This window comes from Bacillus rossius, chromosome 2 (assembly GCF_032445375.1).
Source record: "Bacillus rossius redtenbacheri isolate Brsri chromosome 2, Brsri_v3, whole genome shotgun sequence".
NCBI classification, from domain to species: domain Eukaryota; kingdom Metazoa; phylum Arthropoda; class Insecta; order Phasmatodea; family Bacillidae; genus Bacillus; species Bacillus rossius.
In genome coordinates this window covers 115,115,445-115,187,533 of record NC_086331.1, presented here as the reverse complement: position 1 = coordinate 115,187,533, position 72,089 = coordinate 115,115,445, and the positions used below count along the sequence as shown (strand labels likewise).

Here is a 72,089-nt window from a genome sequence, read left to right as displayed (position 1 = left end):
CATTATATATGCAAAAATAACCATAGCCATATGTTGTACAGTGATACAATGTCTTTAATACAGTTTTTTTTACATACGGCATTGCAGTTTTGCACTGTTTGTCATGGAAAAAATTCCGAAAATCAAAAATAAATAAAAATATGAAGATGAAAAATTCACAGAAAACAAGACTGAATCAGCTGATGTCGGACAAACGGAACCAAAGATGAAACTAAACAAGTATTGTGGACAGCACACGACGACAGCACGGACAAAAATTGTTCGGCAAATAAATATCATACAGCACAAGAATTCCGTTGAAGGAACTTAGTCATGGGAAAAAATAATACAACACAGACGAACACAGTCGGCTAACAACGACGAGACAGATCAAATACAGGCAGACAACAAATCTGGACAACGCAGCAATGAAGATACACAAGTACTATGGACAACGCAACGACGAAAGTACTGACGAACACGGAATAATTCCAATGAGAACAGTTCTTGAAGTGTTACGAACTATTTCTTGACACCAAGTCTCCGAAGGAACCTTTGGTAAAAGTACAGAAACATGTTCTTTGAACGCCATTGGCCGCTGCGGCGCGTGCCCGGGCCAATAGCGTCACAAGGTCGAGTCAGCGCCACGCGTCAAACTCGCGTTTCCACCGGAGAAGAAAGCTTGGGGGCGACCTTCAGTTGGTGTTATTCAAACGGCCAAGCCGCCAGGCGCCGTTTCAAGGTCCGACGAGTACGCGCCGCGGCAACAGTTACTTGGTAAACGTTCCTAAAACGTGTTATTGCATCTCCTATCCTTCGCACACGCATGGGAAATTCGCGAGATTTCGTGGCTACCAAATCTCGCAGCACGTTTTACGTCCGATCTCATTGCGGCTAGTGTTTGATGTTCCAGTACGAGCGCACACAAGTGTTGGTTTTATAACATTACTGGATGTCAGTAACATGTATTTTAATACGCGCGAATCAATTTCGTTACTTGCTAGTAATTGGTTTGTTTACTTAGTTTTTTTTTGTAAGTTGTTTATCGTGTTCTTGTTTATTGTCTTTTATTTAGGTTAGTTTAGTTATATATGTTTTTTTTTGTTGTAACTTCACATTTAATTGTATAACACGTCCGTGGTTAAGTGGTAGACAAGGCGGCTCGCCTGAACGTCGCCACATAAAATAAGTCAATAAAATAAATTAAAAAGTATGGTAAATAAAGCTGTATCCCCCAATTATTTCAGTGATTTTATTTTATGACAGCAAAAATATTGCGTGCTGACTGTAGAACGTCGTTTAATTACACATTACCCAGACGCTCAGCATTTTCAGTAAAAAAAGACTTGTCAGCTCCAACTTTAAAAGCATTTATAAATATTGGTAAACTCATAAGAACATAAATAAAAAATATTTTCTCGGATTATTTTTGAAGTTATGATTCTTTACACGCGTTGAGGGTGAAATTTAAGTAAACAACGGAAATGCAATGAAATGCTCGCTGACAATGGACGGAAGTCTAACATGATAAAGTCTATAGCGCACGCGCTGAAGTCGTTTAGATAGCCTACCGCGTGTGGTGGCAAAAACCTTTATGTATTCGCTTACGTGAACATCGGGGTGCCTACCAAGTGTATTAGTGAGATAAATAAATTTTTTTTATAGCAAAACTTTTTGGAATACTTTTATAAACTTTAGTTATCACAAAAAAAAATTCGCAAGATTTAAAATACTTTAAATTCAGGTATTACATACACCCTTGAGAACTCAATAATTTCCTTTTAATATTACCGTGTGTATTTACTCAGCGGTTAAGAGAGTGGTTACGGACTTTAAGAATCCAGAATCAGTTCATGCCAAGATATTTTTTAATTTTGTTATTTATCTTATTATTACACTTAAACACCACGGTTAAAGAAATATTATTTGTTGAAATAATTGTTCTAACTACTTTTAATACTTATCCTTTGTCTGTTGGTAAGGTTATTTTACACAAGGTAGCATTTAACATACCTATAAATTTACGTAAAATAAAAAAAATCCTGTACTTAAATACAATCCAAGTAATTGATTGGGAATATGAGAATGTATATAACTAACGTACATACACAGAATATTTTATGTTAGTTTGCATACTTGTTATTTTTTAATCTAAAGTTTTATTTCGAGCTTAATAAAATGTTGCACACTTGATATTCTAAACAAGATGAGTATCACTATCTACATAATATTTATAACAAAAAAAAACACCTACATTCTGCTATAAAGTGGACTTTTTGTACTTCTTAGTGATATTTTGCGGAACTGACGTTCAAAATAAGATGAATATTGCCATCTACATCTAATTCAGAAATAAAGGAAGATCCCCATAAAGCATAATATTGGTACTTCTGTATGAACTTTTTCCCAACTTACGAATAAAATAAAATAACTTATTATTGTCTATATCTGTTTCGAAAAAGATGAATAGGCCTATCACTCTCTACCAACGTTTTCGTAAAACCACCCCATCCTATATTTCCATACCTTAAAATAAGATTTCTGGTACTGCTTGAAAAATGTTGCACAATTGACCTTCAAAATAATGCAATAATTATTGTCTAAATATGATTTCGATAAAATTACTGTCATCCTCCAGCCGCCAATAGTTTAGTTTTCTGGAAGATTTTTTTTTTGCGAATTAATGTCTCTAAAAAAACTGCATAAAACCCAGAAAATACTGGTGCACTAAAACTTGTATCCGTCGCGCAGTAAAATATTTTTCTGTTAAAAAAAGGTTATTATCCCAATTTTAATAATTTTTGTAACTATTCATTTTAAAAGAGTGTAGTGAATAAAATGAAATAAAAAGTTTAACTTCGTGGCGAACTTGCCGCCGCAGTTAGTCGGTACAGTAGACTTGCGCATAATAGTTCGCAACCGGAAGCGCTCCTTTTAGTTCGCAGATTCTTGGCGAACTAGGTCGCTCTTTCAGTTCGTCCGCTCCCAACTCGAATTCAAAGAAGACAGGTCACAGATAGTTTGTTCGCTTTGCTACCGCCACTGCAGACGATCTTCTTTGTATGTTATAGTAGTTATTTTTTATAATGATCAGTGTTGTGAACGCCTAGATTATTATCCTTTTTTGGGTTATTATACATCAAATGAGTAAATAAAACAATAATTTACATAATTGGGTAAAATGGCGTATATAACAGTTCTGTTTTTATTCTTCACTTAAATTACACTATAATCGAAAAATTTTAATTTTTAAAAGGATTTAATTTATAGCTAGTTTAAGAAATATTATTTATGAAATGTGTTTATTTTAGTGAATAAAATACCGTTTTATAAATATACAAATTTTAATTTTTTTTAAGTTTTAGAAATAATTAACAAAAATGCGTTATTATGTACAGGCAACAAAATTACGTACATTATTAAGAAAAAAGACCCATTACTCTTCTAATTCGTTACCTAACAATTAGACATAGATAACTAATAAAAACTCTTAAGTAAAATTGTTCGCTAATATTGCTAAAGAATGTGTTTGTACATTACCTGTGTATAATTCACTAAATATTGGCAAGTTCATTATCACAACAATTCACATATTATTATGTAAAAATATTAATTTGGAAACTTTGTTGGTAGATAATAGTGTTCTTCGTTCATTTGGGATATGTCCTGTCGTCGAAAAAACACGTTCACAGGGTACTGACTTCGCTACTACGCAAAATCTTTTTAACATACATGCGTAAACATGATGATAAAATTGACGACGTTCGTGCCATCATTGAAGGGGATATTTTTTTCGATCCAATTACTCTTCGTTGAGGTATTTATCGAGTTCGCGAATACCAGCAGCAAGTTGGTTATCTGGTGCAATTATTTTTCTAATTTCTTGGTCATACTCGTCCCATATGCTTTCCTTTTTATTTTCATTTCTACTGCTACTGGAACTAGACGCCGATGTGTCGCTAAGAGTAGGAGCAGCTACTGAAACTACTCGATTCTCCCTTTGAAGTAGTTGCACTCTGCCGATTTTATTTCTGAGGCCTTGTATTGCAACTTCACATGCTCTTTGGTTTCTGAATCCTCTCTGTCTAAATCGGGGGTCCAGAATGGTACACTCAGCGTACAAAATTGTATTCTCTATATCTTTAAAACGGTCTTCCATGCCTTTCTTCAGCACTGACTGCACAGCGACTATTTTTTCATTGTTAGAAGTATGTTTTTGCAGAAAACCTTTAAGCAAGTTACAAAACACTATAACTTTTGACAAAGTCACATTTTCTTCGGCACTTATTTCTACTGTGATTTCATACAATGGTCTGAGTAAGGGCAAAACTCCTTCAATTATCTCCCAGTCCCTTTCTTTTATTGTGAGGTCAGAGTGTAGAAGTGCAACCGTAGCAATCACTGCATCCTTTATATGGACAATCCGCTGAAGCATATCAAAAGTAGAATTCCAGCGGGTCTGGATGTCCTGTTTGAGCTTGAGGACAGGCAAATTCATTTGCTGTTGTGTAGAAATCAATTTTTTTTTGTCCTTGTGTACTACGATTGAAAAACTCAACAATATTTTTAACTTGCGCTAAAACATCTGATATTTCTTTCGTAGCTTCTTGTACAACTAGATTTAGAGAGTGAGCGAAACATGAGATTGACCGCCAACCACCAAGTCTGACAGCAGATAAAATATTTGCAGCATTGTCGCTCACGATAGCAGCAACTTTGTGGGAAATATGTCACTCAGCCATAACATCTTTAATAAAATTGCATAAGTTTTGGCTGGTATGTCTTTCATTATAATTTATACCACCAAGTAATGCCGATTGAAGTTTAGTCTCTTCATTTATCAAGTGGGCTACAATGGCTATACAGCTATCATTATTCTTGGACGCCCAACCATCAGTACTGAGAGACAATGCAGATACAACTTGCACTTTCTTTTGTACTTCATTAATTATGTCATTGTGAACACTTGATATTAAATTTTCTGATAATGTTTTTCTTGACGGAAGTTTGTAGCCTGGGCAGTGAGAAACTAATTCAATAAGTTTTTTAAATTCTTTTTCTTCTACGATTCGTAGAGCGTGATACCCTTTAGCAACCATCTTGACAAATTGTCTATCTATTTTTTCAACCTTCCGGATTGGCGGTGGTCTACGTATGTATTGATTCATTGACTGTTGGGAGCCTGCTTCATTTGACGATTCCGAAATAATATTCTCAGACTCGGATGTGGTTTTATTTGATAGAAGTGAGTTTAAATGAGATATTATCAGTGGTTGTCTTTCAAATGTTAATGGAATCAAAGCGTGTTTTGATTTCATATGCCGAGTTAAATTTCCATTTGAACCTCCTGCAATATTGATTAATGTCGAACAGTGGTTATATTTTGCTTTGTTCTTATCTGTGCCTTTTTCTTCAGTAAAATGTGTTCATAGGGAACTGTGTTTCCATTTTGATGGCATCGCAATGAATAAGCTAAAACAAAACATTAACCCTATAATCAAACTGATATACATTACACTACTTCATACATTGCATTGTAAAAGTCACAGAATATTTTGATAGTCATTTTATATTACAATTTACAAATATAAGGTGGTTACCTGTTAGCACATTCTCAGTGTATTATTATACACTAACATTCGCTTGCCGCGCCTAATTAAGACAGTCTTGCCACAAACAATATATAATACACTCCACTAAAAGAAACTAAACTGTACTGAACGATGAGATGCGCATGTACGTGAGAATCGTTACTCGTAACACGAGTCGGAAGAACGAAAATGCAGAGAGAAAGACATAAGAGAACCAGTTTGTCGCCAGTCTGATTCGTTCATGAAATGACTCATGTCTTCGGGAGTCGGAGGAATCGGTAATTTAAACGTGCGCATTCACAAGAGCTAAAGACATCTGATCAAAGAATATAGCATATAGGGTAACATGAAAAGTATCTACAGTCGACAATGTCAAATATTAAGTACACAGTAGTTAAGCATTTTTTTCACATACACACACGAATTTTGGAAATAATAATAAAAAAATGCAAACAAAAAATATGAGTGAAGTTAACAAAAAATGTGCTCCACACTTATTATTTTTGAGATAATTACTTAACACTGCATGTACTGGCATTATAAGACAGTCATAAAAAACTTGTTTAGTTTATTGTTTTATTAAATGACAAATAAATAATGCATGAAATGTAAAAATAAGTTTATTTAACAACGGTTTTATATTAGTCAAAATTTTAATATTAAAGTTGTCATCAGCTGTCAAAATTATTTTATGAATATTGAAATCATTTTGTAAACACTGATATAAGTACCTAATGTAATTATGTCTGACTTGTTCTCAGTATACAGCACGGTTTCCCCACCGCGAAGTTACCCTGGGGTAACCGTGCGCTATCATCATCAACAAAACGATCATATTTGAAAATGTATCATTGCAGAAAACATTTTCAGCGATCAAGAGATAATATTTTTGTGAAGTCAGTATCCGTTAGACGTCTGAAATTTCAGCTATCCGACCCGAGCAGATAACGATAGCCAGCCAAAAAACAAGCCAGCGACAAAGCCGTAACTAATACCGAAAGGGAGAACGAGTGACGACTTTTGATAAGAGCCAGAACTAAAAGAAGGAGATCGGAAAAAGAACTAGAGGTGTAAAAGTAACGAAAAAAAGCGTACCCGTATGTATTCGTTACTATTACAATTAGTACTCGTTACTATCGTATCGTTACGTTACTCGTTACTTCTGATACCGCACAACATGCTATGTTATGTTGCAGCAACGAATCGAATCTTATTGCGTACGCGTACAGTATGACGTCGCGTAAATAATAATAAATAGAATATAAACAATTAACAATATTTGATAATCAACAGTTTTTGTTAACCAATAAACAATTAAATCTCATTAGAGCGGCGTTATTATATTATCTCTTTTAAGATAATAACAAAAAAACGTGAAAATACGCGATAATAAAAAACAAAAACATACATGTTTCTAATTTGTAAAAAATACTTTCTTACGTTGTTTCTGTTCCAATCTCAATCTTTGTCTACACACACAATACCTTTAATAAACAGTAAATAAACTTGGAGGACGAATTTCCAAATTATACTTTACTTAATAAACAAACATCGTTCTTTGTAACGTAAATTCATCGCATATGCGCGCGCATGCGTAAAACATACGAAAAATGCGAGTAACGAAATGCAGCCGTGTGTAACGTTTCGTTACTCGTTACCGGATGGCGCACCCATTACTCAGTACCGAATACATACGGTTTGCTGCAACTCTAAAAAGAACGAACTAATGAACTGAGGAGCGAGGGATCTGGGAACTAGTATGTGTAGTTCGTCTGTGGGAGCGCTCTGCCGAACTGCACAAGTCTACGGTGCAGCCCCGACTCGCCCTGTGCCCCCGACACCGTAGACAGGATGTCCTCGGAGCGACCCTGGACGCGGGCGCGCGGAGAAAGCGAGGCAGCGACCCCAAGGCGTCACGACGCGTCCCGCGAACTTGGCCGCCGACCCACCGACTCACCGACTCACCGACTCACCGACTCACCGACTCACCGACTCACCGACTCACCGACTCACCGCGGCGTCGGTGAGGCGGGTGAGTCGCGCCGCTTCGGGAAGTACGCTGCGGGGGAAGTGGGTACATTCACTCCTCTGGTCGCACTTACTTCTTCCGGCGCACCACACAGCGGCGGTAGTTGGTACATTCACTCCTCAGGTCACACGCACTTCTTCCGGCGCACCACACAGCGGCGGTAGTTGGTACATTCACTCCTCAGGTCACACGCACTTCTTCCGGCGCACCACACAGCGGCGGTAGTTGGTACATTCACTCCTCAGGTCACACGCACTTCTTCCGGCGCACCACACAGCGGCGGTAGTTGGTACATTCACTCCTCAGGTCACACGCACTTCTTCCGGCGCACCACACAGCGGCGGTAGTTGGTACATTTACTCCTCAGGTCACACGCACTTCTTCCGGCGCACCACACAGCGGTGGTAGTTGGTACATTTACTCCTCAGGTCACACGCACTTCTTCCGGCGCACCACACAGCGGTGGTAGTTGGTACATTTACTCCTCAGGTCACACGCACTTCTTCCGGCGCACCACACAGCGGTGGTAGTTGGTACATTTACTCCTCAGGTCACACGCACTTCTTCCGGCGCACCACACAGCGGTGGTAGTTGGTACATTCACTCCTCAGGTCACACGCACTTCTTCCGGCGCACCACACAGCGGCGGTAGTTGGTACATTTACTCCTCAGGTCACACGCACTTCTTCCGGCGCACCACACAGCGGTGGTAGTTGGTACATTTACTCCTCAGGTCACACGCACTTCTTCCGGCGCACCACACAGCGGTGGTAGTTGGTACATTTACTCCTCAGGTCACACGCACTTCTTCCGGCGCACCACACAGCGGTGGTAGTTGGTACATTCACTCCTCAGGTCACACGCACTTCTTCCGGCGCACCACACAGCGGCGGTAGTTGGTACATTTACTCCTCAGGTCACACGCACTTCTTCCGGCGCACCACACAGCGGCGGTAGTTGGTACATTCACTCCTCAGGTCACACGCACTTCTTCCGGCGCACCACACAGCGGTGGTAGTTGGTACATTTACTCCTCAGGTCACACGCACTTCTTCCGGCGCACCACACAGCGGCGGTAGTTGGTACATTCACTCCTCAGGTCACACGCACTTCTTCCGGCGCACCACACAGCGGTGGTAGTTGGTACATTTACTCCTCAGGTCACACGCACTTCTTCCGGCGCACCACACAGCGGCGGTAGTTGGTACATTCACTCCTCAGGTCACACGCACTTCTTCCGGCGCACCACACAGCGGCGGTAGTTGGTACATTCACTCCTCAGGTCACACGCACTTCTTCCGGCGCACCACACAGCGCCGGTAGTTGGTACATTCACTCCTCAGGTCACACGCACTTCTTCCGGCGCATCAGACAGCGGCGGTAGTTGGTGCAGTCACTCCTCAGGTCACACTTACTTCTTCCGGCGCACCACACAGCGGCGGTAGTTGTTACAGTCACTCCTCAGGTCACACGCACTTCTTCCGGCGCATCACACAGCGGCGGTAGTGGGTACATTCACTAATAAAGTCACATGCAATTTTTCAGGCGCGTCGAAGGTGACATTTTGGTGCAACGAAAAGCAATAGTAGTGGTTACATTCACTCATCAAGTCACGCACTTCTTCAGGCGTGTCGAGAGTGGCATTTTGGCTCATCACGCAGCGGAAATTTAACAGGGTGAAGTCCCAACTCGCAAACACTTTTCATGCTGGTGTGTTCAAAAGCAAGATCTAATACGTAATGCATGGTTTATTTTGAAAATAATTAAAAAAGAGTTCATTTTACAAACTAATAAAAAAAAACATATGCTCATTTAATATTGTACTAATAGCTTATACTACAAGTAGCGAATATTTTTAATGCTCATACTAACCCACAAAGTGTCTGCATTTTTTTTTTTTTTTTTTTTTTTTTTAGTTTTCTTATAATTTGTAAGCCGAGAAAATAGCTTTAGAACATACATGGCGTTGATAAAATTTACGACATTTTTGGTTCTTTTTAAATTTACGAACTGTGTGCTATCTCTTTATTTGATGTTTACCATATGGTTTGTTTAATCATGTCTAAGAAGTATATCTTCTACGGCACGTAGATAATTACACGCACCATTTTATTTGGTACTATAAGGTTAAAGGTCGAAGTGTTTTGACCGTGACACTAGCCAAATAACGGCTCGGCCGGGTGGAGTATCATGACAAACTTGCCTAAAGTTTTCTATTAACTGAGCAAAATTAAACACTATGGACCTTAAGCATATTCGAGATGTTAAAAGATGACTATCCCTTAATCTGGCATGGTTAGCTCAAAATAATTCGCGAATTTGCAGCTTTTCTTGATTAATATAAAATACATAGAATCAATGTATTAAACAAAATAATCTTTAATTAAATGAATACGGATTTTTTGTGCGAAATAATCTTTCGTCAGCATACCTACAACGGCACCTCCTGAAGTGAGCGAATGAAAAGACTATAGTGATTTTTTTCACTTGAGATGATACTATGAAACACTCTTAATGTGGGATCTCACAAGCCAAGTTGATTTTTTTTTTTCATTTTATCGTCGTTACTTTTAGTTAAGGGCTGTCTATGTAAATTGAACACACTACCGCGCTCATTTGTTATTCTGTCGCAAATATTGTCGACACAAATTTACTAGAAGTGTGTAAAAATTGAATGGAAGTACTTCAGTCACTGAATATTGACTCATCGCTGTAGTGGCTAGGTTGACCACAGTTACTTGAAGTCTAACGAATTTCTTATGTGCACGTTAGGAGTGCAATACGTTCTCACCAAAAGCGTTCAGCCTAACAGCATTGTGCTTAATTACTTTGTGCGTGATTTCGTTGTGCTTATCTGCATTCATATGCCTATGTCTTTCCCGGATTGGGGATCGGAAGCTTCATAAGCACATGAACTCCTGAATAACTGTTAACTGTTTCCAAAAGCCACAATGATTACTAATTTACAAATTTTCCAGTGAGTTAATTTTATTTTACGTCACAAATAAGCAAACAATAACAATGTGCATTTTATGTTTTCTCTCTAACTCGTCAATTGTAACCAGGAAAGAAGGATCGCAAATCGAGGATGAGCAAAAATTTATTGGTCAAACGGTTTGAAAGTATAACTTCAGTCGAACCCAGGATCGAGCTTTTAATAGGATCGATCTATCTTTGTCGAGAGAGATGTCCTCAACATGTAGCTGGGAATGCTCGGGGGATGGCATGATGTGACGTCGTTTAAGTCACTTTTTAACTCACCGTCTCCATATTATTAGGGACTGGGAAAATTCGCGGTTTGAATGACCTCTAGGATGGACTCCACGATCCTTTATGTACGCGGGAATATTACACCAGCTCATTGGCTACTGACTCGTGACACCTGCTAACTGGGATGCTAATGATTCGATACTTCTTACGTTGAGGGTCATTCATTGGCTCACAGTCCTTCAGGCAAACTGTGTTCCAATCACTGAAGCGGTAATAAGTTACACGCACTTGGATTCTAGCCTATCGCGAAATGAACCCGCGAATTTTTCCTGTCTCTACATATTATTACACTCAAAACATTGCGGAATTGTAACTTGACCTAGCCTGCTGATGGTTACCAAGAGAGTTTTGAACTTCCATCGGTAAGGGGAATTATGCCCCGCCTATTTTTGACGTGACAACGTCTAGTAAATCGATGAACGCCGGCTGCACGCACGAAAAAGTGTCCCGTAACGCACATTGTTTCGTTACGCTGTGTCCCGTTACTCTCATTGTACGCTTGCGCCGCATCTATCTCTCTTCCACTCGACTGTTTATAAAGTGAAGTGAAAAGTTAATGTGGTTTTCATTGCTTATTACATCAACAATTTCAGCAATAAAGGTTAATTATTCTTGCATTTTCAAAATCTGATTACTAGTATCATTTCAAGTATTTATTCTTTTATTATTAAAATAAAAAATAATTCAATTTTATTCATAAAAGTATGCAATCATTTCATCAATGTTTTGTTATGACGTGGTCACGTTAAACTATCGTCCGTAAACCGACTTTACAGAAAACCAATTTTTTTATGTATATTTTTGATACAATTCTAATTTTTTAAATTTTGATCCCAATTTTTCGCATGTCAAGGCACAGATCTTATCTCCCAGACCTTCTACGCATTTATGCAACCGCATATTTACGAACAGGCTTTAGCCTGTAACCCCTGGGAGCAAATAACGGATTATTTCACGCGGGCGACTACAACTGTTTTGACGATCGCACCATTTTCACCAGTGCTGGGTTCAACAAGTAGCCAAAGCTAAGTTAAATGCCGTGTCAAGCAAAAAAAAAAAAAAAAAAAAAAAAAAACTTTAATACGGAAGCTTTACTGCAAGCGGCATCGAAATATGTGAAATATCAACATGGTAAGGCCTAATCCCTAGAGACCTGTAAAATTTGCGATTTCAAATCCCTAAAGGAAAGACTCCATGATCCTCTATGCACTCGTGCAAATTACATCTGCTGATTGGTTACCGACTCGTAACACCTGTTGACTGGAATGATCGTGATTCGCTAATTCTTCTGTTAAAGATTTTTCATTGACCCAGAGTCCTTCAGATAAACTGTGGCCCAATCACTGAAGCAAAATAATGTCAAAAGTATTTGGACTCTATCCTATCGCGAAATGAATCCGCGAATTTTACAGGTCTCTACTAATCCCCTTTAATGTTTCCACAATCCAAAAATCACAATTCAGCCAATGTTTCGGTCGTGCCGCGGTCATGGCGCGGGACATCAGCTGCGAGGAAAGCAACTCCAGGCACGGGAATCCTTCTTTTCACAGACGAGAGAGCCGAACGCCCGATCGTGCATCTTCGGGATTTTGTTTTGTTCATTGTAAATAAATATGGCGGTGTTGATAAAAGGATACTAATGGTCAATTAGGTTAGGTTAGCTACATTATAAATACTTTAAAACATTGTGGACGGTTGATTTGGTTAGGATAGCTATATTAAAGATACAGAAAAAAAACCATGAACTTCGGGGAACTTCGGGTTTTGGCTCTCTCGTCTGTGAAAGAGGGCTTCCCCTCCAGGCACCACCCGCGTGCCGGGACGCGAGCCTGGTTGAGGCGAACAGCCAGAACACTTCACTTCGGCAGAGGGAAATAATCGATACTCTGTGGTTCGCCGAGCGCTTCGCGTCGACCCTCTGGCCAGGGAAAGCGAGTGAACAACCCTCGAAGAATGCGGACACAATTGTGTATTTATAGTCCAAGAACAATCTCAAAATCGACGCCGCAGAATGTCCTGGTGACGAGCAGAAGATACCATAGATGTATTAGTATTCAACCAACAATATTTCCTACTTGATTCTACGTAAAGAAAATTGCTGTAATTATAAAACATTTGGCGCAAATTGATTCCGGTGGCAGAAAGGCCATGACTTTTAAAGTATATCCGAGAAGAAGTGACATTTCAAATATGAATAAACTTTGGAATTTTGCTTACGGAGGTTTAGATTGTTGATTAAAAAATAGGAGCAGGTGTTGATGCACGAAGTGGAATGTATGCATCTATGGTCAATTTCTACAGGGGTGGATTTACAACATACGTAACAATTTCCTGAGCACGGAGACACGCTGGAGCTGGACGTGCAAAGGCGATCAGTAGAGACATGCAAAATTCGCGGATTCATTTCGCGATAGGCTAGCATCAAAACAACTATACCTTCGTACCGCTTCTGCGATTGGCCCACATTTTATCCGGGGAACTGTGAGCCAATGGGAAACACTAAACCAAGAAAGTGTCGAATTACGGACAGCCTAGTTGAGACGTCTCACGCGTCAGTAGCCAATGAACAGGTGTCATTTCCGCGAGTATTTAAAGGAATGTGGAGTCTATCCTGGAGGTCAATGAATCCGCAAATTTTGCAGGTCTCTAGCGATCAGTGAACAGTGGCCAGGTACTGGACCGGTGTTCCAGAGGACACGGGGGTAGGGACCTCGACTCCAGGGTTCCGCTATCACGCCAGGCTCCTCGCCGTAAGCCACGATCGACTCCTAGTGTGTGACCGTCCCTGCCATGTAAATATTTCCATTTTTTTTTTGACGTGACAACCTCTTATAAATCGATTAACGCCGGCTGCACGCACGAAAAAGCATGACTCATTGTCACGTTCCGCCTGAGCCAAGCGCGGCTCCAGAAAGGGAGCGGTGGGGGCGACAGCCCCTCCCGAGACCAATTTTATTGATTAGTGTATATTTATGTTTACTTAAATATTTAATTTCATATGTTAAACTTTTATCTCATCAAAAGTTGCATGGAGCTACTAAGGTTCTGTATTTGAAACCTATAATTTGTAAATAATATTCCAAGGCCATTATATGACCACTTTCATTTTTTTGCAACTACGACCTTTCTTTGTGCGATAGCCCCTCCCGAAAAGTCATCCTGAAGCCGCCATTGGCCTGAGCCGAGCGTGCAAGAACCGGCCAACCACCGTGCGAGAAAATCTTCTATAATATCTAACAGGTTAAGGCGGGCTTTTTAACTAATTGTTCGTGATTATATTTAAACAAATTATTTAAATTAAATTGGCAAAAACTGTAAATTATATTTGAAAATTCAAAAGTAAGCAATTTTTTATCAATGTTTTCTTATGACGTTATCACGTAAAATTATCGTTCGTAAACAGACTTTACAGAAACCCCCCCCCCTTTTTTTTTGTAAATGTAACAGAAATATTCATGGGGAAAAAAGCTGTATCACTACAAAATAATATTCGCAGTAATGCTGGGTTCGGATTTTTACGCGGGCATTTATGCTTAGTGTTGTCCCGTTACCTCCAATAGTTGAAGTTATTTGTAAACTGTTCACCGAATAGCTTTCCAGCAATAACTGCGCACATTAATGAGCAAAATAAAACAAAAAGTCCAACTATTGAATATTCGATCATCTTTTACCCGGTTCAAAAATGTATGCTCGAATGAAACAGCAATCAAAATATAAAATTATGCAACATTTTTCGTAAGAAATACTCGGCAATATCTCGTAAAAAGTATTTTAACGTATGCAATAATAACCACAGCCATGTGCTGTAAAAAGTTACAATATATTTTTCTTGTAGTATTACGAACTACTTCTTGGCAACTGGTTTCCAAAGGCATCGTTTGTAAAAGTACAGAAATTTTGTTTCTGTGTCACAGCCTCGCTGCCGACGAGACAATGAGCACGCATAAAACACAAGAAAAATCATCAACCCATGGAAAAAAAATTGGTTGTCTGTAAAGTCCGTTTACGGACGATAGTTTAACGTGACAACGTCATAACAATAATAAAAGAATAAATAATTGAAATTATACTAGAAATCAGATTTTTAAAATGCAAGAATAATTAACCTTAATTGCCGTAATTGTTGTTGTAATAAGCAATGAAAACCACATTAACTTTTCACTTCACTTTATAAACAGTCGACGAAACAGTTCACGTGTAGATGTAAGTTGTGTGCTGCCGCTGTCTTTCTTCTCCTCGGACGCATAGGCCAATCGAGTGGAAGAGAGATAGATGCGGCGCAAGCGTACAATGAGCGTAACGGGACACAGCGTAACGAAACAATGTGAGTAACGGGACACTTTTGCGTGCGTGTAGCCGGCGTTCATCGATTTATTAGACGTTGTCACGTCAAAAAATGAACAGAATGTTTGCGTGTTGTTTTCTCGTACCGCGAGGCCGGAGTAGGCGTGTCCAGTTACGGGCCCCGCCCACTGCAGGGCTTCAGCAGGAACCACGTGATCTGAATGTCGTCTTATTCTTTTTCTCGTCTTTACTACTTGTTAATGGCCATTTCTATAAATTTTACACTTCACCTAGTTTGCATTTTTAATGTCTCAATTGTTTTTTCCTCGCAGATATTTCACAAGTGTTACGCAATGTGAGTAAAGAGGCGCGCAAGTAACAGCAAATACAAAAACCCTCGTGAGCCTTCATTTTTAACACATTTAAAGTTTTAAACATTGTTTTGGATGTTGACAATTAATAATTTTGGTTTTTAGCATGACTTCCAGTAATCAGCTACATTTTCCTTGCAGGGGCACCCGTGGTGAGTAAGTGTGATTTCGGTTTGGAGAGAGAAGTTTTTATTTCTCTGGTAGCTTTTGTTGTTCCAGCAATTGTTCCCCAACATCGCCCTGAACAGGTGAAAGATGCTGCGGTACACATTCAGAATTTCCCTGGGCTCGGTGTGCCAGTTACTTTGTTCTGGATTTATCTCGGAGCAGTGCGCGTAATCCAGTCCAGTCGCCAAGGGTAATGGAATGAAAAATCGTAAATTAAAGTTTAACCTAAGGCACCGGTGAACACAGTTGAAAATTTTAAAGGTATGAGGGACCGAATATTGTAAAAAAAAATTTGTTGTCTAAGTCGGTTTATGGACGATAGTTTAACGTGACGTCATAACAAAACATTGATGAAATGATTGCATACTTTTATGAATAACATTGAATCATTTTTATTGAATTATCACTATTTTGTATGGATACAAAGGAGTGAAATGAAATCTACAATTAAATTAATAAATTTACTTTTATTTGCACTCATTAATTCAAATATGTTTATTACTTTAACGAAGATATTATTTGAACTATAACTTTTATACATGTTTGCTATTTAACTTCTTCCAATCTGTGTTATTCTGTTAAGGATAGGACGATGATAGGAAAAGTAGGAAACGAATGGGAGTGTTTCAAGTTTAATGTGCCTCGAAAAAGTCAAATCGATGGTTGTTCCAATCGAGTGGAAGAGATATAGATGCGGCGCAAGCGTACAATGAGCGTAACGGGACATAGTGTAACGGGACAAACGGGACACATTTTCGTGCGTGCAGCCGGCGTTCATCGATTTATTAGACGTTGTCACGACCAAAAATTTAATACTTCTTCAACAGTCATTGTGAACTTGTATTGGGGTAAAACTTAAAAAAAGCAAACTTAAACATAATATCGTGTTCGGTCCAGATTCGTTCCAACAGCGATCTTGTTTACTTTTCGGTCGACGTTCTTTGCTATGGAGATAGATTGATTTATCATGGTATGTCGGACATAAGCCGTTGCTGTCCTATGCTGTCGGCAACCGGGAAAAAATAACTCATACAACAAATATTGGCTTGTTTTCAGTGTGTTTATGTATTCACATTCATTGTTCATTCGTGGTTGTTGTTTTTCTTTTCAATGACCACCCATCAATAACCATCAACCGTGTTGTTAAAAACCAATTGTAGTCCGCTTCTGAAAATTGCCGTTAACGCACCGATCAGTCCACTCTGGGTCGTTACCACAACGCCGAACTATCATAACGCCGAATGTCAAAATTGACCACAACACCGATAGCTAGAAAACTGCTGTGTACCACAACGCCGAAATAACAACTGAATGAATTTGTGTGTGTTTCTTAAATGTACCTTAACGCCGAAATACCACAATCAAACCTAACCTTACCTAACCTAACCTAATCTAGCGTAATAAAACCTAACCTAACTTAACCTAGCCTATCCTAGCCTAGCCTAACCTAACCTAGCCTAACCTAACCTAGCCTAACCTAACCTAGCCTAACATAACCTAGTCTAACCTAACCTAGTCTAACCTAACTTAGTCTAACCTAACCTAGTCTTACCTAACCTAGTCTAACCTAACCTAGTCTAACCTAACCTAACCTTTGTGGCAGTCCTGCAATGTCATTTTTCGGCGTTAGTGTATTTCGGCGTTGTGGTAATTCGGCGTTGTGGTACACAGCAGTTTTCTAGCTGTCGGCGTTGTGGTCAATTTGGCATTTGGGCGTTGTGGTATTTCGGCGTTGTGGTGCGTCCCCGTCCACTCTCACTCCCACTTCAGAGCTGTGACTGCACTCACTGCTAAGTTTTGCCATAAACAAAGTAATCTTAGTGTCAAGTTATCTTCAAGCACGGTTCCTAAGCCGACGCAAAAGCCGGGTTGTGTGTACGCCACGATAGCTCTCTTTCTCCTTCCACCTGGACGCGGCGACTAAATCTCGCAAAGCCGCCTCACTCACTCACAAATGTTATATTTTCCCTACCGCAACCCTATTTTGTGATATTTTTTCTGTGGCATTCAGCATCAGTCAGCTGTGTTCTATGGATGTTTCTTGCTGCGAGGAAGATTCATTTATTACAATATGTTGGACGCCATTGCAGGTTTATGCCAATTGTTACCGGAAAAAAAAAACCTCAGGAATGAACAACAAAGATGAATTCACGGAAAATAATCAAAAATTAGCTGAAGCCGAATGTTACTTGCTTAGGCAACACAGAGAATACAGTGAAAGGAATTCAGTCAGTCAGCACAGACTGACAACAACGACATGTTGCAACCAGAACAGTAGATACAGAACAACAAAAAAAAAACACAGACAGACGAACTCATTGATGAAACTTAAAGGATAAACTTGACGAATAAACCACAGCACGGACGGACAGAGTTGGCTTACGATGCTGAAACAGTTGCGACGTTTCGGAAACTGTCATTCCTCAGGTTTTAACTTTGACAACCAGCAAAAACCAAAAATGGCACTTGAACAACATACATTTTGAAGTAATTAGTAGTGCTAAACGTAATATTAAGTACGAATGTTCTAAAATACTTTTATTTAGATCTATATGAATCAAATTTTATAATTATTTTATACAAAAGAGAGAAAACTTTCTCAAGACAATTAATTATGCAGGTTGAACATTTACGCTATGTCTACGGGGAAAAAAAATTAAATGAAAACATATTATTTACTTATATTTAATTTTATTTAAATTGAAAATTTTAATAATTTCATCCCATACTGTAACTGTAATTTGCACATTTCTGTATTATAAGCATTTCTATGGTTTTAAGCAACATACTTGTCATGTGAAAATCGTTTGTTTTAAAAACATGTTTAAGATTGTGTATAAAGTCAAACCATGCAATAATTTTATCCTTAAAAAAATAATTCTAGATACGTATACCACTTTTTCGTTATTATTGTGAGGAAACTATTGGATGTGATGGAGACATATTTATGCATGTAGTCGTATCATGAGAAATAGAAATCTATTTTGGACACGCACGAGTTGTTTGGGAGTGTAGCGTGACCTTGTGCCTCGAAGGTTGACTTCGAGAATGATCAACAAGCTTCCCTGAGCGCGTGATCGCTTCCGTGGCCTGCGGGCGCAGACTAAAGGTGGGTTCACGATTGAAAATTAAGAATTATGATTTGAAAATTAGCCGTGTACTTAACATATTGTCGCGGGTTGAAATTTTGCAGGGTTGTTGAAATCAAATTTAGGGACTTTACTGACGGGACTCTGGGCTGGCTGCTCTGTTCACTCGTCAGCGCAAGTGGCGTGACCATGTAATTGGGGCACGGGGCCGGCGCGGCGCGCTGCGGGCTTGCAGAATTTTGTTTGTTTGTTTGGCCGCGCGCTGGCGCAGCCACGGGCCGCAGTTACTGGGGCGCGCTGTCGTAACAAGCCGCGCGGTGTGGCCTGCACATCGGGGTAGAGGGGGGGTAGTCTTCCCAGATGTTCTAGTTAGTTGTTTAGTAAATTTGACTTCAATAACGAGCTTTTGTTATGGTAGGCGCGGCAGGGCGCGCGAATTTAAGCGCAAGTGATTGGTGACTCGGGGCTCACTCAGGCGGAGGCTATGCGTCTCACCTGTGGTCACGAGTTGTTAGTTCGTTCGTGATGTAGGAATTCAAGCTTTCGGGCGGAAGCTATGGCCGACGCCAGAGGCCACGAGTCGTTTAATTTAAGTTAGGTCATAATGTAGTCATCTTCAAGCTTTCGGGCGGAGGCAATGGCCCTTGTCACTAGTCGTTTAGTTATAATTTTTTAAAATGTAATGTTCGTTCGGATTTTAAGGGCAGGAGAGGCCCCTACGTTAGTTTTAAGTAATCGATCAAGAAAGGCTTTTCGGAAAATGTGAGTATGGACTTATCTTTGTTTTAATTTTAAGTATTAATTATGATTTGAGGTATTCGGAAGGACTAGGGAAGTGTTTAGTGAAGTTCTCTCATTCTCTCTCTTGTAAGGTCGTTCAATCGTTAAGGAAGTAAAGAGATTATTGTTTTAAATTGTAATCCCGCTATTTAAATGTTCTTTAAAATGATGTTGAGTATTTGACTTTAAGAATAAAATAATTTTAATTAAGTATTATGTTATTTTGCAAAATCTCCTTAGTTCAGCTCTCACCAGACATCCTGTACGGGATGACGAACCTATGATCCTAGGTACAGTAAAGTATTTTATGAAGTTAAGACTAGTTGATGCCAAGCGAGTTGTTTCTATGTAAAGAGCTACGATTCTCTCCCCCCTCTGAAGGTGCACGTGACAGAAATGGTAGAGTTCGCCGGATAGGTTCTATTTCTGGAGAGAGAGAGAGGTAGATTTTTATGTTTATTATTAAGTTAGTTTCAGCTTCTGATAGCAGGTTATTAAGAGTTTACTTGAGGAGAGGATTACGGAATTTTAGTCTATAGAGGAGGAAGTCTTTGAGATTTTTTTTTTTTGACGTAACAGATGTTTATTTGAGGATACTTGTAAGGATAAAGTTTATAGTGATAAGTTGTTTTAAGTCGTTGAATTTATTGTAGATTTATATCGGGGATTATTACGTGAGGAGAATACGTTATAAGTTAAATGCTTATTAGAGATAATGCAAGTGGTTTAATTTAATTGAAGTTCATTTTAAGATTGTAGGTTAAGAGAATTATAATTTAAAATAAAAATTTTTTGTCGTAAATAGGAATTATTTTCAAGTGAAGTTTGTTTTGTTGTCGTGCGCGTAGGAGACGAGACGTACGAATTAAATCAGTCGAGGGAAGGATAAACGTTAGAAAGGAATTAAAGAGAAAACGAGAGTTTATGTAAAAGAGAGTTATAGAATTTATAGTGATGTTTTGTTTTAATTAGAAAAATGTTGAGAGTTGTTTCAGAACGACACGTCAGTGGACGTGGCAGAATGAACACGTGACGGGGAGGTGCTGAGACCTAGCGGAGAACGGAGGAACCGCAAGCGAGGGTTGGCGCACCTGATGGAATTCGGTGACGTCACGGGCTCATACGGAGACGTGGACGGCCGTGACCTTGTTTTGATCAGCTGTACGGTAACTTAGCGATAAGAAAATAGACTATTGGTTAAATAAATTTAAATTTAAGTGTGTTTTAGAAGAAGAGGAACTTTCAGTATGTAAGTAATTTATTTTAAGAAGTGTATGATGTATAGGCTAGAAGTGTTTCGTTGTAAGTTGTTTATGTTTTTGTTAGTTAAATTCTACCTCGGTTTTAAAAATATTTTTTTGGGATTTGTAAACATTATTAAGGAGGTACACTATAAAATCGATAAGCATTGAGAAAACTGGGAAGGCTAGATTTTGTGTGTAGAGGGAATTTACTCCAAAAGAACAGAGAGACAAAATTAATGTTTTCATTAGGGCGAGGGACCCTAAGGTGAGGCGTTGTGTCCCTGGGAAGAAAGGGAATTGTAGCGCAGACCATAGGAGATGGGCTGACTACGGAATTAAGGGTCAGGAGAATCCTGAGAGTTGTGAGTAGTTTGGGGCAGGAGTTCCCCATGGTAGAACCGAAGTGGCTATCCTGTATGGGATAGGGTACCATTTCAATGAAGTTTGTTGGTGGGGTTAGAGCCCCCTGTGTAGTGGGCCTATAGCAGATAGGCACTACAGTGAAATTTTTGGTTATTTTGTGAGGTAAATTCCCTGGAGGTTAAGTAAGATTGGATTCAGTTAGGAAGGAGGGAAATGAGAAACATTGCTGTAGAGAGTTAGTGTACTTGCCTAATGTGAAATTGAATTTTACTAAATTAATTTAGGAGAAAGTTTTGTTCGGTAAATAAATAATAATGGAAGATAGCTAGATAATTAATTAATTTTTTTTGAGTAAGGTGTTTTAAGTAATGAAATAAAATAAGGTGAAGTAATTTGAATAATTGGGGAGGAGTTTCTTTAAGAGTTTAGATAATTGTTTTTGAATTTATTGAGATATTCAGCCAGTGGAGTTTGAGTATGAGAGATACAGTGAGATTTTAAGGAAATCGGTTGTTTATTAATTAGGACAAATGAGATTTTATGATTAAGAGTCAGTAAGCATAGTTAAAATTTACGACATGATATTTGTTGACAGTTTACAGTTATTAAGGAGAAAACAGAGTAATCTATTTATTTTTATTTTAATGGTTTGAAGATAAGATTATGAATTTTTTTTGGAAGTTTCTTTGGCATGTTGGAATAATTTTTTTTTGATTTTTAGAATTTACAGAGAAAATTTAATTGATTTACATTAGTTTGGAAGTATGGAGGTTTATTGTTCGATTAGCCCTAACTTGATGGTCGGATCCCAAAAGAATGCCGTAAAACCGATAGCCAATTGAGAGGAATGCTGTAGGCGCTTGTGTAGAGAGGGGTTGTGGGAAAACTCCTTGGGACTGATGGCAGATCAGGGGCCCTAAATAGTGTGTGATGCTGTAAAACCAGTGCAGGGAAAGCCTGGTATGCTTAAATTTTTGGGCACAGGTTATGTAAACCTGGGGTTCCATGGGATTTAGTCATGTTAGCTGCTGTGAGACATTAAGATTTCCAGGCTCCATAGTAAATTCAATGTAAATTTTTGTTTTCTTAAAATAATAAATTTGTTTTTAATTTTTTTGAGATATTTGATTTGTAACAGTGAATACAGACCCCGAGGAATAAGAGTTGTCATGATGTGAGAGGAGAAGGTGGTAGGCCTAAAAGGGTACAGGCACCACAGAGGTTATGTGCATTGCATAATTTAAATATAAGGAAACTTGAGAATTTGAAATTTTGTTGTTGGGTTGTACACCCATAAGAAGAGTATAGGCAGAATTTTTATTGTTATGAGATGTCTAATTTAATTGAAAAGAAGAAAGTTTAAAGATGCAAGGTAACATTATTATTGTAATAATTGAAAGAGATTAAGAGGTAGAGAGAAATAGGCAGTTTTTGTTTGTAAGTACTAAAGTTTACATATAGAAATTTAGTAACTAAGAATGAATAATAAGTTAAGTCTAGTGTAAAAGTTTTTTTTAAGTTTGTTAAGTTAAGAGTCACAAGTAAATTTTTTTTTAGAGAGAATGTCTTTGATAGGAAGTATTAGAAACTTATGGGAATTTTAGGGTAACATAAATAATGTAGGTAATGAATAATAAATAGATGGTAGGTCTTAAGTTAGGATTAACATTTGAAGCAGAATTTAATTAAGAAGAAGGAAAATAAATAGGCCTAATGAAAAGAACAAAAAAGGATTTTATGGTAAAGCATTTTTTTTAAGTAATAAACAATGAATAATAATGTTGTTTCAGGGTAATGTGTACTAATAATACAATTTTTTTTTAGGACCAAAGAACAGGAATTATGTAATTTAAATTAACATGTATTTTTGAAACTGTTACAGATTCCTTAAGATGAGCTGAGCAGCAGTCCAGTTTACAAGATGACAAGAGTTCGAGAGACAAGATACAAGATCACTGAAACAAGAGCCAAGACTGAAGATTCAAGAGAAGAGAAAGCTGGCAGCCATGGACTTACAAGTGGAGATTAATAAGGTCATGTAAAGTTTTATTTTTTTTTATGGAAGACAGTAACTGGAGTTTTTTTTGTTATAAACATTATTTACAGAACTTTTTAGGTTATAGTAATGTAATGGAACTAGTGAGTTGTGGTAGCTGTCAAAAAGAACTAATACCTTAAGTTTAATTTTTAAAGTTAATTTTCTTAATTTACAGAGGGATTAGTAGTTTTTTTTTAAAACCTTATTTAGGTTGGAATTTAAATACAATAGCTTATTATAAATGTGTACGAACAGTTCAAGTTCACAGTACTGATAGGTAGGTCAGATGATCTTATTGATTTTGATGATTTGTTGTTTTGAGTTGATTTTTAAGTGTTGTGAATTAGACAATGAAATAGTTCTGAAAACTTAAATTATTTCAAGCTAAGAAATAGTAAATTTAATTGTAACTCGAAGGACACCAGAATTTACTTTTTTTTGAATTAGTAATGTTTGAAAATTTTATACTTTACAAGAAAGGTTATAAACAAACAGATCGGATGGAACAAGGATGCAGTAAATCACAATTTCATTTAGAATTATTGATTAGCTTTTGAGGTTATGAAGTAAAAGTAATTATAGTTTAAAAGTTTGAATAAAAAAATGGTTTTTTTTTTAATTTGTTTGAAATAGAAAGTTTAAAAGTTAATTAGTCATGATCTAGGGGGGTGATGGGGTGGGAATTGGCCACTCTTTTTCCCTATAACCTCCCTAACATGGCCTTCTATTACAACTAACAGAAATAAAGAAGAAGAAAAATGAAGAATTATTAGTTAGAATGTTTTTTCATGAAGATACCTGATGAACTTTTTTTTATTGTTGGGAAGAATAGTAGCAAGATTAATCAGATGTTTTACTCCGAAGAAGAAGAAGAAGATAAAGCAGTTTTATGACTCGACAAGCCAGAGATTGGTGTTTCCCCTCTGCGCTTCTATTGACTACGTTGTTTACTCTCATGGGATAGCTGGTTCGGCACCATGGAGAGAGATTGGTGGGCATTGTGGTTGCCCCCAGAAGAAAAGAAGAGTAGAAGAGGTTATGGGTGGGTCATGTGAACTGACCTTCAACCCAGTTACTTCGTGGGGACTATTTGCTGTATAGAGAAGATCAAGACTCAAGAGTTAGGGAAAATCATTGGAGGTCATGTTTCCCTTCCTTAAGTTTTTCCTATCAAATTATTTGCCTGATTAGATTATGCTAAGGGTGGGATACTTTATGTTAGCAGTTGAATTAATTAATTTTATTTTTTTGTGTGTTTGCATCCTTGCCCATCGATTGCAGTTTAGTAGTTAGTTTTGTATTTGTCAGGCGTGATGGTAATGCCTGTTGATGATGTTTCAGAATTGTAATCTGTTCGTGATGAGGATGGCACAACTCCGAAGCAGATGTGGGGAGAAGTTGTGAGCTGCCCTGGAAGCCAGTCCAGTAGCTGTTGGAGTTGAGTGGTGTTTGCTGATGGCCAGCCCAGGGAGCTACTCTTCTCGACAACACTGACTTCGAGGAGTTGCACCAACCTTCACGAGATAAGAGTTTAATTAATTGAAACACTGTAAGGACACTTAATTTTTTTTTGAAGAACGAAAGAAGTATGGTAATAAACGGAAACTGAAAAAAAAAAATAATAATTATCAAGAATTTGCACATTGTTTAACGAATACTGAGAAACTAAGAACAGTAATTTAATTTGTAAAGAGAGCTTCACTAACAGAACAATTTTTTTAGAATTGAGAACTCGAGCCTCTGAAGGTTCCTGTGAGAACAAACCAGATAAAAGTTTTACATTTAATTTTATGAATACTTGTTGTTTTAAAATAAATCTTATGCAGAATCTAGATGTATGTTCAGACAGCAAGGAACTAAGAAAATTATTATTTTTGTGAAATGAGGAATTTATAGTTATGGTTTAATGGAAAAAGACAATTTGTAATTTTGAGGTAGCTCGATGGGGCTCGAGCTCTGTGAGGGGAGGGTTATGTCGCGGGTTGAAATTTTGCAGGGTTGTTGAAATCAAATTTAGGGACTTTACTGACGGGACTCTGGGCTGGCTGCTCTGTTCACTCGTCAGCGCAAGTGGCGTGACCATGTAATTGGGGCACGGGGCCGGCGCGGCGCGCTGCGGGCTTGCAGAATTTTGTTTGTTTGTTTGGCCGCGCGCTGGCGCAGCCACGGGCCGCAGTTACTGGGGCGCGCTGTCGTAACAAGCCGCGCGGTGTGGCCTGCACATCGGGGTAGAGGGGGGGTAGTCTTCCCAGATGTTCTAGTTAGTTGTTTAGTAAATTTGACTTCAATAACGAGCTTTTGTTATGGTAGGCGCGGCAGGGCGCGCGAATTTAAGCGCAAGTGATTGGTGACTCGGGGCTCACTCAGGCGGAGGCTATGCGTCTCACCTGTGGTCACGAGTTGTTAGTTCGTTCGTGATGTAGGAATTCAAGCTTTCGGGCGGAAGCTATGGCCGACGCCAGAGGCCACGAGTCGTTTAATTTAAGTTAGGTCATAATGTAGTCATCTTCAAGCTTTCGGGCGGAGGCAATGGCCCTTGTCACTAGTCGTTTAGTTATAATTTTTTAAAATGTAATGTTCGTTCGGATTTTAAGGGCAGGAGAGGCCCCTACGTTAGTTTTAAGTAATCGATCAAGAAAGGCTTTTCGGAAAATGTGAGTATGGACTTATCTTTGTTTTAATTTTAAGTATTAATTATGATTTGAGGTATTCGGAAGGACTAGGGAAGTGTTTAGTGAAGTTCTCTCATTCTCTCTCTTGTAAGGTCGTTCAATCGTTAAGGAAGTAAAGAGATTATTGTTTTAAATTGTAATCCCGCTATTTAAATGTTCTTTAAAATGATGTTGAGTATTTGACTTTAAGAATAAAATAATTTTAATTAAGTATTATGTTATTTTGCAAAATCTCCTTAGTTCAGCTCTCACCAGACATCCTGTACGGGATGACGAACCTATGATCCTAGGTACAGTAAAGTATTTTATGAAGTTAAGACTAGTTGATGCCAAGCGAGTTGTTTCTATGTAAAGAGCTACGATTCTCGCCCCCCCCTCTGAAGGTGGATCGTGACAATATAACTAGAGACCCGTAAAATTCGCGATTTCCAATCCCTAAAGGATAGACTCCATGATCCTCTATGCACTCGTGCAAATTACATCTGCTAATTGGTTACCGACTCGTAACACCTGTTGACTGGAATGATCGTGATTCGCTAATTCTTCTGTTAAAGATTTTCCATTGGCCCAGAGTCCTTCAGATAAACTGTGGCCCAATCACTGAACCAAATAATGTCAAAAGTATTTGGACTCTATCCTATCGCGAAATGAATCCGCGAATTTTACAGGTCTCTACATATATCTCTATGCATACTAGTGGAGTGGTTTATGATTGTCGTGTAGGAATGTTGACGGGACGTGTGCGAACTACATGATGACTTAAGACTGAACAGAGATGGTTAATATGTTAGATTTTTCCTCGAGAATTAAAGGAAGCGCCAATCAGATAACAGTGGAATGTGTTGTTGGCACAAAATAATGTTTGTTTGGGAAAACCAGGTTATGATGTAGTACGAAAGAAGTAAGAAATTATAAAATACTTAAAAGAACATTGCTCGAAAATTAAAAAAAAAATAAGCTCTGGTTGAAATATTTTATTTTGTTTTAAGATTTCGTAAATTGATTATTCTAATGTGTTTCTGTTTTTTTTTGGTATTGATATGTACTTACAATTCACGAATATATGTTCTTATTGTAAAGCCATTTTAAGGTGACTTGGAATGGATGATATTTTCATTACATTACCTAGTATTTATATATTAAAGTTAAATATATTTGATTCTGAATTGTGTACGGATAAAAGGTTACGAGCTGAAATGTTTCAGTTTTTAAGTTCAATCGTAGCCATGTGTCTGGTTTTTCCAGAAAGCACATAACCAATTTCACCATGGATGAAAAAGTTTTGTTAAAAAAATAATTAATCGTCAACGTATATAAACAGAAATGCATACGAATACAAAAATTCAACTTAATTAATATTAGTGCTTTCTCGCCCGTTTTTACTGGCTGGCATTCTTAACCATATGCTCGTTGGTGTACAGATTACGTTCATAACACTTTAGTTTTTCAATCGTAGACCCACTTCTACAGACTTTAAGCTTTAGAAATCGACACATGACATTGTGGTTTTAAGGCTCGTTCTCGCTCGCCGAGTTGTTTATTCTCTATTACTATTACTATAAATTAAGGGGTTTCCTTTACATCTATTACAGTAGCGCTCTTTAATTATTTGTCGGGTCACACATTTTCTCACCAGATAATTATTAAACGTTATTTTAGTGCCATAAAAGGTCACACAAGTGATAATAATAAATCATGAAAACTTGCGTATCTTTTTTCCGCTATTAGGAAATATTTGGGAAGTATCTGCTGAGAAAATTTGAGGCGAGGAATGCAATATCGTGATAAATTAGCAAAAAAGGCCTTCATATTTAATAGCAATGACGAGAAAACGAAATATATTGCATGGCGTCTCAGAGCGCTTCTTCATTGCACCAGAGGACTGGAGGATTGCGTGTCGCGACGTTTAGAAACATTAACAATTAGAGAATTTGGTGATTTCGCTTAAAATCGTTTTACAAACATTTTAGTGTTGGTCAGTGGCGTAGCCAGGATTTGTGTATGGGGGTGTTAAGAAGCATGCGCCCCCCCCCCCCCCCCCCGTATTAAAGCGGGGGGTCCGGGGGTCCTCCCCCGTGAAAATTTGGATTTTAAGGTGTAAAATAGTGCTATTTTAGCAGTTTTCGGTTCTTAAATTTAAATATTGTAATGGTAAAATTTTTATTAATTTTAATATGAAATTTGTTTGAGTGATGAATAAGAAATTAATTAAAGATTTGGTGCTAAAGGGGGGTTTGAACCCCTTCACCCCCCCTGGCTACGCCCCTGGTGTTGGTGGTGTTGGAGCGGATCCCATGCAGCCCTATTGACATGCTTGTCCACTTCCCCTGAGAGAAAAAAAAATCTTTCTTTGCAGTAAACTTTGTTTCGGTTACGAAAACTCTAAAGGCGCGCATGGCCTTGCAAGGCCGCACGACAGCAAGTATCTCCGTACTGAGGGGCATAGAGGCGATAAGGGCTACACCATCCGGCGCATCGCACGCCTCGTCGCCTCTACGGCGCTGATGGGGCTACCGGTCACAGCCACATGCAGAAATCTCTCTTTTCCTATTAGGCTTCCTTTTAATCAAAAAGCAGGCCTTAACTACACTGCAGAAACCAACTACATACTTCCTTGTTCAAAGCGTTCTTTTCTTTAATATAAGCTAAGTTCGTTATATTCGCGCATTGACGTACTAAATCAAGATGGTGAGTGATTTCTAAAATGCAAATTGTTTAATTAAAATTCTAGGTCAATTAAATTTTGAAATATTTTATAGTTGGACCACTACAGCATCTAACCCATGCATTTGTTTATGTTTGAAGTGCCGCTGAAGTGAATATTGAATAAATTGCTAAACGGTTTCATGAGTGTAATGCTATAAAGTAACATAGTAGAAAAACTGTAGCTTTTAGGGTGGGTTTTGAATGTAATATATCGTATGGCATAATTTTGGCGTTCATTACTTTGTTCGTAGGAATATGAAAATTATAATCACAAGTCTGAGATGTGGTTATTTGCTGTTACAATGCTGCTGGCATCTTTTACGATATATTTTAAATTTTAGATGCATTGTCTAGAACTATTTGGTTGGTTTATTTAACTATACACGTGATTTGCAAATACTGAAACATAAAAAGTATGTGGCTTGGTTTCGTCCGAATGATGCTCGACTTGTCAAGTTATGGCATTGTAGCACCTATTTCGTTCTCCAAAAACCTATATGAATATAACCTATAAGACACATGCCTTACAATTCCCGTATAAGTGATATTGTTTACAATAAAGTGATGTACAGTGCAGTAGCTGCATCGGCAAGGTCTGTGAAACATATTCCCTGGAGTTAAGTGGGAGAAAAATTTTTAAAAATATTTATGCTTAAGATAAAATACACGGAAAATGAAAATGTTCGATCAAACCCAGGATAAAAACAGAAAAAAAATATTTAGGCGTTAATACAAATATTATTATTTTTTATTCTGAAAATTGAGTTTTTGCTATGTTCTCTAGAATGCATCACTATTCCCCAACTGCTTCTTCGTTTGAACAGACTATCCATCCAAGTCCGGGTTTTAGTTGGAAATCTCCGTCAGACACTCTTCGCAGCAAATTGGGGAAGACACACTCGTATACTTTAATTAAAATAATGAGCGGAACAACTTATGCTGCAGGTTGATGGGAAGGCCCTTTGCGCCCGCAGCAGACTCCAGGAAGTAGGATGGCACCAGCATTCAGTATGAAAAAGTTTAATTTGAAGGGGGGAGGGAACTTGGTGAGAGGGATCTGAATCTTAAAACCAGCTTTTAAAGTTTTTGCAGGAACATTATTTTTCAAAGCTCCTTAAATTACAAATTGTTCTCTCAGTAAAGGAAGGGTAACTGGTGATATAAAAAAAAACATTTATGCATTATTAATATGTTTCCGACGCCTATTTCACCAGAAAGATGTGTATGTTTTCAGTTTTCTCTTTGGTTACTAAAAAAAAATGTTTTTTTTTATTTATTTTTTTACCAATGAATAAAGCAGAAATAAAATTTACATAACAGTCTAATTCAACACACTCGAGAGATTTTAACTCGCCATGAAACTAATCCGATTAATCTATTTAATTCTCCATAGAACCCAATAAAAAAACTTAAACTAAGTTATATGAGTCCTTACTTAAAATCGCTCGTTATATCGTACATTTATAATTAAACGTGAGAGTATGAAATGCCAAAGTTACTCGACTTATAATTTTTTTTAAATTTATTCAGCATGTTGAAAATTAATACAACAAAGTCTGAAAAGGACATTGCATTTGTATATTACGTCACTAGATAATATCACGTATCCACGGAAAATTAAGGTTCCAACTGATACCATCATTCCGATCATAAAGTAAAAAAAATCTCTCAAATAATATATACTAGCGAGTAGCGACCCACCCCGGTTTCGCACGGGTGCAATGCTGATACTAAATATATTACAGAATGTTTTTATATACAACGTTCACAGCTTTTTTTGTCATTAGACAATACAAACATGTTTTCTTTAGAGGTTACTCTCGAAAGAGCGACATATAATTGGCCATGTGAAAAACACTAAACGCTCATATCTAAGCCTGCAACGTTGAAAGTTTGACCCTGCGATTTATTAATGGTCATTGCAAAAGTTACCTTTACCGGAAATTGTAGGCTTTTAAATTGGAACGGTAAATCCGATGGTATCAGAGGAATTCGGGGAATCAAAACATCTTCTCCGGTACCACATCCGGTGAGTGTTGTGCACTATACTATGAAAGTTTTTAGTAATTTTACCAGCAAACGCGTGCCATTGCAAAGTTCAGGTGTATTCAGGTTTCTTAATAAAATCTTTGAATATATATACTGTATAGAAGTCGCGAGTGGATAGGATTTACTCTACGTTTTTCAGAAGCGTAAAATGAGCAGCTTGGGAACTTCACCGCTGCAGTGCGCTGCCGTAACGCCCTGTATCGTCTTAGTTGTTATTTACACGTTAGAGCGCAGCGCTGTCACCCGCTGTCATTCCCCGCACCCTTCATCCATCATTCACTGCAGCTCAACGTCGTTCTAGGGGAGGGGGAAGGGGTGTCTGAAGAGTTCGACACTTGTCCGCTAGGGACCACCACAAGTCGATGCCCTAGAGAGGTGGCGATTGCGGCGGTGAATTAACCAACTACCTCGAAACCGTATTAGAAATTTTAACCTGGGCTGGCGACTTCTATACAGTATATATATTCAAAGATAAAATAAAAGGACTACCTACTTTCAACACCATTTTATAATGAGGGAGTCCAGACGGGTTCAAAGAATTGTAGTACATTATTTTGATCTATCTCGTAGGGTTCAGCCAGCGTTTGCAATGTAAGCGCAAAAAAATGTGTTTATTTATGACATCGCATTAGAAACCTCTAAAATTATCAGTGTTTCTCTACTATATTATGCATGTTTTATACATATAAACCTTCCTCTTGAATCACTCTATCTATTAATAAAACCGCATCAAAATCCGTTGCGTAGTTTTAAAGATCTAAGCATACATAGGGACAGACAGACAGCGGGAAGCGACTTTGTTTTATACTATGTAGTGATATATTTTTAATTGGCTGTTAAGGGGGTGCCTCCCATTTCAGGTCATGATTTTATATTTATATTAATCACTGATCAACTTTTAGACTTTTTTCAATTGTTTAACTTTCACCAAATGAATAATATATACAGCGCATACTTTTTGCATAATTAGCTGCCAAAGTTACATTTTTAATGTTTTTGGGTTGTACAAATAAGTAGAATTAAATTTATTACAGAACTGAAACTTTTAGGTTTAACTGCAATGCTAGTTATATCGTTTTTATGTTCGTATTGTCTGAGTCATGATGAAACTGTTTTAAAATGAGTTTTAAGAACCGCAATTTTGTTGTACAAAACATCTGAACAACCAATACAAACTTTCACAACAATTGACGAAAAAAACAATCGACTGTCGAGGCCAAAAATCTAGATATAATTAATCCGTTTACCCGTCAAAAGTTAGAGCTTGCCAAGCTTTTGGGCTGCAGGTCTTGTGACCGACGGTTGTGATTCCGCCTTGACGCTCATTTTCGTGACGTGGCGTCCGCTGTATTTGTCGCACTGACGTCACAGACACGTCGAACGTGATTGGCCAGGAGAATATTTTGTTTTCGCGCCCGCCCCGCTATTGTGATCACAGCGCCAAGATCTCGCGCCAGAGTTTCTCCCCTTAGGAGCTGCCGAGCAAACACCTGTTCCAGACGGGAAGCCTACGATTCACAGACCCCCAACCAGTCTCCGAACATGCTTTTCAGACTTAGCGGTCGGAATAAAAACCACAATTTTGTGAAATTAAATGTATTTTTACGATTTAAGAAAATTTTTAATGAAGCTGAAATTACCTTCCCACAGTTAAATTGTAGTTGCGATCCCTGGATGAGCGAAAATTCATTTCCTAAAAAAAAAAAAAAAAAATCAAAAAGGAACGAATGGGTGTGAGAAGTATATCCATGCAACATGAACTGATATAACCTTACTTTTTATTTATGATAAGTGGGTTAGCTCGTTATGTGGTTGTCGCGAGCCCAGGCTACGTCACGACGATGACCGATGACGTCCCTATGCTTGCCGAGGTAGGATGATTCCGCGGGATTTCACAATCACCCAGTCCTGAACCCAGGGAGAAGGTTGCAGAGATATTTATTTGGAAATATTACTGCATAGTTGCTATAGTTGGACTACAGTAATTGCACTTCCTCCCACATCTAACCCGACTTGCCTCTTTTACCGAGAAGCGGCAGGAATTGTGTTCGCAAGAAGTCTTCATACGAACTTGACATGTTTATTTCATGTATTAAATAACATTAATATATGTAATATATGTATGCATTCATTACTTGTTTTTTTGACGTGACACCGTCTAATAAATCGATGAACGCCGGTTGCACGCACGAAAAATGATGACTCATTGTCCCGTTACGCTGTGTCCCGTTACGCTCATTGTACGCTTGCGCCGCATCTAACTCTCTTCCACTCGATTGGAACAACCATCGATTTGACTTTTTCGAGGCACATTAAACTTAAAACACTCCCATTCGTTTCCTACTTTTCCTATCATCGTCCTATCCTAAACAGAATAACACAGATTGGAAGAAGTTAAATAGCAAACATGTATAAAAGTTATAGTTAAAATAATCTCTTCGTTAAAGTAATAAACATATTTGAATTAATGAGTGCAAATAAAAGTAAATTTATCAATTAAATTGTAGATTTCATTTCACTCCTTCTTTGTATCCATACAAAATAGTGATAATTCAATAAAAATGATTCAATTTTATTCATAAAAGTATGCAATCATTTCATCAATGTTTTGTTATGACGTTGTCACGTTAAACTATCGTCCGTAAACCGACTTTACAGACAACCAATTTTTTTTCATTACTTAAATTTATACGAGCATAAGCTGGACTTCTGAAAGTCCACAGTTCCCTACTTAGTTAAAAAGAAAACGTGCCAATAAAGAATGTTCCTTCACAAAGCTGTCACGGGCCTGGATACGTCTAGGGAAGTGCGTAGCCCGCGCGTGTGGCATACGCGGCCGGCATGCCAGCCAGCCAGCAGGAAGGATGTCGGATGGTGTAAGAGGTCCGTGCAGTAATCCTATTGACAGGAGGGAGGCCCTGGTAAGTGGTAGGGCTGGCACCTAACGGGACACAGCCACTCTTCTTCCCCTTGTCCGCCTCCCTACCCCCTCCCCTCTCCTGCCCCTCGAGAAGTTGACCAAGCTCGCCTAACGGCACAGCACGGGCCGTCCCTAATGGTGGGCGAAATAACTGGGACTAGCGGTACCTCACCGTGGAGGGTCTGCCTCCCCCCCCCCCTTCCCACCTTCAACCCTCACCCCTCCTCAAACACCAGCTACTCCCTCTCTTCCTTCCTTCTTCTTTCTTCTTTCTTCTCGGCACACGAAACACTGCCTCCGACAACTGGTTGCTTGCGCTTTCGGTGGGGTGACCCCCACGACACCAATGGCAGGTAGGCACAGCCATCCTCCCACAGTCATTTATCTTTCCCGTTCCACCCCCCTCAACGACGGGACAGAAAAAAAAATTAACTTTTTTTTTTGTTTTCTTTTTGTCCGCGGGGGAAGCGAGCCGAACCGGTGCGTAGTTAGCACCCCCACTTTTGAAAACATAAGTTTTCTTTACGTCATTCGTTTGATCATCGTTAGATCAGTTTTGATCAACAAAAAGTTTCGTTTGATCAAGTTTCAAACTTTGACAATTAAGCATACTTTAAAAAATGCGTAGTTAGCACCCCCACTTTACTATATCAGTGAAGGAAAAGAAAATTTCAGAGTTTCTCTACGTCAATCGTTAGATCATCGTTAGATCAGTTTTGATCAACAAAAAGTTTCGTTTGATCAAGTTTCATACTTTGACAATTAAGCATGCTTTAAAAAGTGCGTAGTTAGCACCCCCCCTTTACTATATCAGTGAAGGAAATGAAAATTTCAGAGTTTCTCTACGTCAATCGTTAGATCATCGTTAGATCAGTTTTGATCAACAAAAAGTTTCGTTTGATCAAGTTTCAAACTTTGACAATTAAGCATACTTTAAAAAATGCGTAGTTAGCACCCCCACTTTACTATATCAGTGAAGGAAATGAAAATTTCAGAGTTTCTCTACGTCAATCGTTAGATCATCGTTAGATCAGTTTTGATCAACAAAAAGTTTCGTTTGATCAAGTTTCAAACTTTGACAATTAAGCATACTTTAAAAAATGCGTAGTTAGCACCCCCACTTTACTATATCAGTGAAGGAAATGAAAATTTCAGAGTTTCTCTACGTCAATCGTTAGATCATCGTTAGATCAGTTTTGATCAACAAAAAGTTTCGTTTGATCAAGTTTCAAACTTTGACAATTAAGCATGCTTTAAAAAGTGCGTAGTTAGCACCCCCACTTTACTATATCAGTGAAGGAAATGAAAATTTCAGAGTTTCTCTACGTCAATCGTTAGATCATCGTTAGATCAGTTTTGATCAACAAAAAGTTTCGTTTGATCAAGTTTCAAACTTTGACAATTAAGCATACTTTAAAAAATGCGTAGTTAGCACCCCCACTTTACTATATCAGTGAAGGAAATGAAAATTTCAGAGTGTCTCTACGTCAATCGTTAGATCATCGTTAGATCAGTTTTGATCAACAAAAAGTTTCGTTTGATCAAGTTTCAAACTTTGACAATTAAGCATGCTTTAAAAAATGCGTAGTTAGCACCCCCACTTTACTATATCAGTGAAGGAAATGAAAATTTCAGAGTTTCTCTACGTCAATCGTTAGATCATCGTTAGATCAGTTTTGATCAACAAAAAGTTTCGTTTGATCAAGTTTCATACTTTGACAACTAAGCATGCTTTAAAAAGTGCGTAGTTAGCACCCCCACTTTACTATATCAGTGAAGGAAATGAAAATTTCAGAGTTTCTCTACGTCAATCGTTAGATCATCGTTAGATCAGTTTTGATCAACAAAAAGTTTCGTTTGATCAAGTTTCATACTTTGACAACTAAGCATGCTTTAAAAAGTGTGTAGTTAGCACCCCCACTTTACTATATCAGTGAAGGAAATGAAAATTTCAGAGTTTCTCTACGTCAGTCGTTAGATCTTTGTTATATCAGATTTTATTTGCCATTGACTTTGTTTTGTCAAAATTCTCAATAGTATATTAGGTAATAACAATTTAAAGCTGGTTACTACAAAGTAAAAATGTGAAATACAAAAAAAAATAGATTACTTTTACTAATTGAAGCTCTTCCAGATGTATTTTGGTTCCATAAGGTGTGAAAATATATTATGATATTCTCTCACATAACAAATTTATAAATTATGGACTATGGTAAATAATACAGTTATAATATTTACAGATTAAAATTACAATCCATATTTTATTTTATTTCTATTCTTGCTTTCAAGTATTAAATTTTACATATTTATTTTGTGCTTGCAGATTAAACTTTTTGAGCATAGCACAAAAAGCTTTGAGAACTGAATTGGTTTTAGGTGTGCACACATTTCTTTCAACGTAAATAAATATTTTCAGGTATCAAATATTGTCAGTGTTAGCTCTTGTTTGATAAAATATTTTCCTGGCATTTTCCGTCTTGTTTTATGAGAATACTGAGACCATTTTATAATTTATCAACTAACAGACTCAAAAGTAACTTCAAAACAAAATGTTTCACAAAGTTTATTTTTATGGCCATCATAGGGTTATAATATTGTAACACTCAGAATGCTTGGACGAGAGGTTTTAGGAACATATGGCTTTAAAACTTAATTTTTTTACCTTTTATGTAAAAAATAAGTTATTTTATGTAGCACAAAATACCAGTTTTCTCCCATCGTGAGCACAGTCGTTTAAATTGTGAATGAGAACTGTGAACTAAAGATTATAATTACTTGTTCTACCTCCTTGTAGTGCTTTTACCGTAAATGGAAAACATTAATTTATATTTTGTTTGGACTTTTTATTCAAGTTATTAGATTGACCTGTATGTGTGAATACACTATATAATTTTGATAACTTAAGACCTTCTAGGGTAAGGTGTGTTGTGCGGGGGAGGGTTTTATCAACTTGACCGTTAAATGGAAATCACTAGATTTGAGAACATTGAATAATTTAAATTTCAATATAAGAAATAATATTACTCATATTTAATATTTTTATATGTATTTTGGTTCATACTCAAAATTTCATTTTATTTTGGGACTAAAAAGTATAACATAAGTTGATAAAAATCCAAACAAAAAACACTTTTATTTTTGAATGAAATAAAAATTTTAAAAATTAAAAATAAATTAAGGTTTTTGTCCAACAGCCAAATAATGCATCACAGCTGTGTTTAATCAAAGGTGGGATGCTTAATATCATTCGTCTTAAATTTTCTGTCAGTAGTAACAATATGATGTGTAATATATTTTCAATCTTTAAATTTAGAATATAGTAAATACGTATAATTTATGATATAGTCATTTCGAAAATGTTTTACGAACATAACTATATGAACTTAATAATAATAATGAACTTAAAATAACTAATCGTACATACTTCAGGATACAATCAGTCTTTACAGATTTGTGGTGGATTATAAGGTTGTTGGACGAAACTTAAATTTATATTAGTTTTTTATTTAATTTTTAGTTTATTCAACGATAAAATTATGTCTGTTTGGTTTTTTAACTTTACGTTTATTTTACTGTGTTTCATTTCTACCTCGAAAGTAATATAGTTTGTACCGAAAAAATTCAGGAATTTTTGTCGGGCATATCAGCAGAGTTTTTTGTGTGTCGTTCGTTACAATTACAATACCTTTATTGATTAAAATGCACAGACGGATGCACCGATCATAACAGAACACGTTAGTGAACACAATTTTTTATTTTATTCCATATATTTAAATGTACATATTATATGCATGTGTATAAGCACACATATACATGTAGGACGCCTGGTACTACTAAATATATGTGAAATAAAATACTGTTTAGTATTTTTAAGTCCTAGGCTATTATCAACAATTTATTTTACATAAATTTAAGAATGTATAGTTAGGTAACTTGTTGATTATGGCATAGAATAATGACAGCTCATGCATTTTACAGGCTGGCTGGAACAAGACTCTTATGGGACGGCGGGTTTCTCACAGAGGTGTTGGGATTCAGTCATCCATGTGACACAAATTAATATAGCCCCATCAACAACATTTTGGTTCCAGCCTTACATAAACCGAAAATCCATTGTGAATGTATTTAGTTCTAGATATAACTTTTGAATTTTAGAAATATTTGACAACGGTTTGCATTAAAATACTTAGTATTAAATATTTTGATTCGTAATGGTATCAAGCAAAGATTTGAAAATAAGTATTTAACTTGATTTTATTAGTAATTATGTTGTTACATCTTCTAAAAATATTATTATTAGGATAAATATAAAGTAAAAATGTTTTCCCTCCTATTATTAAATATTATCAGATAAATGACACAACAATTTTATGTGGGCTAGACGTTTGCAGGAAAAAAATTAAAGTTTTTATTTTAAACCTTTCCCTAATGAACAACCAACACTAACGAAAATTAAATGCAAATTAAATGAAATTTTTTTGCAAAAACGTTATAGTTTTTTTTAGAAAGTATTTTATTACACAACTGAGAAGTATCGATACCTATGATTACATTACAAAACAACAATAATTTACAATAATTATTATTAATTATTAACAAAAAATTATATGCTTAACTAAAACTGTGAACATTCAACAGATACTTACATTTACTATAACGCGTATTTTAAGAACTACAATAATGCAGCACTACACAAAACTAAACAATCAATTAGTACTACTAATAGACTACGGAATGTTTGCACGAAAACCATACTAAGTTCTGAAGCAAGTGTACCTGCTTAAGTAAGTTAATTTGGATTAATTTATATATGTTTAGCAGTTTTCAGTACATTATATAGTTCAATCTTGAGTCATTCATTTGTCAAGTTTAAGGTAGCTAAAGAAACAAAAAATCGTGTAAATATTATAACTCTATAACCTCTATATCTGTAATCAAAGTCTCTACAGACTCTGACCTGACTAAAATGTACCCCTAAAATATTTTAGTCAACTTTGATAGAGATCAAGACAGAAAATTACACATAAACACAATAATAACAAACACACTAACATTAAAGATAATCAATAAAATATTTAATTATGATAAAAGGAAAATTTGAATGCAAACAATGTATCAGTGGCAGAGAGAAATAACAGTAATGATTGGAATATTTAAAATATTTTAAGTGTAGTAAAAATTGTCCATAAATAATATTCAGTTTGTAATTAATTCAATTTGAGATCTTTAAAATGAGAAAGATTTAAATTGAACAAATATTCTCATTGTAGTCCAGTTTGGAACTATTAAAATTTACAATTATTGAAATTAGAACAAATATTTCAATAAAATAGAATTCAATTTAAATCAACAAATGACAATTATTTTTGTGATAACAAATATTCCAATTGTAGCAATTAATGTTCATAAAATAGTATTCTGTGTAAATCTTTTAAATTGCAGTTATTTAGGTTGAAACAAATATTTCAGTGAAAGATTATCCAGTTGAAATCATAGAAAAACAACAATTATTTCTTTTAGAACAAAAGTTTCAATTATAGTAATTAATGTCACTGAACAAAAAAAATGTACTGAATCCAAGTGGCTTTACGAAATTAATAAGTTGATAATACACTTTAAGTTTGTAAAAAACCAATCCAGTTGAACATAAACTAGATTGATAAATAGCATTTAGGGTGGGCACATACATAAAACAACAGTTAATATTCGCGGGGTAATTGCACACGGTCTAGCTCAGTAATAGAAGCAAGGTCTCTTGCTTACAGACCACTAGGTGAGCCTTAGACAGTATAATGCTCAATTTCTTGCAAAATAGTTCAAGCAAATTTTAAATACCCGTGTTTAAACAGTTACTAGAAACAGATGGCAGTAGCTTAGGGCTATAAAAGGACTCAGAACGTCCCAGGAGTCCAACGTCAGGACTTCCGCGTCACTCGCAGGAACGAGAAAGTTTTACCTCTGGGATGACGCTGTCGCTGGTATCCGGCCACAAATACCTCGATCCAGAATTATTCTGAGAGTCTGGTCGAATCACCACACCAGGGCCGTAGTGGTTACAACTTTCTGGAGCAGCAATGACCTGCCCCAAGCCCACGCCTATCAGCAAGATGGCGAGACGGCTTTCTTTACACTAATACTGTTCTTTAGGCCCTCAAACCCACGCCAACTTCGTTTGAATGCCCGGGCAACAAAGCATTGTTCTCCGGAGCCAATCAAAACACGTGTAGCATGGTTAAGCCACGGAAAACAGTTCAAAATAAAACTTATTAAATGCACTGATATTGTTCAGAACTAGAAAATAATAGTCCGAAAGTTCGTTAAAATTCCACCAAATGATAATTTAATTAAGTTCATTGCAGAAAATGTTTTTAGAATACCGTCAGAAATAGGTAAACAAACCGACTGGTTGCTATGACAACGACGGCATCGTGGCTAGCGGCGTGTGCATAGAGAAAATAACTCTATAATCACGTGTGATTATAATATTTTTGGGTAATATCAGTATTGGCTTTTAGTCATTCGAGACCAAACTTATAAACCAAAGCAAAAACAATGGCATTTATGGCAAAATGCTATTTCAACGTAATTCAACATAAAAAAATATGCGTGACAATACATTTTTGTCAAAGCCTGGTATTAAAAACTGGGTTGGTTATGCAAGTTTCTCGCCATTACTTTTAAGGACTCTTTCTTCAAATTTTTTAGGTTAACTCTCTTGAATTTTAATTAACTTCACAAAATTTTTGTCATATTTACTGAGGTTACATGACAGTAGTAAAAAATTTCGCAGTGTACGGTCGACAAAATTATCAGAATTTTCAAGACTATGTTGAGATTGTAAAACACTTTTAATAAGTCAATCATTTAAGAAAATAAAATTCAAGACTCATGTAATGACAAATTTACAGAATTGTTTTAAAAAGTAACAGTGTCAAGTGAACAAATAACTGGACATGTAAATTGAATATTAAGTGCAGAAAATTTAAATTTAGTGATTTTTTTTTAATTGATGGACGGCACTACGAAATGTTTTTCATTGTAAGATTTGCGATAAATAGCTACACCAAACTAATTAGTTTATAAACACTTCATTTATATATAAAAAATATCAAAATTATCCAATTATATTGTAAGGCGTTTAATGTTAAACATTCATCATAGTATGTTGTAACACACATTAACATAGCTGAAAGCATTAGAGCGTGTTTTCAATTAAGTCTCTTTTAAATAAATTATTTAACGTGTTTATAAAAAAACTATTTTTTCTCACATTTGTAGTAATAAGTTACTTCAAGAAAAAACATTCCATACCTACTTACATGAAAATACATTAGAATATATATATATATATATATATATATGCAATAATATGCTTGTAACTAATGTTAAAACAAGTCCGAAATTAAATTCATACCACTTATTACAATATTATGAGAGATTTATCACAGATGCACACCCTTAAAATGCTTGCTGAACGCAATTTTGCTAAGTTGATATCAGTTATCTCAAATATGTAACAATGAATATTAATTTAAAATGTCAACAAAAAAAATTCATCTCGCATTTTTTACAAATCACTAATACAAAATAAACAAAAATAACTACACAAATAATTACACGTTTACATAAACAATAACCTCAAATTTTCCGACTATGCTAACAGCTGTAACTTTTCTCATTTTTTTTGCCAGGTCATCATACAGTTCCCAAGTATCGTCTTTACTTCTACAATACGATACGAAATGGTTTCCGCGGACAAAGTCTACTACACCTCCGAGCACAAAGTTTTTATTGTCAACGTGTATTTCATGTGGCACGTCTGAAAGCCGAAACGTTGTATCAGGAAGACCTACTCTCGGTTCGATAATGAGGTGAGGACCAGTTTCTTTCTTTATGAAGACTTCCTGACTGCATCTTTCACAAATTTTTTTAGTGTTCATTTCTAACGAGTTAATAACCGCAGTTTCCAAATGCTCGATACCATTTTTAATGTCATTCATATTAACACTCCAGAAAATATCGGTGCTGACTCTTTTCTCTGAGCAAATGTCTTTACACGACATGTAAGTAATGGCACTTGGAAAACTCGACAAAGTTTTTGAAATAAACCCCCCCGATGGAATCTTCAGCATTGATTACTGTGATCATTTCTTTACTTGATGCTAACTTAGAACAGTACATGATCCTAAGAGTGTTCAATCTGGCTTCATAAGTTTTCCTGCTATTTCCCCCTTTAATTAACTCTGAAACAATATTTCCTAGTTCACCCCCTTCTTCTAATATCCTCCGCCTGTAAGGCTCGTAGTCCACACACAAGCACGTTATCAACTGTACAAGAGAGTCAAATGGGCATGTGTTCATTACAGTGTACACATGTTTATTGACTTTCATGGGGCCAAGTAAATTCCCGTTTGCTAATAAACCAACAAATTCTTTTGAATTTTCCGGATTTTCCAGATACAGCATTACATTCGGATCTGGATCCAAGTAGGTCTTCCTCTTTTTCAGGGGCAAGTGTGATGGTATACTTGGTCTGACAGCAGTACAATTTGGAGTTCTGGACATCACATTTTCTGAAATCATAAACAGAGGATAAATATATAATTTTAAAATATTAAAACAAAGTAGGCCTAACCCTTTAAAATGTCTATTATTAAAGCGGGAAATAAGGTAACCTAATTATTTTTAATGACTTACCTTCAAGAAATTCTTTTCCCTCAAAATCAAAATGAATATCGTGTATGTTTTCATTCCTTCCTCTCCACTGCTCTTGAAACATCAGCTCATTTTGCGAGTCATCAACTTGCGAGTTGCATGATTTTGGTGGCTTTTTACTGGTTTTCTTTACTAAGGCTTGTTCCGCAGCAGCAAGTTTAGTTAAACCACTTAGTGCCCTTAGGTGTTTTGATACAAAATTGGGCAGTTTTAGAGGTGGCTCTTCGTGCATCAAAATTCCGTTCTTCAGTAGAGCAAAATCTCCTTCAACAGACGACGATGATGCTACAGTATTTGGTGAACCAAAAAATTCTGCCATAACACCAGTCCAAAGTGGGAAATAAGATAGTAACCAAGCTAGTTTTTCAGAAAAACCAGGGCAGTAATATGGATTTGGCTCTATTCCATTGTCTAGTGCACAAATTTTTGCTTCATGTAAAATATCCCTTATGAACTGTTGGATACTATCACAATGACCTATTTCGGTTGTTAAAGACTGTTCTTTTGCATCAATATCATGGTCTTTAATAATGTAGTTTGTATCTTCAATGACTTCCTTCAAAGTGTCTGGAATTTCAGCCCCAATGTTAATTCTTTTCCCAATATATTGTTTAGCCTTCTCTGCTCTAGATTCCTCAGTCATGTTGATGGCTAGAAGCCCACAGGTTTCAGACAAGTCGTTTTAAGCTGGCGGGATAAACTATGAGTTTTTGTGTTTCGCGCATGGACTACTGTATTTCCCACGTTTGCATGCCAGAATACCATTATCTTTGTTTATTTATGCACCAGAAAACAAACACAAAACTAAGTGTACCAGAAAGCTTTGCGTTGAATGTTAAATGCAAATTTTCGGTGATACGCACAAGGTCTACAGCGGTAAACTTTCGGTATGTTATTAAGCATAGTCAAATCTACAACTGTGCAAAAATTCAGCTTTGGACAAATTTTTCACAGGTTTGTGCCTTTTTAAGTCTTGGTTTCCTGGACTATATCTGTCGGCTGGCTAGCCGGAGGATTTAGCCGAGGGTCATAATATCGGCCCTAAGAAAAGAAAAAGGAAAATTTTTTACAAGTCATATCATGGAATATAACTATACAACAGCACTGAAAAGGATGACATTCTGATTTTGGAACATTTGGGGTCGTTAGTGTACGATAAGCACAGCGTAGGCAGGCCCTATCTAGGGATATTCCCCTGTGCTACCGTTCATTCGTTTGGGTGGGTTTTCCAGCTTCAACAACGAACCATTATTATACGTTTACAGCTACAGGTGGAGGGAGGTGGAGTTTCCCGATCCCATTCACAAGTTATTCACAGAAACTCGACAGGGGGTCTAAGGCGCGAGGAGCTTTGCGTTTCCAGGAATATTGGGACAACATTCCCTCCCGAGAAAAGCAGGTCAAAATGTGTTGAATATGAGTACAATGACAGAAGTGATTAAGGTGGAAAGGGGGTGGGGGGGTGTGTGAAAGGATTTACTTGTCACGGCAGGGAACTTAGCAACAATAACGGGATGGAGGCGCGCCTTCATCTGGCTGGGGTTTTTGTCTTCTGCTCTAAATGCTTCTTCTGGCTCAACTATTGACACACAATAAATACACGGTGCTGCAGACAATTATATCTGACTGACAACTACAACACTGCTGTCCATTTATTCGATCGAGTTCATGATAATATAAGTAATAATATGATGGCGAATTTTCAATGCTAGGTAAAATCTTAAAACAATAGGTTTACACTAAAAATACAAAACAAAATTAATCCACGTATTACTCTAAACTTAGTACGGGCATAAACCTGCTGTAATTTATAAGGGTAAAACACGACACGTTTCCAGTGCAAAAAAAAAGAGAGAGAAAAGAAAATGGCATTGCATATGCACCAGTTATACATGTTTTCACAAACTATTCATGCATTAGATAAGCCACGAAGTGGTCATTTTAACGAAGTCCTATGAAAATTCCTTTTTTCTTTCTTTAGCCTGTCTTTGAGGGTAAGTTCTTTGATGGCATACATGAACAAACACTTCCAGGTAAGACATATGAATTTTTTTACCTTCAAACCTTTGTCAAAATATAAACTCGTACCATATCTAATCGTACTTAAAAATATTACTAAGTACGTATATTTTTTCCAAATTTAAAATTAAAAAAGACTAATTTTGAGTTGTGCATAGCAAGATCTTTACAAAAAGGTTTTGCTGTATTTAATTCGCTGTTTTTTTTGCTGGAATAACGATGTAAGTGCTATAACATTGTGACTAATCGTAGCCATGAATGCATTTTATTGCACGTAAGTTCAAAACCAAAAAAATTTTAAACATTGGATTGTGCATTTATTTATCCATTTCACAAACGACTAATTTGGCGCAGTTTTATCAATAAAACGAATTAGATAACTCTAAAATAAATTTTTAAGTACCAGTTTTTTAATATCACTCACTATTACAAATAACCACGCAATAGAATCAAGCCAGTAATTTTGTGTTTCTGAGAAACAAATGTTTTCTATTTTAAGTTCAGAAATAGCTATTGTTATAATTTAATTAAAGCTAATTTAAATGGCCGTTATTATTTCTTATTTTTACTTAGATATATTCAAATATAGATATTTTTAAAACTAAGATTATGAAAACTCTGGTTAGAAATCGCTTCCAATAACACACGCCAATTATTCAGATCATATTTTAATTTTTGCTTGAATTGGGGAAATGCTAAATTTTTTTTTTCATTTTCTGTTATTTATATTTATAGAACATTTGTCTTCAAATGAATTTGATATATGGAAAGGCAGTAAGTGGATAAACAAAACTAGATTAAAAAAAGTAGTCTCAGACGTGAGCACTAATGGCCAAATTGGTTATCAATTTTCAACTAGACGATGTAAAAAAGGGACAAAATGAAAAATCGTATAAAATCTCTGCCATAATGCACAACTGAATGTTCATTCGCATTCCACACAATTTGAAAAAGAATCATAAATAAGAAACACAACTTAGAAGTCAAATAAGTAAAAAATTTCCATTTGGTGTGTTTCTGAGTGATATGTTTATAAGTTGCATGTTTCTAAGTTGTGGCAGCACTGCGAACATATCTGATCCAAAAAAGAATATCACATTCAACAAAATAAATATTTTTCCACGATTTCAACATGTTTATTTGGGAAAGAAATAAAATACATAATAAAAATGTATTGTTGATAATATCTAATAAAAAATTGACGTAAAAATTCCGTGTCTTCTATTTCAACATTGCACTTCACAGAAAAATTTTTTTTTGGCGAAGAATGATACTTGATCAAACGAAACTTTTTGTTGATTAAATCTGATATAACGATGATCAAACGATTGACATATAGGAAATTTGAAATTTTAATTTCCTTCCCCGATATAGTAAAGTGGGGGTGCTAACTACGCATTTTTTAAAGCATGCTTAATTGTCAAAGTTTGAAACTTGATCAAACGAAACTTTTTGTTGATCAAAACTGATCTAACGATGATCTAACGATTGACGTAGAGAAACTCTGAAATTTTCATTTCCTTCACTGATATAGTAAAGTGGGGGTGCTAACTACGCATTTTTTAAAGCATGCTTAATTGTCAAAGTTTGAAACTTGATCAAAAGAAACTTTTTGTTGATCAAAACTGATCTAACGATGATCCAACGATTGACGTAGAGAAACTCTGCAATTTTCATTTCCTTCACTGATATAGTAAAGTGGGGGTGCTAACTACGCATTTTTTAAAGCATGCTTAATTGTCAAAGTTTGAAACTTGATCAAACGAAACTTTTTGTTGATCAAAACTGATCTAACGATGATCTAACGATTGACGTAGAGAAACTCTGAAATTTTCATTTCCTTCACTGATATAGTAAAGTGGGGGTGCTAACTACGCATTTTTTAAAGTATGCTTAATTGTCAAAGTTTGAAACTTGATCAAACGAAACTTTTTGTTGATCAAAACTGATCTAACGATGATCTAACGATTGACGTAGAGAAACTCTGAAATTTTCATTTCCTTCACTGATATAGTAAAGTGGGGGTGCTAACTACGCATTTTTTAAAGCATGCTTAGTTGTCAAAGTTTGAAACTTGATCAAACGAAACTTTTTGTTGATCAAAACTGATCTAACGATGATCTAACGATTGACGTAAAGAAAACTTTAGTTTTCAAAAGTGGGGGTGCTAACTACGCACCGGTGCGAGCCGAGGGTCTTCGACCTTGTGTCTCTCGGCCCAAGAGTTGAGTCTCCACAAACAACGGCCGGTCCAGCCATCTGGGGACCGTGCCGCGTCCTCCAGAGGACAAACAGTCAACGTGGAATACAAACGGTTTCTCAGGTCCTCTATTTGGACTGCGTTGTCGAAATAATGGTCACACGTGGCCCGATTGGAAACATTTTCAAAACTCGAGTTTTGTATATTTTTTTTATGCAGATAAACTCATAAAATTAAGAAAAATCTTCGAAATTTTCATGTAGGTTTTTTTTAATATTTACAATAAAAAATTGTGCGAGTTCTTGAAATATTTTTAACTAATGAATATTATACATTTTAGTAGACCGTCATGCTTGGCTTTAACAATTTTTTACGATTATTTCAATTTAAAAAAAAAAAACTGTTAGTAATGAAATTATATAAGTATAGTTTTGAAAGAGGATTATTGAGATGACAGGAGATTGCGACTGCAAAATTCTTTAAATCCACATTAAATTGTTAACTACTGACAGCAATAAGGTGCTTTCACAGTTGCGAAACGAGCAAGTGTGGAACCCATCTAAATGTAACACCCCAATTCAAAAATCACGAGTTAGTTCAGGATGTGCTCCAATGAGCAACTATACGGTGACTGTTTGTACCCCGAAACCACCTCTCTCCGCCGTGAGCGTTGGTACAGTGAAGTCAGGGAGCGGTTTTCCTAATCTTTCACGTGAGCATTCTTCGGGGATATTACGTCACGAACGTGAATGTGCTTTCAGGAAAAAATTTGAAGTCATGAGTTAGGGGAAGGTCGGGCAGTACCGGACACCTTAGGTTTTCTTTTAATAAAAATATAACTTACTGCAAAAAATGAAATGTACATATGTCTCTGGAATTGTACTTTAATTATTTATAATGCCTAATAAAGAAAATGGGCCAAAACATTTAGAAATATTAGTATTTTACATTTGAACAAACAGTGGTATTTGGAAGTTTCAGTAAACTGGAGGGTTATATCGGACAGTCATTTCCCCTTCAGATTTTTACAAAATACCGCCTGTAAATAACATTTAGGTTTTCTTACAAACATCACACTTATAAAATACAGCATCCCCTTCAAGGTCAGCACAGTTTTCATGTGCCCATCCTTTACATATGGTACATTGTATCCAATCCTCACTGAAATTTTCACCGCAAATGATACAGTCAGTAGTCTCTTCGTTTGTTGCACATGGAACTTTTGGTTGGGGTGTTCTATGCATTGATGTTTTTCTGAGATGTTTCCCTTTTAGTTTCTTAGTGGTTTGCGACTTTTGATTCACATTCAACTTGCATCTTTTTGCTTCAAGCTCATTTTTGTATGGGCTAGATGTTAGAACTTCACTTCTGTCTCCCCGTCGTTTTCGTGAGGCCAACTTGGCAACTGCACTGCTAGGAAGTGGAGAAATTTGTTCTACTACATTGAAGGCTGAAGTGTGCAGTACAGTGCTTTCAGAACCTTCCATTCTGGAGCATGATGGAGTTGACATTTGCTGTGTTGTTAGACCTACTGCTTGATCTGAAGTTGAAGGCTCTGGTGAACTCTGTCTTCGAACACACGGTGGAGATTCTTCTTGAACAGTGATTGGTAAGTCATTCAAACTAGTATGGAAATCCAAGTCTGTGAATATGCTACGGTTGAGTGGGTAAATTCCAGTGCACATGAATGCTGATTGAGCGAGTTCCATTCTGCAGACTTTTGCTAATGCATAGTTAACCAGTCCAGCTATGTCCTTGAGAGCAATTTTCAGCTTTGGATATTTTCGCATCCACAAAGAACATGCTTCATTGAAAGCATTCTTAAATGGCTTCATAACTACTCTGTCCAGTGGTTGCATTTTGTGAGTTGTATGAGGTGGTAAACTCAGGATATGGACGTGGTGGGAACGAGCAAACAGAATCACTTCTAAGTCCTTGTGACTTGAATGACCATCAACAATTAACAGTGTAGGGTTCTTTTCACTTGGCACAACTCGTTCAACAAATAATTTGAACCATTTTAGGAATCCATCTTTGGTTATCCAACCACTTTGTTGTCCGTCAAACACACTTCCAACAGGAGCATCTTTAGTGAGATCCTTATCGATGCGAACTCTGGGGAAAACAAAGAGTGGGGGAACAAACATGTCTCCAGAAGCATTGATGCATAAGAGAACAGTTACATTTCTTCCTCTTTCGCCTGATGTTAATTTCCCCACTTGTTTCTTTCCCTTTATTGTCATGACTTTCAGTTGATTGTTGTGAACACAGGATACCCCAGTTTCATCTGCATTAAAGATCCGCGATGGACTAAATGAATATTTGTCCATTAATTCAGTCAGCTTTTCATAAAACCGATCAACTTGTTCTTTATTAAACCCTGCAGCTCGCTGCAAACTTGTGGATTCTGCAGACCTTAGGCTCAAATCGGGGTGCCTCTTCATGAACTCATAATAGAAGTCTTTCCCAGCCCTCTCTTTTTGCTTATTGAAGCGATGATCAATATTTAGGTGTTCTGCCAAGTCAAAAGATAATTTAAGAAATTCATCTCGAGTTAATAGCATGAGTTGTCTATCTAAAGCTTTAACATGGTTGTATAACTGCTCCTCGTGTGCATCACTGAATGTATTACTGAAAGTACCCATGTGTGGTTTCATAATTGCCTCATTTCCCGAACCAAGTTTAATGAGTCGATCACCTAGTGTACTCTTCGGAACAGAAAATTGTTCACTTGCTTCTCTAATGCTCATTTCTTTATTTATAACATGCTCTACTGCTAATTTCATATCTTCTTCTTTCCACCTTCCCCTTCTTTTCTCCATTTTCTGCAAATAGAAAGAATACTTGAATCAGAATAGACGGGAAATTACTCTACCATTGTGTCCGATACCACCCGCAACCGTCCGATATAACCCTCCAGCAGGTTGTCCGATATTACCCGACGGACATGCCATCGAAATTACGTCATAAAATATTTAGTATTTGTCGCACACAGATGTTACACTGTATGGTAATATATAAATGGTTAGTACACAAGTTACTATACTTAAACTTATAAATATCTTACTTGTTATGTTGTAACAACCCGGCAAAGTTATCTTCGTGCAGAAGATCTTGGCCTAAAATCAATAAAACGTAGCACTACTCAACAAGCAGACAACGCACGAACTCATAATGGCGACACTGCGTGTCCTTCACAGAGACCTACGAGACAAACGACCGACTGGTGCTGCCCCTAGCGCGCACCTCTGGAAACTGGTACTGTCCGGTATCACCCGCTGTCCGGTATTACCCGACCTTCCCCTACTAAGTTCCTGGCGCTGAAAAATATTAGGTAAATTTAGAAGAAAAGCTACCTTTTATACTCGTTACCAGGGCGCGACTTCCGAAAATTGTGTGCTTTGTTTTGTGTTTCATAGTTCTATGACCCCAGTTTTGTACAAATAACTTCCTGACCGGTACATAAAATTCAGCGTTGAAAAGTCTCGGTCCAGTACGATAATGGACGAAACAGGGACCAAGGGTGTAGAATATGAATTTTTTTCTTTTCTTTTATTTTAAGTGATGGGTCGAATCCCAATATTCTCGAACCAGTATCTCAAAGTCCTTAGTTGTCAAGCCCCAAGGTGATCACGCCGAGTTGCCTCTTCAGCTGTGCTCAAAGGTAACTCGGTTATAAGATTACACTGTCGCCTGGTCCAGCTCGAAAAAAAAAAAGTAGCAAAATTCAGCGAGTTGGCGCATCAAGACATTGGTTTAGCATTCAGTTGGTGAGTGTGATTTTTTTTTTTTTGGGGGGGGGGGGGGGGAGTTAAACTGGTTCGAACCCTAGTTTAGCTATTCTGATTGAGGTTTTCCATGTATTCTCGAAATCAGCTGCGGGCAAATGCTGATCTGGTTCCATACCGCAAGGACACGGCCGACTTCTTCCATGACATTCCTGACTCAAACATCGCGTGACAATGCTGTTGACGAAACGGTGGGCGTATTACTAAATTGATTAATTAATTAATTGTCGGGTCGACAACGGGCTCGTCACGGGTCGCTTGCGAAAGGCCAGTGACCTAGTCGGTGACCTGGCCGGTGACTCGACCGGTGACCTGGCGGGACTTGGACGATGACCTTGCCGGTGACCTGGTCGATGACCTGCCTGGTGACTGGACCGGTAACCTGGCTGGTGACCTGGTTGGTGACCTAGCGGGTGACCTGGTCGGTGACCTTGCCGGTGACCTGGTCGATGACCTGCCTGGTGACTGGACCGGTAACCTGGCTGGTGACCTGGTTGGTGACCTAGCGGGTGACTTGGTCGGTGACCTTGCCGGTGACCTGGTCGGTGACCTGCCTGGTGACTGGACCGGTAACCTGGCTGGTGACCTGGTTGGTGACCTAGCGGGTGACCTGGTCGGTGACCTTGCCGGTGACCTGGTCGATGACCTGCCTGGTGACTGGACCGGTAACCTGGCTGGTGACCTGGTTGGTGACCTAGCGGGTGACTTGGTCGGTGACCTTGCCGGTGACCTGGTCGGTGACCTGCCTGGTGACTGGACCGGTAACCTGGCTGGTGACCTGGTTGTTGACCTAGCGGGTGACCTTGTCGGTGACCTTGCCGGTGACCTGGTCGATGACCTGCCTGGTGACTGGACCGGTAACCTGGCTGGTGACCTGGTTGGTGACCTAGCGGGTGACTTGGTCGGTGACCTTGCCGGTGACCTGGTCGATGACCTGCCTGGTGACTGGACCGGTAACCTGGCTGGTGACCTGGTTGGTGACCTAGCGGGTGACCTGGTTGGTGACCTAGCGGGTGACCTGGTCGGTGACCTGGCTGGTTATCTGGCCGGTGATCTGGCCGGTGACTGGGCCGGTGATCTAGCGGGTGACCTGGCCGGTGACTGGGCTGGTGACCTAGCTGGTGACCTGACCGATGACTTGGCCGCTCTACTGCTGCGGTACGCAAGAAGAAAAGCCCCAACTGATTAAAAAAAAACTGCTCCGAATAAAATCACCGTTATTGCGGCAACATGTGATTTAATTGTAGCTGGCGTATGTTTATATGTACGTTATTTAAAGTAATTATAAGTATTTTTTGGAGTTTTGTAATGTTTATTTCCAGTTTTTGAACTATGTTACATTGATTAATTTAAACAACAAATGCGATGTTAGTTCATTTAAGTATATGGTTAAGTGTAAGAAAAAGTGCATCGTTTTAACTTCGCCACCTAAAAAGACGTAAAATAAAAAAAAAATATTGAAAAAAGCTCACGGCGGAAAAAAATGATTGTGTGTATTTATGTACGTGAATTATATGTTATAACTATTTGGATTATTAAAATAATTAACCTTTTGGTATTTTAGATTTAACAGTAAAAACTCTATCTCAGAATACTCTAAATTAACTTAAGTTCATTTTGGAGGATTTTCCCTTTTATAGAATATCACGCTCATGACTAACGATCTGAAAATATTTGGTCATTTTATACATTCCGTTGTTTGAAGGTACAGGTTCCTTACAAATGCGCGAATTTATTACGAATCATGGTTCAGAGGCAGCACAATGCGTGTGACCTTCGGATTTTAGCCTGATGTAGTTTGACAAATAAACTGAAGTAAACAGTCGACATCAAAAGGAAAATCGAGCGCACCGTTAGTCATATTAAAGATAGCAAACTAAGTGGTGAATATCATCGACGATATGTATATTCTAACAACATTTTCTCGGCAAGTAAATTATAAGTAAACCTGGAAAATAACAAAATTGCACAAACCGTGTGTACTGGTTTCAGATTTGAAAATAAATGTAATATTAATCATACCTAGCTATCAGTATGATATTATAAGAATATGAGAACATTTTTTTTTTTTTATTTGTTTCTCCAGTGAACTATTTTTCGTTCGTTTGAAGGGGAAAAAAGAACCACGTGCTACGCTTCAGCCTCCATCCTGCGGTTGAACACAACTAGACACAACGCGAACGCGCATTTGACGTCATCCTGTCAAAATGTCCGCTGCGCGCCAAAACTCCGTCCTCGACGCGGCCAAAGAACAAGCGCGAAGCGAACATTTCTGACCAATCACGTTCGACACGTCTGTGATATCAACTCGACAAAAACGGCGGACGCGACATACTACCCGAGTAGGGCAAGGCGTTAGAGAAATGCATGTCAGGATTTTGTTTTCGAAAGATGGTTAAACTGAGAAGTTGGTAATTCTGTTAGGGAAGCCTACGATGTACATTCTGTATTGCACAGACCCGAATACTCACGTTGGCAAGCCTTCTTTCAACAGACGAGAGAGCCAAACGCCTGATCGTGCACCTTCGGTTTTTTTTTGTTCATTGTAAATGAATAAATATACAATTCATGATAACTAATGGTCAATTAGGTTAGGTTAGCTACATTATAAATACTTTAAAACATTGTGGACGGTTGATTTGGTTAGGATAGCTACCTTAAAGATACTGTGAAATCATGTAAACAAAAAAGCGAGCATGAACTTCGGGGAAATTCGGGTTTGGCTCTCTCGTCTGTGAAAAGAAGGCTTGCCAACGTGAGTATTCGGGTCTGTGCAATACAGAATGTACATCGTAGGCTTCCCATTCTGTTATTATTCTTTTTTTAAGGCTATGTTCACTGTCTTCATCTGTGCAATCTCTTAAATATGTTTGTGCTAAGTAATTTTTTTTTACAACTAACGGGGATTAGGCCTTGCCATCTTTTAATTTCAAATATTTTGATACCATTTGCAATAAAGCTTCTGAGCTGAATTATTTTGGTTTATCATGGCATAGGACTTAGCTTTAGATAACTTGTTGATATCAACACTTGTGTACTGGTGTCACTATCTTGGTAGTTGTTGTCATCCGGGTCAAATTTTTTTTTTTTTCCCTGCGGTGCCTACAGACTAGAGCCTGTTAGCGAATATGTGGTTGCAGCAAGGTATATGTCAGGGAGATATATGCCTCGACATGCCAGAAATTGGGATGAATAGTTCAAAATTAGAATTATAGCAAAAATAAAGAAAAATTAAAGATGGCGGCCAGGGGAGGCTCCAGGATTAATTTCTGGGTAGGCCAGGACTGTACCGCAGGGGCGTATGCACAGTTTTGGGATTCCGGCTTTAACGGGGGTGTCTGGCCCCCATATCAGAGGTGGTCCGGGGAATTTTTCAAATTCAGATGCGTAATGGTAAGTTTTGTGGCTTTCTGATGTCAAATATGTATAATATATTAATCAAGAGAATTATTATAAACGTATGATTGTATGTCAACAAAAAAAAACTTTAATACCATAAAAAGGTCACAAAAGTAATTGTTAGGATTAAACTTGTGTTAATATAAGGTGAACATTACAACACAATCGTACGTTAATGTAAAATGTTACAATTCTGCAGGTGAACGTATAGTTTATTTTCATTGCCAACTGCCATTTTCAAAATAAACCTAACGTTTAATATGAATTGTGAGTTTTTATAAAAAATCTTATTTCCAATTTTCAATTTTGAAAATGTTGGAGACGCCGCTGATGGCGGGGCCTAATATTCATAGTTGAATTTTAAATTTTAATTAAACAAATACTCTCTCAAACATATGTATTCAATAAACCTCACAATATTAATGGCTGTCGTATGTTTAGTACGTATGTAACAGTAAGAAACATTTGATATACAATATTTTTTTAAAGTTATACTTCAATAGGCGCGTTATGAAAAAATTATGAGAGTGAATTTTTACGATGCGCGCAAAATTTTCACAGGATGAATAAAAGTCTACATACAAATAAAAATTATAAATGTGCTTTTAAATCTTTTAAATCTTATACTTAAGTAATTGGTATTGAATACTGGTCCGTGTATTTATTGTGAATATTAGTGATAGAAATTGTGTTTATAAACTTTTTAAATTTTGTTATGTTCCCGTATGTATAGTTTATTTGCATTATTAATTATTGCATTAAATAATTAAAATTAGTAAATTAGAATAAAAATTCAGCATATTTATTTATTTCCATTATTAATCAAAACCCATCTCAATTGTTTTGCTAAATTAAAAAAAAAATAGTTTTATACACATGTTTATATTATTATTGATATCTTAGAATGACAATTTTTTTTTAATTCGATTGAATTTATATTTTACCGACCGTTTTATTATATCACTCCAGTCCTTATATTGTTTTATTTCTATTAATTATTTGCAATCAAAAATTAATTTTTTTTTGCTACGCCAAGTAAGTATAACTTCTAACGCGCGTACATAATAAATACCTGCACCCATATATATATATATATTGGTGTTGGTGGGGGAGGGGGGGGGTTTGTCGCTCGTGTATGTTCACAATGACGCGGTATTTCGCCATCGCATCGCCATCTTCGCACCGCGTCGTCGCGCTTTTGTGGTTTCCAGCGTCGCTCGACGGGCGCCCGCACTGGAGCCGCGCGTGAATTGGCGACCGCGAATAAGGACAGGAAGAAGAAGAAGAAGAAGAATAAGAAGAAGAAGGCGCGCGAATTGGCGACCGCGAATGAAGACATAAAGAAGACGAAGAAGACGAAGGCGCTTCGCGCGCGAGGCCGGCTGTTCGCGAACCGGTTTCGCCGCGCGCGGGCAAAGTCCTGCCTGGCCAGTCACCCCGGAAGACCGCCGTTGCTCTCGGCTCGCGCGAATGCTCATGTCTGGTCGTCGAATCCCGTCCGTTTAACAAAAACATACTGTTCAAGTGAGAGGTGACCGGTTTTAATGTAGTAGCACCTATTTTTTTAAAAAACTATTTGCTGTATGTTTAATCAATTTTCTTTTTATGTATGTCTATGCTTAATTTTTAATTACTTTAAATTACTTATGGTTGAATCTTTTGTAATAGTTAATATTTGAACATTAAGTTAAAAATTTTAATTTGTTCTCTTAATATTAAGTCAACATCTGCTTATATCATGCTTAATTTTTAATATTCCACTATTTGATGAAATTGCAGAAAAGTGGTTAAGTGTAAGAAAAGGCGTACCGCCTTAACTTCGCCACCAATAAAGACGATAAATAAATAAATAAATTAATACGTGTCCTCGGACATGCCAGATTAACGAACACCGGTATCAAACAACAAATACAAGGTGACACAGAAAAAAACAAGAACCTGGTTTCAGCACTGGACGGTGCGACATCGCACGCTGCAAGGCAATCAATTTGCAGCTGTGCTAGAACTGTTTGGTAATCGTGTCATCTCAACATTCGGTGACATTCCTTGGCCCCACCAAGATCACCGGATTTATCGGTTTGTGAATTTTTCTTGTCGGGTCTACACGACTCTGCCAAGGACACTGGTTGAATTGAAACAAAGGATTGGAGAAGGAATTCGTGACATCCGAGCTGAGATGTTGCAGCGATCAATGGGGAACCTGAACAACAGATTAGAAGAATGTATACGTAGACAAGGACGCCGTCTGCATGACGTAATTTCCAGAAATTTATCATTTGGACTGTTGCTCTTTAAAAGGCAAGTTAAGTTGTAATAGTTAAATTAATGCCAATATAAATGTTGTGTTGTTGCTACATTCTATTTTTATTTTTTTGCCAAAGGTTCCCATTTTTCTGTGTCACATTGCAAAACAGAGTAGAATATTAAGAGACAGACTCAGGAATGAGATGATGCAAACAAGAGCAGGAGTGCAGGACTTGAATGAGATCGTTGAAAAAGCAAACGAGGAGATGGTATGGCCATGTACAGAGGACGGGACAAGAGAAGCAAATGTTGGAGTTGAAGTACACAGGAAGAAGACCCCAAGGAAGACCAAGGAGGAAGTGGGAAGAGCAGATAGTTGAAGGAGTGCAGGAGAGAGGAGAAGACTGGTGAGAAATGGAGGAATCAAAGAGGAAGATGGAGGCATTTTACTTTGCTGACTTGGCCTCAGACTGGAAGCAGATGATGACGATGATGATGATGATGATGATGATGATGGTATTCAGACAAATAAGATGTATTAAGCTGTACTTTCGATAGAAAGCGTACAGATGGGAGCTTAAAGAATCCGTCGGCGCGGTGATGCTACGTGGCGTCCAAGGTCAACAACTGGAATCTACCACAAAAAATATTATCTGACCTTGAGTGGTTTCATTGTTGCTAGATTACAGAATGTACTGAACCATGGAAAGGCGGATGAAAATCATTTCTCTGGACTACCAAAGCCACGATTAGCCCATGGGTACACTGTAACATTTTTTTTTTGTTAATGGAACAGAAATATTAATGTGAAATTACAGACATTTGTATATTTGTACATTTACATTAAAACAACTTTACCACTACAAAATAGTGTTCGCAGTTGTACTGGGTTCGTATTATTACCCGAGCATTTATGCTTAGTGTTGTCCCAGTACCTCCAATAGTTCAAGTTATTTGTAAACCGTTCCCTGAATAGCTTTCAGTATTAACTGTGCACATTAATAAGCATAATAAAAAAATAAATTCCTTTAATGAATATTCAGTTACCTTTCCGTTAGCTTAAAAAAATATGTTTGAATGAAACTTCGATTAATATAAAAATCACGCGCAAATTTTCGTAAGAAACAGTATTATCTCGAAAACGTATTCAATATATGCAAATATAACCATAGCCAAATTTTTTTACAAATAAACAAAATCTTTCTTGTAGTATCACAAACTATTTCTTGGCAACTGGTTTCCATAGGAATCTTTTGTAAAATATATATGCCTCCGGGGGCATATGAGAATTCGGCAGTGTCCAATATCGGTCTGTTTGAACGTGATGACGGGAACAGATGTCAGTTCCCGAAACGTCGCAACTGTTGTCATTGGAAACCTTCTGTGTTTATCAGTGCTATCGTCCTTGTGTTTGTCTATAGCACTTGTTTATCTTCATCGTTGTGTTTATGTGTTTGTTGCGTTGTCCAGCGCAGTGGCATAGCCAGGATTTGTGTGTGGGGGGTGTTAAGAAGCATGCCCCCCCCCCTTCCCGTATTAAAATGGGCGGGTCCGGGGGTCCTCCCCGGGAAAATTTGGATTTTAAGGTATAAAATAGTGCTATTTTAGCAGTTTTCGGTTCTTATATTTAAATATTGTAATGGTAAAATTTTTATTAATTTTAATTAGAAATTTGTTTGAGTGATGAATAAGAAATTAATTAAAGATTTGGTGCTAAGGGGGGGGGGGGGGGGTTGAACCCCTAACCCCCCCCCCCCCCCTAGCTCCGCCCCTGTGTCCAGGTTGGTTGTCTGCCTTTGTTAATCTGTCTCGTCGTTTTTAGCCCACTGTGTTCGTCAGTGTTGTTATATTATTTTTCATGACTAAGTACCTTCAACGGGATTTTTGTGCTGTCTGATATTCAAAAGTTGAATATTTTTTGTCCGTGCTGTCGTCGTTGTGATGTACATAATACTTGTGTAGTTTCATCGTTGGTTCCGTTTGTCCGACATCAGCTGATTCATTCTTATTATTTATCTTGATATTTTTTTTTTAATTTTCCGAATTTTTCTATGACAAACAGTTTAAAACTGCATAGGTGTGTGTATAAAAAACTACATTAAATCAAAATTCCCCATTGCATGAATTATTTAAAAAACTTAGGAATATGGTTTGCCTTTTTCTTTATTTTTTTTGTCAACTCGTCAAAGATAATAAATAAATAACATTACATACGAAATACAGGCTTTTAAATATAACCTCTATAACATATCCTTATACAAACTAAATTACACATTAAAATACCGTTAAACAATTAAAACTTTAATCCAAATATTATATTGCATTGTCTAAACAGATTATTTATGATAGTCTACTTACATGTTATAAATTTGCATATTGCAGGTGACTTGTTTTAATGTGAGATCTTACATTTTTTATGTAAATAAAACATAAATTCCACATTAACAATGTTTGACAGTCAGATGCAGGCATACATTAAGGAACAAACTGTATTGTGTATTTATTGAATGCAGGATATTGGTTAAAAGAAAAAAAAAAGAAATTTCAGTTACTTAGAAAAGAAATCAATTTGGAAAATAATAATGTCAATTATGCTGCAGTAATGTAATTGTGAAATTTATGTCCAAGGCTTTGATAAAAAGAATTACCGTATATATCAGTGTCTTTGAAGTTAGCTGTTGGTAACATTACTGCGTCCATTTGTGGACAGGGATAAGGTATTATCATAAATTTCTTATAAGTTTTCAAATAGAGCGCTCTAGCAGCCCTCATGTCATTACAAGAAGCAATGTGTACGTTTATAATAGGGAGTCATTGTTTATGTACTAGATTTTTTGAATAGGCAAACGTGTTTTCATACCCTTTTTTCATGACAAATAACTTAAATTTAAGCTTTGGGGAGTCCTCATACTTCGTAACTGAATTATACCAGGCAATTGTAATAAGCACATTCAACAGATTTTTTTTGGTGACCTTAAAAACGGATGAGGTTTAATAGAAACAAAGTAAAGCGTTTCAATGATGGAATTCGCAAATATCATTGGATAAAAATTGTTTTTGTCGGTCGAGCGTACTCATCTCGTTCGTGGTTTCAAGTTCTCTCGCTAGATCGCGCCAGTAGTTCTGTAGTTCCAGTTTTTAGCGTCCACACTCTACAGTTGAGACTTCAGATGCTAGAGAGCACTGCAGTGAAAGTTAAGTGGTCAGGAAGACTGACGAAGAGTTTTAAAAAAAATTCAAAACGTATAAAGAATATAAAAAAATGTACAATAAAGGATTAGTAATGATTGAGACATATTTAAAATATACTGGCGTGATTTATTTTAACATGATATGGTAAACAGGTTTAGTGTAAGACTCTATCACGATGTAACTGTAGGACAAAATTAATCATTTTTATAGAAATGTAATTTTCATTACAAAAAAAATTAATTTTATTTGAATGAATGTCTCACTGTTTTATATCCATAACATTTCTAAAACATAAGACTAGTAGACAATTAATAAACAGTAAAGCGATACTACAGAACTGCTTGTGACATTTCAGAAAACAACAGGAAAAAAAAAATCGCACTGTCACCTAGGTACATAATTTGACACCTGAGCAAAAAAAAGTTGGGGTTATTAAATAATGAGCAACAAAATAACTTCGTTATCAGACATACGAACTGGCTCATCAAATGCCTCTTCACCTCTGCGTGTAGGGCAAAAATTAATTCAAGCCTCGATTTTAAACATCTCGAAATCATCAATGCCCAATGCAAACGTAGCATTCAAACAAAATTAAAGACTACAATTACTATGTTGCTTAGTTTCTCTTACTTATCTGATGCTACGGTTATCAGTACCTATCATTACTTCATTTTGGCCAATGGCATTTTCAGTTTATTTCAAAAACATTTTTTTTTTTGTACTTTCACATATTATCTGGAAAAACTGACATCAAGTACACACACATTTTTTTGTCAATTTAGACTCTGAGTGATTTCAGGGAAATGGACGCTTTTCATTATATGATGACGTTATTTTCCATTTAAATTGCTTTTGGCGTTACCGAGGTTTTAGTTTTTTTTATTGTACTTTGAAGTGCGCGTTAGAAATTATAGGTACTTACTTGGCGTAGTAAAAAACTAACTTATATTTTCATGCAAATAATTAATAGAAAAATATAATAAAAGGACTGGTGCAATATTATAAATACGGTTGGTAAAGTTTAAAGTCAATCAAATTTAAACAAATTAAATCAAATCTCAGTACCTATACAATATTAATAAAATACATGTATAAAATTAATCGTTTAATTTAGTCAAATAATAGATATGAATTTTAATTAATAATAAAAATGAATAAATATACTGAATGTTTATACTAATTTATTAATTTTATTTATGTATTAAAAATATAATGCATTATTTACAATGGAAATAAATTATACATACGGGAGCATAACCTCACTTTTATAATTACACTTGAAAAAGTTTATAAAAAGAATTTATGTCCCTAATATTTACAATAAATAAATGTTTTTAATTATTTAATTATATGGACCAGTATTCAATATAAATGACTAATTATTATAATTTTTATTTGTATGTAGCGTTTTTTTCATCCTGTGAGAATGTCGTTCCTTGGTGCGCGCGCATCGTAAAAATTCACTTTCATCATTTTGTCCATAACGCGCCTAAAGATATATAACTTCAAAAGCTTTTCTTAGAGAGGAAAAAATTTAAATCAATTATCGTTGTTAAGGAAAAGGGTAAAGTTTTAATTAGTGATATATCTCTGCCATGTTTTGGCTAAAGGTGACAATAACGCCCGGTTTGCTCGCAGAATTGTTTGCGCTGTCCAGTACGTGTGACTAGCAAGATGGCCAACAGTGCGTTCCTAAACTCACTAGTAGCACCTCTCGGCTGTGTTCTCGGTGAGGCGAGCTCGGTAACACATCAGCGCTCGTGAGGCGAAAGTTACGGGTTCGATCCATAAACCGTCTCTCCCAAGCCGCCATCACTCACAAATGGAAGGAAAATATTAATTCGTTGCCCAAGTTGACGGTCCCGTAGTTTTCAGAGACTGGTCTCGCATTCCAGGGGACTCAGGTGGGAATGCCGATACATGCTATCCTGACTTTAGGTTTCCCATTTTTTTCCGGAATATATCCAGCCAAATACAGGGTTGGTTCCTTGCAGTATGCTGTGATCGACTCATATCCCAGTGCCTTTGATCTGAGTCGTTGCGGGAATCAGGGTGGTGCACCGTGGTACAGTTGTTTTCACGTAAATGTACCCCTTTACAAACATCTGTGATTTTACGTGAATATTTCTGTTCCATTAAAAAAAAGTTGCTTGTCTGTAAAGTCGGTTTACGGACGATAGTTTAACGTGACAACGTCATAACAAAACATTGATGAAATTATTGCGTACTTTATGAATAAAATTGAATCATTTTTATTTTAATAATAAAAGAATAAATACTTGAAATTATACTAGTAATCAGATTTTTAAAATGCAAGAATAATTAACCTTTATTGCCGAAATTGTTGTTGTAATAAGCAATGAAAACCACATTAACTTTTCACTTCACTTTATAAACAGTCGGGTGGAAGAGAGATAGATGCGGCGCAAGCGTACAATGAGCGTAACGGGACACAGCGTAACGGAACAATGTGCGTAACGGAACACTTTTTCGTGCGTGCAGCCGGCGTTCATCGATTTATTAGACGTTGTCACGTCAAAAATTTAAAAAAAATGCAGTGTGGGAGGGTTTGAGTCGCTCTCGCTCGGAGAGAGGGAGGGCGTGGGTTCGTCTCCCTGTGGGAGCCATTGTGGACATCCCAGAGTCTACCATGCCGTGTCGCTGTCCGTCCACGTCCCGAGTGTGGCCAACACGCTGTGCGAGTTCAACACCGGCATTTCCGTGCACCACACTAAAACATGAACCTAGCAAGAAATTTAGAAAAAATCTCTTTTGAAACTCTTTATAAATCTCTCTAATATTTACTAAGAAAAAAATTGCTAAATTAAAAGGCTTTGAGCCATAATTTGCTCGTTAAATTTACCTACAAGAAATAGGTCAATATCTTCCACTACAAACATATTTAGGAACAAATTTTTTTTTGTTTGCGTACGTTAAACATCACAAAAACATTTTCGCTCCCATTTTTTTTTCTTTTTTAGCCGAACATAACTTAGCAACCACACTGCCTGCCAACTATAAAAACAGTCACCGCAAGGAAGGAATACAGCTGTGCGAAGAAAAAGCACGGCCCATAAGCGGTGTTGCCAAGATTCGTTCGTAATCGATCGTCATTAACTCTACACGCAATTGGGCAGCCTCATGTTTAAAGAAAAAGTACGATAAGTTTACAAAAAAATTGGTTGTCTGTAAAGTCGGTTTACGGACGATAGTTTAACGTGACGTCATAACAAAACATTGATGAAATGATTGCATACTTTTATGAATAAAATTGAATCATTTTTATTGAATTATCACTATTTTTTATGGATACAAAGAAGGAGTGAAATGAAATCTATAATTTATTTGATAAATTTACTTTTATTTGCACTTATTAATTCAAATTATGTTTATTACTTTAACGAAGAGATTATTTTAACCAAAACTTTTATACATGTTTGCTATTTAACTTCTTCCAATCTGTGTTATTCTGTTAAGGATAGGACGATGATAGGAAAAGTAGGAAACGAATGGGAGTGTTTCAAGTTTAATGTGCCTCGAAATAGTCAAATCGATGGTTGTTCCAATCGAGTGGAAGAGAGATAGATGCGGCGCAAGCGTACAATGAGCGTAACGGGACAATGTGCGTTACGGGACACTTTTTCGTGCGTGCAGCCGGCGTTCATCGATTTATTAGACGTTGTCACGCCAAAAATATTAATAAAATAATTAAATTTCGCAGAATGTACAAGGTGAGTATTAAAAATGCCCCGTGGAACAAGTGGAAAATAATGAGTGATAGAAACACTACAGTACAGTGTGACAAGAACTTAGAGGAGGTGCTGTATATGTCCTGGTGGGCACATTCCGCCACCCCTATTGGTAGGTTCTTGTCACACTGTACAGTTTTTACTGACTCATACTGTAGACCAGGGGTCGGCAGATGATATCAAAATATTTTATTCACAAACTTAACACAAAGTCTTAAGGATAAAGGCTAGTTAGGAAAAAAAATCACGTAAATGTAAAAAACGAATATGGTAGTCATTAGTAGAGCTCTACTGATAAAACATGAAAACCTAAATTACTTTGATTAATTGATTATTAAAATTTAAAATTAAAAAAAAAAAAAACCAGCCGGGTGAGTGTGGTGGGCGGGGCGAGGCGAGCACATGCGTGGTGATTGGGCCGTCCGACCTTATGCGGCATTCATTTCGACACGCTGTATCAGCGCAGAGTCGCCGAGCCGCAGAATCCCGCGCAGACAGTCATCCAGTCATCCAGTCATCCAGTCATCCAGTCATCCAGTCATCCAGTAGGAATGAACGCGGCCGTAGCAACAGCCACACAGACCAGCGAGCGAACAAGTGCACAAGTCTGCGGGGACACGGCAAACCAAAGTGTTACTGCGAACACTGTTTATTATTTTCTAGCGGACAGTTCATTTCATGAAATTAAGAAACATCTGTCATTTTTTAGTGATTGTCATAGTTCCATTTTACAAAAAAAAAGGGGGTTGTCTGTAAAGTCGGTTTACGGACGATAATTTTACGTGATAACGTCATAAGAAAACATTGATAAAAAATTACATACTTTTTAATTTTCAAATATTATTTACAGTGTTTGCAAATTTAATTTAAATAATTTCTTTAAATATAATCACGAACAATTAATTAAAAAGCCCGCCTTAACCTGTTTGATGTTATAGAAGATTTTCTCGCACGGCGGTTGGCCGGTTATTGCACGCTCCGCTCAAGCGGAACGTGACAATTTTTCGTGCGTGCAGCCAGTTGTTCATCGATTTATAAGACGTTATCACGTCAAAAAAAAAAAAGTACGGTTTGGCGAAAAATTCCGCCATTTCGCGAGGACAGAGCCAGGCAGCGCCGCTCGCGGATTCCAATCAAGCCGGAAGTATTTTCGGCGTCCACTATCCCCCGCAAAGCCGTGGTCTATTGATTTCGCGCGTTGCCATGGGACGACGAAGTCTCTCTTTAGCACGCACGCACGCACGCACGCCGTGTCGAGTCAACGGTGCCTCGTCCGAACAAAACATCGCCTGCGCACACAGGCTGATCCTGGAGTCCGCCGAACTAACTTCTGCACAGAGAAAAAGGTTTGTTTGAATCAAACAAATATTTGTTTATATATGGCGAAACAAATATTTAGCCTACTTGGTGGAACAAAATATTTTGTTAGTTTAACCAAACTCGGCAAGTAAAAAAAATTATTTGTTACACTTAACCAAATATACATATGGGTTGACAAAATCATTTGGTTGGGTCAACAGAATCTCTCCTACTACAAAATATTTGTTTGAATTAACAAAATATGTATTTAATCCGCCGTATATAAACAAATATTTTGTTGAGGCAAACAAACCTTTCTCTCAGTGATGCTGCAGCTTCATCGCGACAAATACAATTCCAAAACATCTACGCGACTCACGGTCTAAACTTCTTCCCAAGGCTCTTGAAGTCGGGGTTTAACGACATTTCTTACTGTAAATAATATAGAGCACTGGGCGTCTTGCTTATGCTCGATCGAACAAGTTATGCAACCACCGCGAATTTGGTAGCTGTAGCAAAGTTATTTCATTGAAATAATTAGGGTACTAACAACGCCACAAAAATACGTGCAAAATAAAGGTGTCACGAGTAGCCTAATGATTTCAATGAAATAATTTTGCTGCAGTGAAAAACATTCGCGGTAGTTGTAGAACTTCATTCGATTAAACATGATCCAGACACTCGGTGATCCATCTTAAATACTTTCTTAATTATTTACAGTAAAAATGTTGTTAAGCCCCAAACATTAAAGACGTAACCCAGTCTGGGGAAACACTTTAGACCGTAAGTTGTACAGAAGGTTTTCAATCTGATTTGTTGTCACGAACCTGCAGCATTTTTTTTCTTGGTTGAATTCAGAATCTATGCTGTATATACAGCATGAGTCAGAATTTGACCGACAAAATTCAACTTCAGGTTCATCAAGAATAAATAAGCTGAAAACATATGAAGACTCGTGGTCTGAACTGTTTAACAACTTTAATTTACGACTTTTAAGTTGTAGCTGACTTTTTGTTTGAGGTGAAAAATTTAAATTAACTAGCGTCTAAATAGCGTTTTTATCTTAACAAATATATAAAACAGCAAAAAACTTGTCGCTTCGCAAAATATTTCATTGAAAGTACAGGAAAATACACCTTTATTTTTCATACTTTTTTTTACAAGTTGTGGCTCAATGATTTAAAATAAATATTCTAAAATCAACGACAATTTTTTAATTTGTTGTATAATTTTTTACAACTAAATACACCATCAAGACGCCCAGTGTTACAACTTAATTTTTTTCTTTTATTAGCAATAATTTTTTTGTTAACTCTCTTACTCAAGAATCATATACCAGTCTAGGGGAGCAACTTAGGCTATAAGTCGTGTGCGTGTTTTAATTTTTTTTTCACTCTGTATCAGTTGAAGTTTATTGGTGCCAATGGTTGTTACGTCTAAAATTCAATTTTTTTAAATGATAGTCATGCGTGGTATTTTGTGATTTACATTTGGTGGCAAAAACTCTTATGTAATCAGCTAATCCAATACAAATTACATTCTAACGTCAAACGTATTTGTTTTCATGTTTCATCTCTTTCATCTAAAATTTGCTCAGTTAAAAAAAAAAATATATATATATTATACAATAGCGGTAAAAAGAATTTTGTAGTTAAAAATATGTTTGGTACATACCTGAGCTCAACAACAAATGCGAGACAGCTACGGGATAATGAGGACGATGACAAAGGGAAGTAAACAAGGCGGCGCGGGAGGAACAGGGGCAGGGGAGGTTCTGCGAACAGCCCGTATAGGCGCCGACTGCCTCCCCCCCGCGCAAACCGGTGCGTAGTTAGCACCCCCACTTTTGAAAACTAAAGTTTTCTTTACGTCAATCGTTAGATCATCGTTAGATCAGTTTTGATCAACAAAAAGTTTCGTTTGATCAAGTTTCAAACTTTGACAATTAAGCATGCTTTAAAAAAATGCGTAGTTAGCACCCCCACTTTACTATATCAGTGAAGGAAATGAAAATTACAGAGTTTCTCTACGTCAATCGTTAGATCATCGTTAGATCAGTTTTGATCAACAAAAAGTTTCGTTTGATCAAGTTTCAAACTTTGACAATTAAGCATGCTTTAAAAAAATGCGTAGTTAGCACCCCCACTTTACTATATCAGTGAAGGAAATGAAAATTACAGAGTTTCTCTACGTCAATCGTTAGATCATCGTTAGATCAGTTTTGATCAACAAAAAGTTTCGTTTGATCAAGTTTCAAACTTTTATAATTAAGCATGCTTTAAAAAATGTGTAGTTAGCACCACCACTTTACTATATCAGTGAAGGAAATGAAAATTTCAGAGTTTCTCTACGTCAATCGTTAGATCATCGTTAGATCAGTTTTGATCAACAAAAAGTTTCGTTTGATCAAGTTTCAAACTTTGACAATTAAGCATGCTTTAAAAAATGCGTAGTTAGCACCCCCACTTTACTATATCAGTGAAGGAAATGAAAATTTCAGAGTTTCTCTACGTCAATCGTTAGATCATCGTTAGATCAGTTTTGATCAACAAAAAGTTTCGTTTAATCAAGTTTCAAACTTTGACAACTAAGCATGCTTTAAAAAATGCATAGTTAGCACCCCCACTTTACTATATCAGTGAAGGAAATGAAAATTTCAGAGTTTCTCTACGTCAATCGTTAGATCATCGTTAGATCAGTTTTGATCAACAAAAAGTTTTGTTTGATGAAGTTTCAAACTTTGACAATTAAGCATGCTTTAAAAAATGCGTAGTTAGCACCCCCACTTTACTATATCAGTAAAGGAAATGAAAATTTCAGAGTTTCTCTACGTCAATCGTTAGATCATCGTTAGATCAGTTTTGATCAACAAAAAGTTTCGTTTGATCAAGTTTCAAACTTTGACAATTAAGCATGCTTTAAAAAATGCGTAGTTAGCACCCCCACTTTACTATATCAGGGAAGGAAATTAAAATTTCAAATTTCCTATATGTCAATCGTTAGATCATCGTTAGATCAGATTTAATCAACAAAAAGTTTCGTTTGATCAAGTATCATTCTTCGCCAAAAACAAATTTTTCTGTGAAGTGCAATGTTGAAATAGAAGACACGGAATTTTTACGTCAATTTTTTATTAGATATTATCAACAATACATTTTTTATTATGTATTTTATTTCTTTCCCAAATAAACATGTTGAAATTGTGGAAAAATATTTATTTTGTTGAATGTGATATTCTTTTTTGGATCAGATATGTTCGCAGTGCTGGCACAACTTAGAAACATGCAACTTATAAACATATCACTCAGAAACACACCAAATGGAATTTTTTTACTTATTTGACTTCTAAGTTGTGTTTCTTATTTATGATTCTTTTTCAAATTGTGTGGAATGCGAATGAACATTCAGTTGTGCATTATGGCAGAGATTTTATACGATTTTTCATTTTGTCCCTTTTTTACATCATCTAGTTGAAAATTGATAACCAATTTGGCCATTAGTGCTCACGTCTGAGACTACTTTTTTTAATCTAGTTTTGTTTATCCACTTATTGCCTTTCCATACATCAAATTCATTTGAAGACAAATGTTCTATAAATATAAATAACAGAAAATGAAAAAAAAAAAAATTAGCATTTCCCCAATTCAAGCAAAAATTAAAACTATGATCTGAATAATTGGCGTGTGTTATTGGAAGCGATTTCTAACCAGAGTTTTCATAATCTTAGTTTTAAAAATATCTATATTTGAATATATCTAAATAAAAATAAGAAATAATAACGGCCATTTAAATTAGCTTTAATTAAATTATAACAATAGCTATTTCTGAACTTAAAATACAAAACATTTGTTTCTCAGAAACACAAAATTACTGGCTTGATTCTATTGCGTGGTTATTTGTAATAGTGAGTGATATTAAAAAAACTGGTACTTAAAAATTTATTTTAGAGTTATCTAATTCGTTTTATTGATAAAACTGCGCCAAATTAGTCGTTTGTGAAATGGATAAATAAATGCACAATCCAATGTTTAAAATTTTTTTGGTTTTGAACTTACGTGCAATAAAATGGATTCATGGCTACGATTAGTCACAATGTTATAGCACTTACATCGTTATTCCAGCAAAAAAAACAGCGAATTAAATACAGCAAAACCTTTTTGTAAAGATCTTGCTATGCACAACTCAAAATTAGTCTTTTTTAATTTTAAATTTGGAAAAAATATACGTACTTAGTAATATTTTTAAGTACGATTAGATATGGTACGAGTTTATATTTTGACAAAGGTTTGAAGGTAAAAAAATTCATATGTCTTACCAGGAAGTGTTTGTTCATGTATGCAATCAAAGAACTTACCCTCAAAGACAGGCTAAAGAAAGAAAAAAGGAATTTTCATAGGACTTCGTTAAAATGACCACTTCGTGGCTTATCTAATGCATGAATAGTTTGTGAAAACATGTATAACTGGTGCATATGCAATGCCATTTTCTTTTCTCTCTCTTTTTTTTTGCACTGGAAACGTGTCGTGTTTTACCCTTATAAATTACAGCAGCTTTATGCCCGTACTAAGTTTAGAGTAATACGTGGATTAATTTTGTTTTGTATTTGTAGTGTAAAACTATTGTTTTAAGATTTTACCTAGCATTGAAAATTCGCCATCATATTATTACTTATATTATCATGAACTCGATCGAATAAATGGACAGCAGTGTTGTAGTTGTCAGTCAGATATAATTGTCTGCAGCACCGTGTATTTATTGTGTGTCAATAGTTGAGCCAGAAGAAGCATTTAGAGCAGAAGACAAAAACCCCAGCCAGATGAAGGCGCGCCTCCATCCCGTTATTGTTGCTAAGTTCCCTGCCGTGACAAGTAAATCCTTTCACACACACCCCCACCCCCTTTCCACCTTAATCACTTCTGTCATTGTACCCTCTTCCCACTTTCTTATCCACAAATAGCCCCCAGCAGGGGGTAGGTTTTTAAAGCCCCGACCGCCCCCACCAAAGGATACAAGTTAAACAACACTATAGAAGTAACTCAGCATCATATTTTCACAGACATCCACACATAAACTCTATTTTAAAACAAGAGGTAGTGGGCGGCAATCCGCGGCCTGGAACTCTTCGCGGGCCCTTGGTTCGATGCTTTGTTCTGGCATACGGACCACGAGGCCCGCAACTGCTATGATGACAATACAGTTTGCGGCACACTGTGTCGCAGTGTTGTCTGATAAGCAAACAGTCTGAGCATTGTACTCATATTCAACACATTTTGACCTGCTTTTCTCGGGAGGGAATGTTGTCCCAATATTCCTGGAAACGCAAAGCTCCTCGCCCCTTAGACCCCCTGTCGAGTTTCTGTGAATAACTTGTGAATGGGATCGGGAAACTCCACCTCCCTCCACCTTTAGCTGTAAACGTATAATAATGGTTCGTTGTTGAAGCTGGAAAACCCACCCAAAAAGAATGAACGGTAGCCCAGGGGAATATCCCTAGATAGGGCCTGCCTACGCTGTGCTTATCGTACACTAACGACCCCAAATGTTCCAAAATCAGAATGTCATCCTTTTCAGTGCTGTTGTATAGTTATATTCCATGATATGACTTGTAAAAAATGTTCCTTTTTCTTTTCTTAGGGCCGATATTATGACCCTCGGCTAAATCCTCCGGCTAGCCAGCCGACAGAACGAGTGGTGTATTATGACCCATATTTAGCCGGCGGCTGGCTAACCGAAACATGACGAAGCTTCTGGTTTTATATTGCGTATGTTGGTAATAAAATTAACTAGAATTTGGTAACATTTGTTTTCTGAGTGTTACAACACAGCTCTCTCCTACTGTGTTGATAGTCAGCTGTTCGTATTTTTTGTATGTGTGATATAGGACTCGTAATTCTGATTTTTGCGACAAGAAAATTATGTCGTAAATTTTATCTTGAAACAAAATTAGATAATATCATGATTTAAAAAAAATATTACATTGACATGTAACTTTCTTTGCATTCCTTATAACTTTCTTTTACCTTGTAAATTATATTCCTGTACCTATTTCGAAATACTATCTGTGTTAGGTTATGCTACGTTAATTTAAAAGACCAAGTAAACTAAGTTTCTACACACAAATATGTTTCCGTTTGAGTCTCTCTAATATTCCATTAATGTAGACCTTGTCCCAAGATACTACATTAGTTTAATTTTCACTTATGTGTATTTTGGTGTGTCGTTTGTGTACTGTGAAGTTAGCTCTATCGGCCGGCTTTATGCGGCCGCCCGAAGGGGTCAGGTTTGGAACCAAAATGGCATGGTATGTTATTATCCACACGTAAGGCAAATTTGATGTAGAAATATAAAAAAAATGCGACGGACTTTGCCTTACGTGTGGTAAATAACATACAATACCGTTTTTGTTCCAAAACCTTCGGGCGGCCGGATAGAGCTGGCCGATAGAGCTAACGTCAACAGTGTTTGTGAGAGTGAGAAAGGACAGAGGAAGGGGGAAAATATTCTTTATTTTCACATTTAATTGGAATTTGGCAAAATTGATCCACATCTGGCGTATTTTAGAACTACATTTGTCCAGAATATAAATATTGTAACTACAAATTCACGAACACACGAATTAGTAAGAATTACATTCGTTTTGGAATTTAACGATACAGTAGATTAACACACGTTTTTAGCCTTACACATGTACATTTACGTATTTATAAAATGATTAAGTATATATACAGATATTATATTTATGATGTCGCTTTCCTTGAAATATTAAACACAAAATTATTTTACGACTCTGCGATAGGCAAACATACATACATACATACATTATCATATCACGTAATTTTTAACCGAACTTCGATGCACGAACAAATGCATTTTGAGCACAGAATTAAATAATTTCGCCGAATCCTGCATTAACTCCGCTGAAAATTCCCAAATAGCCATCATCACTTTCACTGGCAACAACTAACCTCGCCTGATTTCTCGCCCGCCATTTTATTTCTGCTACTTAGCCGCCGGCTAAGCAGCTAGCCGCTGGTCCATCCTCAGTATAACGTAGCCGGAACTTTATCTTGGAGTTAGGCGTGAGCTGAGGGTCATAAGACGAAAATAAGCGCTAGCCGGAAGATAAACTCTAGCCGGAGGTTTAGCCGAGGGTCATAATACCGGCCCTTAGTGTGATTTGACTTGTACAGATTTTTCATATAGAGGAAACCATTTTGTAGATGTTTTAAAATAAAATTGCTTATCAATGAATGTTTCACTGTCACTTTGGTGTACTTGTTTACTTAAGTCGCGTTCGTCAAACATCTTTGTGCTATACAAGTCTGGTTGATGTGTTTATGATTTATTTTAAGTTATAAATTGAATGCCTAACGATTAAAAATGTGTCAAGCCTCAAATTTGAAGTTACCGGGAGACCTCGGTAAATGTTTAGGCTATGTACAAATACAAAAATTTATGTTTATATTTGTGTGTCCAAGTGAGTTTAAGTGTAAGAGTTGATTTGTAAAGAAACTTATACAGTTTTTTGACATGTTTTATTTACAGTTATAAATTTAAAATAAACTATGCGTGTGTATTGTATATGAAAACTATATTTGTGTAAGTGTATTGTGATTAAAAACCACAAAGGGTTAGAAAAATATGTTACAAAAATATGTTAACCCGACTTTCTTAGTTTAACACTTCCTTAACATCTAATACAACCTCATTAGACGCCTTTATTTGTCTATGACTATAAAGAGACGAAAGTATCGTTTTAAAAAATACATATAACAATGAAACATGCAAGTAGGTTATGTACATCTAAAACCAGAGTCCAAGAATGGTTAAAGCTAACTTAGATCGTAAGTTGTTGATTTTGGGGACGAATAACATTATATCAAAAAAAGTTTAAATTTTTCATTTATGTATAAAAATAAAAGTAGGAAAAA

The 72,089-nt window shown here is 36.8% G+C and overlaps 1 protein-coding gene across 1 annotated transcript; it reads left to right on the top strand.

Moving 5' to 3' along the window:
* The first annotated feature begins 33,497 nt into the window (after positions 1–33,497).
* LOC134528963 (circumsporozoite protein-like) lies at positions 33,498–61,852 on the top strand. Its single transcript, XM_063362631.1, has 3 exons — positions 33,498–33,554; positions 50,556–51,433; positions 61,753–61,852. The coding sequence occupies exons 1-3, from the start codon at positions 33,498–33,500 to the stop codon at positions 61,850–61,852; spliced, it is 1,035 nt and encodes a 344-aa protein (XP_063218701.1).
* Positions 61,853–72,089: the final 10,237 nt, after the last annotated feature.

Excerpts from the sequence above, each read along its gene's own strand:
- LOC134528963 (XM_063362631.1), top strand. The coding sequence starts at position 33,498 with ATGTCGGATGGTGTAAGAGGTCCGTGCAGTAATCCTATTGACAGGAGG. Across the intron at positions 33,555-50,555 it reads TTGACAGGAGGGAGGCCCTG|TCGGTGACCTGGCCGGTGAC; the intron begins GTAAGTGGTAGG and ends CCAGTGACCTAG. Across the intron at positions 51,434-61,752 it reads TTGGCCGCTCTACTGCTGCG|AGTCTACCATGCCGTGTCGC; the intron begins GTACGCAAGAAG and ends TGGACATCCCAG.